This window comes from Diplotaxodon limnothrissa, linkage group LG16 (genome assembly GCF_057381915.1).
Source record: "Diplotaxodon limnothrissa isolate DT_005_m linkage group LG16, D_limnothrissa_male_GT1.1, whole genome shotgun sequence".
Lineage (NCBI taxonomy): Eukaryota > Metazoa > Chordata > Actinopteri > Cichliformes > Cichlidae > Diplotaxodon > Diplotaxodon limnothrissa.
This window is the reverse complement of record NC_140611.1, coordinates 21953316-22025404: the sequence shown is the minus strand read 5'-3', so window position 1 is coordinate 22025404 and position 72089 is coordinate 21953316. Positions and strand designations below refer to the sequence as shown.

General features: G+C 39.8%; 4 protein-coding genes across 4 annotated transcripts in view; 2 read left to right on the top strand and 2 right to left on the bottom strand.

Annotated features, from left to right (window-relative positions):
- Window positions 1–8076: 8076 nt before the first annotated feature.
- LOC146616158 (protocadherin-17-like) lies at window positions 8077–18010 on the bottom strand. Its single transcript, XM_085374291.1, has 4 exons — window positions 15542–18010; window positions 14320–14378; window positions 14000–14169; window positions 8077–8654 (listed from the first exon to the last, which is right to left on the bottom strand). Exons 1-4 carry the CDS (start codon window positions 18008–18010, stop codon window positions 8077–8079), a joined length of 3276 nt encoding a protein of 1091 aa, XP_085230417.1.
- Window positions 18011–21930: 3920 nt separating this feature from the next.
- On the top strand, window positions 21931–24568 carry LOC146616157 (zinc finger MYM-type protein 1-like). The gene is made up of 3 exons (XM_085374290.1): window positions 21931–21957; window positions 22209–22262; window positions 22691–24568. The coding sequence occupies exons 1-3, from the start codon at window positions 21931–21933 to the stop codon at window positions 24566–24568; spliced, it is 1959 nt and encodes a 652-aa protein (XP_085230416.1).
- Window positions 24569–40407: 15839 nt separating this feature from the next.
- Window positions 40408–51643, bottom strand: pcdh8.1 (protocadherin 8, tandem duplication 1). Its single transcript, XM_085374289.1, has 7 exons — window positions 51539–51643; window positions 45028–45138; window positions 42604–44898; window positions 42399–42469; window positions 41988–42121; window positions 41535–41837; window positions 40408–40478 (listed from the first exon to the last, which is right to left on the bottom strand). Exons 1-7 carry the CDS (start codon window positions 51641–51643, stop codon window positions 40408–40410), a joined length of 3090 nt encoding a protein of 1029 aa, XP_085230415.1.
- Window positions 51644–71961: 20318 nt separating this feature from the next.
- pcdh8.2 (protocadherin 8, tandem duplication 2) overlaps window positions 71962–72089 on the top strand; it is a 5363-nt gene continuing 5235 nt past the window's right edge. Inside the window, exon 1 of the mRNA XM_085374288.1 lies at window positions 71962–72089. This exon is cut by the window's right edge and continues 2302 nt beyond it. Within this exon, the coding sequence (XP_085230414.1) occupies window positions 71962–72089 (128 nt within the window).

The window sequence follows — 72089 nt, the reverse complement described above, 5'->3', positions numbered from 1 at the left end:
CTATATACCAAAGTACAGATAATCAGAGTATAAAAAGGTGCTTGAGTATGAAGGACAATTTCCATAGCCGTACTACTCCAAGTGTACCAGTTGCTTCAATGAGTGAACCTCTAAAGTCTATCACTAATATGTCACTTTGCTCATTACCAACCAACAGATGACCCAGAAAACTTCAATTTAGTCACAGCGAGACATGTTTAATGTTTTATTCGCTGTGCTGTATAATGTAATGACAGGCTTTTTTCATCCCTGGCTACTAATACAAGAGTTCTTCCTCAAGCATTAGAGTATACCTAAGGCTGTAGCAAATCAGCAGATTTGAAAAAAAAAATGAAACAGACTAACAACAAACACGTCAAAATGGCCAATTACTTTCAACACTGCAGACTATTAAAGACAGTGAAAGAAAAGGTGAATGAGGAATAATCCAAGTTCAAGTACTTATTAAAACAAGCAACCCCCAAAAGATAATAACAAAACTGTTAATTAAAATCATTTCTTTTTTCAGTTTTGCTATTTTCCCCTTAAAAGTCTCAGCAATTCTGTAATTTTGTTATATTTTACATGAGATATAAAACTACCTGGACTAGGAAGCCAATTTAAGTGAGCTTTGATCACTGATTTGCATTTATATCCAATTTGTTTGCGTGTCCGAAATGGCAAGTTTAGTAAGGCTCTGATGAGTAAGTTATTCCAATCAATCTCTTTTTGTGCAAAACTTGGCTCAGAATTACATGATGTTCCCACTGTCTGTGTACTAATAATCATAAAGGTCTAAACTGACTGACCCCACAGGTGAAATAAAACCAACAGGAGAGTGAGGGAGATGTCAGTTGAGTACTTGCCTGAACACACCCACACAGTCCTCTGGGGAGGTTTAATCAGCTAAAACAAGTAAAAAAAAACACCTATGTGGGTGGACAATGGGTGTATAAGGGCTTTAATACTAGTGAAATTGCTGCAAAATGGTAAACTTTAAAATGTAGCTTTAGCCTATCCTTTTCACACCATCTGTAGCAGCATTTCTTTGGCTTGTGAGTTGATTTTTTCTGACAATACTCATCATAAAAATGCTCTAAAGGGAAGTTATATATACAGATTAACCACAATATTAAAAATCGGCTAAGATTGTATCGGTTCCCCTTGTGTCACCAAAACAGACCAAACTCTTGGCCCCATTAGGACACGGTCACAGGACTTCTGGGGCTATGTGGTGACTGGCACTGGGAAGTTGGCAACTGATTTTTCTGCACCCTGCAGGCTTGTGTGGGTGGGGCGTATGTGAAGCGGTCTTTGTCATGTTCATGTTCAACATTATGCACTCCACACTGTATATAAATGCCACTTGTTTTGCACATATTCAACTCTGTATATTTTATATATTTTATTATTATTATTATTATTATTATTTTATTTTATTTTTTTACTATTTAATTTGTAAAAATGTGTATACACACACACACACACACACACACACACACACACACACACACACACACACGTAGGAAAATATTTAGTATACACATCCAGAAATGCATACACTATTATATATTGTACATATATTTATTAGTTTCAGGTTGGCCATTCTTGTATTTTGCTCGTTTGTGTTGTTGTGTTTGCACATCTCTGTTGCTTGTGGGGCTCGCACACAAGAATTTCACTCGCATGTGCTGTGCCAGTGTGCCTGCACATGTGATGTGACAATAAAAAGTGATTTGATTTGATTTGATTTGAGTCATTCCTGTCGAGTTTGAGTGAAGAGGTAATCAGCTGCTGCAACAGTGATTACGTGGTTGATATGTGTTAAAGTAATATCCATATGATTGCCAAAAGATAGCAGAACTATAATGAGAAAGGATCAATATTATTCGTGTCACCTTTGAGAAATTTCAATGGTGCATGGCTAATACAGTCGAACATATGCAAAAACAAGTAAATATATACGCATTGCAGGACACATATTAAGATATCTGAAAGTTGTTTTGAGTAATAAATTGAAATGCAAAGAAAAATTGTGGTTTTCTATACAAAGAAAGGATCGAAAATTTTATGTAGTTAATGTGCTAATGTATGCATCCTCATGCAAACTTGAAATCTCCCAACTAACTCCAGCTAAAACCTCCTCCAGACAAGTTGGCTGCATCATTAACTTTCGAGTCCACTTCCAGTAAATGCTAATGAGATTTCTCCTTTTTAACCAACTGAGAAGCTTAACATAAAGTGGGTTTTATAAAAACAGCAAAGGTGACACCCGCACCTTTGCTGTTGCTTTACCCGTGTCAAACAGCTGAAAATTGTGAGGCTTGCTGGGTCTGAAAAGTCTCTGGATCATGCACTTATGTCTGCATGACACTTAAATCTTCTTGAACATCTACCACTTTTGTCAGACAGCCAGGTTTTGCTACACCAAACTGTGTATTGATTTAATAAACTGTCTATTGATTCTAAAAGGCTGGGCAAGTTTCTGTACTCTGCCTGGTTCTGTCTAGTGCCTCCTTTCTCTATTTTCCATCTTATTTATGATGGCAGACAAAGCACTTAAAGGGTGAAGCTTTTTAGACAGAGAACCTTTGAGCATATGACAGAACGCATTAGCTTTTCCACTTTATGCAGATATTGGCCCACTTTGTCCCTAAAAAGGCATGTAGAGGACTATTTTTGCCCAATTCAAAGTGAGGAAAGTATGTCATGACCCAGTAGCACATAGCGAAACCTGTGTGAAGTCCTGCCGGATCGCTTCCCTTCGCTATATCCTTTCTTGGCGTTAAACATTAATCATGATTGACAGATTGGCGTGTATTTGAACTCCTCCCATAGGAGAATGTGTTAGTAACACCTTCTTAACAACCACTTAAAATGAAACGGTTGTGTAGTCGGGAATTTTCTGTCAGACGGGGTCAACAAGAGGAGTGTTAATTCCCATGAGTCTGAATGAGGACTCAATGCATTCTGTGGTGGCATACATCTTTTAAGCATGGGAGCAGAACAATGATTAAAGGACAGTATTGTGCAAATGCCTCCTTTGCTGCCCTGTCAAGTCTGTCCACTGTTATAAAGAAAAAATAAACTGTGAAATTGCTGTTGCTTCAACACATGCATATCATTACAGCACCTTGAATCCAAATTAAGGAAATCATTACTGAATAGTGAAAGTTGGCAGGTACATTTATTTCCATGTCACTGTGCCTGGTAGAAATTTAACAACACATTAATCAATTTGGTTAACTGTTTGGCTTTTTCTCAGTCTGTTTTCACAAGTATTTTACAATCATTGTGAGTTTTTTGTTTCTTTTAATCACTAAAAAAGCTCTATATTCTATTAAAAAATACAAGTACATGAAGAGACAGTCTGCATTTTATCATTACAGAGAAACATGCAGTGGACGTTTTAAATTTAGTGACACAGCAATGTATAAGCTGAAGTAGAAAATTGTATTCTCATCCTTGTAACTCAACAACTTTAACAACCTGACTTGACAGATTGTGGTAAAAATGTTTACTTACCTAAAAATGATACCCTGATCCATGCCGCTGCGTTAAACATGAAACTACAGTAAGCAGCAAGTTTAGCTAGCCATAAAAAATGAAGACAAAGAGAACAGCTAACCTGACAGGGGCTGTGTATAAAGGGGTGGCAGAGCCACCACCAATTTCATTCTTTGGAGAGTAGCTATCAATATAGTTGATATGACATCTCCAGTACCACTGCATCTAAGCCCGGACAACAGGAATGAACCACTGTGTTGAGAAGATTCGAAGGACATTTACTCTATTAGTGCAATTCTAATGTACATTTACTTTAAATAAGTATTTCTGTATTATCCTCTTTTCCACTTTCACCTTATTACATTTTGGATGGAACTTTTATGCAGTGTAGTTGCTAAATATTTTGTAGACATTGATTAATATAAAACATTAATACACTGATAAATGATCCGATATTATTACAGATTATACAGAACACCAACAGCTGTCATCTCCAACAATAATATTGTGTAAATACTAATAAAGCTACTTTCAGCTGCTTGCTTGTCACAAGGGTTTGCCACAGTGGGTAGCGCCCCGAATTTGATTTGTCAGATTTTTACTCTGAAAACACAAAGAGACGTGCCTGTTCTCTAAGCAGCTACACTAAGGAGCCACTAATAATAATTACTTGCTATTTATGTATTTAGAAATAAATAAAAAAAATGAATGAATGATGTGTATTTTGATGCTAATCATTTTGTTCTTTTCTTTAAGTTGGATTTTTGAAATGAACTATAGTGTAAGTAAAAACCTCATCTCACCATTTTATTTAGTACAAAATGATTTCAGAATTTCGAAATGTGGCGGTCTTCATCTAATACCATGGGCATGGTCTATCATGGTCATATCATTCTGGGCACTGTACATGAGCCTGACAGCTGTGCCCAGTTTTTTTCAGAGGCAGTTCTTAATGGTGATTTTATATCTGACAGTGTTTTCTGATTTTCTGATGCTGCACAGCTCCGCACCTCGACTTGTTCTTGATTAAAATCGAATTGCCTTTGCAACTGTCCGTATCCTCCAGGAAAACAACAAACTGTCTTTGACACTTTGTTTTTTTGTACAAAATAATGAAACAAGATATAAATTAGATAAGTGTAAATTAGTGAGCTTCAGAGATGAGGGAGTATTTTCCCCACTTGTAACTGATTGCTGGCTGCAGGGTCGCACTGCATTTGCCACAAAGATGTGAGAGGTTTCCATTTCTCATCCTACCTAACTCCAGGCATGAACATGACTTTTAAAGTTTTTCTTTTATTCCAGATTTAAACCTATAAAAATGACAGCAAATTTTATTCAGAAAACCAATTAGAGTCATCTTTGGATCGTGTCCCATTGCAGCACTTTCCTATTTTATTTTTTTTTTTACTGGAAAAGAGAAAAGATTCTTTCAACATGACATAAATTCACTCACTATGTTTTAGGCTATATAACCATGTTATCAAATTAAAATCTCTTTAAGATAAATGCTCTGGCGTCTAGTTTACATTGCCTAATAGTGCCCTGTTTAAGCCGTTTATTTGCACATTTGTTTTCTAGGTTTAAAATGCAAATAAACCTGAAAAGCAGCGTTTTGAAAATTCCCCCTAAAGGCATGCACGCTGTGTTCAACGACATGACTGAGTTAAAATGAAAACTACACTCTCAATATTGTTTACTGTTGTTTCCCCACCAACAGTTTTCAGCCAAGTGGAACCATCTCCCATAGAATTTAGTGGAGGTGGAAGACAAGCTCTTAATCGGCTGTGTTATTGAATTATTGAATTAAAAGCTTAAGTACTCAGGGTGAGCATGTCAATTTTTCACAACTGAATGGTACAGTGCTCATTCTATTTTCATTTGAATAGATCATTTGTGTATGTAAAATGTAGAAGAATGGAGGTATTACACATATCAGTTTCATTGTCTGTAATTCCCTTTCACTGTGACTGTAATCATTCTGAGAGACAAGTCATATTCATCCAACACTGCATGCTGGTCCTTAATCTGCATTCAGCTCCCCTCGACAACATAGCACTTTTTGTCAAACAGCTGTACTGTAGCACAGTGTTAATTAAGAAAAGGCTTGCTTCAAAGCAAATTTTGCATAATTATTGCAGAAGTGGAAGTTTAACCTGCATCCTTAAGTGATATAGCGTTCAAAAGTTGGAGGAGTAAGAGTCGCAGCAAATGGTTCAACCCTTTTCCACTTGACATCCTGCTCACCTGTCTTCATCCCTCGTGTTCTGAAACCCTGGGACTGATACAGATAAAATGATGTGATGTTTCTGTCTGTATTTCAATGGGATGAGTTGCTGTGACCCACGCAATCTCCCTCTCAAAGAGTATTTCAACTTATGCAGATGAGCTCATCAGAGCTGCCTGCTGAGATGAGACATCTAGGTCTGGAATTGTGTCAATACCAGCACCAAAACAAATGCAAATCAAAATCCAAATTAATGTGTTTTCCCCGAGGAGAAACTGAGTCGTACTTATAGTCAGCTCTCAGTAGATGACAGGATTCTGTTATCCAGAACTCATGAAAAACAAGGCATTCTCAAACCGCTCACTGAGCCAGGGTACAAAAGTCAGTGTCTCCAGATGGAGAAACTAAACTAAACTAAACTAAGTAAAAAGAAGCGAGAGGCTTTTGTGTGATGGTTTTACAGATGAGAAAATAGAAAACACTTTTACATTTCCAGGATTCCAGGAAGTTTAGTGATCTAACTTTGTAAACATACATCCATGCTTATGTTTAATCTCTCCATACACAGTGTCAAGTGAGTATTTTGGCAGTTTTCAAAAATAAAAAGAAAAAGGAATAAAAAAAAATGTATATCCCTGTCTCCTGCTGCGATGGATAACCAGCAGCCACATTTGGAAAGCAGGAGAGAAATTAGTAAATGGATGGATTGCTGCAGTTTGTCTGTTTGAATATGTCTGCAGACTATGGCCTTCTGTCACTACACCTACCCCTTCTGCATTTGATTGAATAGTAAATAGAGTACAGTGCATGCAAACAGCAAATTTGCACATTTGGTCTCGTAATGAGGTAGGGAGCAAATATCGAACATTTTGTACAGTCAGTAAAAAGACTATAAAACCCTGGATATTAAACGCTAGGTTCTCCTAACCTTGAAATCGCTACAGTGAAGATGTTTTATTTGTGCTTGATGCATTATTCTTTTTTTCTTTTTTTGCATATAGTTGTGATAACCTCTAATAGCACTATTTGTTCAATCCTTTGCTGCTGCAATGACCTACTTCCCCCCACAGTGATCATTAAACTTTCATTTTATCTAATCAAAGAATTCATTGCAAAAGTCCTTGCTTGTAACTGCTTGTTACTGCTGAATGTCATTTTTTTTCCTTTTTTTTTTTCTTAGAGTCGTGTCTCATCATTTGTCAGGAAACATGCATATTTAACAAACCTATAATCACAAGTAGCCCAGACTGACAGCAGCTCGGATGACTTTGAATTTAAAAATATCCCTGAAAATGTATCCATCTCTTCCGTACGATACATATTTTTAATAAAAGCATTGAGCAGAGGGAGTCAAGCCATCTTCTGGTGGGTGCACTAATACACAGTGCCTGTTTTTATTTGCCTTTATTAAATAGAAATAGCTGTGTAAAATGTTGATTGTGATTTTCTTTAGCAGTGTCTGTGACTAAGATCTTTATTACTGCTAGGTCACATGTGCTGGTATACAGTATATAGCTAAAGTTGGCACATTTGCAGAGTCACTAGTGCTATCTGTCATTAACACACATTAAGCACCTTGTAGACATAAAAGCACTTCTCTCACATAAACAAGACAGCTTCAGAAGTTGTCACCAGTCAAAAATAATTGCCTTCCATGCACGCACAGTGTATACAAATTTAATAAAATACACAACAAGTACAGTGGCCCACATTCACGTGTAAGCTCAGCTTATTTTCACATAAACTGCAGAGAGGACGACAATAAAATTACAAATACATTCTTAAAAAATTGTTTTTCGAGGAACCTCAAATGGTTTCATGAAAAGGGACATTCCCTGTTGCACCACCATTAACAGTTCATAAGACACTTCACTTTTTGAATGTAACGTCACTGATATGTATTTCAGTTGCTGTGATATTCAAAGAGATGTTCCTTATACACTAAATGGAGACAGAAAGCTTCACTGTACAAAAGCAGACAGGACTCAATAGCTTAACAGTAGCAATTTGTTCAACAGCCTCACAAAATTGGAGTTTGAAATGTGTAAAATACAGACACCTAAATCGACGGGTACAGTACACTATGAAAACACTTGTAGTCAGGTAAGCACTGATTGGCCCCCACCTCCCCCCCACCCCCACCCACCCCCAAATCTTCACAGCAGTCAAAGACACATATTTCACTTGAACACAACAAGTCACAAACTCAAAAAGAAAAGACATACAAAGCAGATGGTTTTTGGTTACAATGCGTGTCTGAACACCTCTGTGGGTTAAATTAAATCAGCTCTTGGTCATTTGATCTGTGATATCATCATCATCACCCCTGGCAGGTGAGAGAGAACGGGATCGCGCCCCACCTGTCAGTTACCAGAGTCCCGAGGGTCGAGAGCACAATCTGACCCCCCACACTCCTGGCTGATGACAGAGCTGTGAATGAGACTGCTTGACAGGGACTTAGGCCTGAGCTCGCAGGTCAGGTAGGAGGGCTCCTCCAATTCTGTGTGCAGTGGGGAGCACTGGCCATCTGGAGGGCCATAGGCACTGCTGTCTGAACCCCCGTCCCTCACTTCTTTGGGCTCTTGGTTGGCCAAGTCCGGGGGCACACTACTCTTGGTGGGACTACTAGACGCAGATGGACTCTCCTGGAGCGGTGGGCTTAGTGCACGCTGCGATTTTAAGTAAGGTTTGACATTGGCCACAAGGATTGTACTGTCCCGCTGTTCCTTTCCAAACGTGCTGAGGGTTTTTCTGCTGTTGCAGCTGATGGTGCCATAAATCTCTGTCTCTACCATTGCATCCATTCCCACAGGGATGAAAAGGTTGGTGCGATTATCGGCGCTGTCTGCTTGGCTTCCTACCCGTAACTTTGGCATCCAGCATCTGTCAGAATGTCCCAGTGCACGACATTCATCGGTGCAGTGGACTGATTTGTCTTGCTCTGTAAAAACAGTTAAACATTTTGTTATTGGACCATGCTGGGGTGAGTAAAAAAAAAACAGAAGATGATGTAGATGGCATTTGAAGGATGAGCAGCAATAATAAAACGCCACAAACGGATGCAAATTTTGATGCTATTAAAATCCAGCTCATAGCTAAGTATCTTTGTTGATATAGAGTATGTGTCACCAGACATTTTCAGAATGAATAGCAACAGCAGCTTATTGCGACAGCAACTGTGAGGGTTTGAATTTAGCAATGCATGTTTTCAATTCTAAAAACTGCTTACGATGCAACCTTAAAGCACTGATACGCAAATAAAGTCATATAAAAAAAAAGTTAATTTTACTCTTTTCTTTTTCCGTTATTGTACCAAATGAATGATTCGTCCTATATATGAAATCTTTTCCCTCTGCTATTCTCAACAACCTGTGTAGGTGTTTCCTGGAAAATATCAACTTTCTGGCATTTCCTTACCTGGATGACTGAGCATGCATCAAGACAAAGATGGCTTGTACGCTTATTGTTGAATGGGGGAGACATTAATACAGATTGGGACACAAACAAAACAGGACACAAACACCGGTAATACAATCTTGTTACATATGATGTTAAATCTTCACATCATTCCTCTCTCATAAATAAAAAAATCACTTTCCTGCAACTAAAATTCCAATCAAAACTTGTATTTCATTTATATAAATAACTGCAATATTTAATTCACACGACTTGATGCTACTCTGATTAGCTAGATAAGACTCCTCTATCTTGCTCACATGTCATTCTGTGGAGCAAATGAGTAACCCTGAATGAGGCACTTGATCTCATTTTGAAACCCGGCTTTGATGAGGATGGGACTACACAGCCTGGAATAAGAGGAAGCTCCACATGAACGCGTTCATCCTAGAAGAGGTGGATAGATCCTCCTTTTCAAAGGCAACAGTACCTTCCGCATAAACTGGCCTCGACCAGTTTGCTGGAGGATACTGAACGGCAAAGAGGAAGTTCAAAATTTAAAAAAAAAAGATACCTCCTCTATGCCAAAACCCCCAAAAGCAGTAAAAAGCAGCACCATGTGCCACACAGCCAGTGGAAGCTCATTTGCTAAGTACATGCCACAATTATCACATACCGCTGCTCAAGTATACGAACACCAATACACCCACACATAGCCATAGGATATAATGGAACTGTTATTTATAAGGACTGGGCAGATTTAAATGGGGTTGTTAATTTACATAAGAACTGTTTTACAGATTCCACGTCTGCAAAAATGTTGAAGGGAAAGATTTTTACATTTTCTTCCCAACAAATGTTAAAATGGCATTCAGTGTGCTACAGATTTCTTGAAAGGGCAACAGTCATTTCTTTGTAACGTTGTGTGTGTTTTATGTGCAAAGTAAAGACTTTTGGGAATAATAGGTGTAATTTTAAATCATGTCATCTCCTAATTGTATATGAGATGTGACTTTTGTCTGTTTATACAGGCCAATGTTTTTCACATTGAGGTTTTCTGTAGAAAGATCTCGCATCAAAATGAGTATAAACACAGACCTTGCAGATTTCACTAAATGAAAACCCCACCTTTTACCTTTGTGTGCTGCTAGTTGCTCTGCTGCTATTCCCAGCTAAGTAAACATAACAAACATTGTAGAACTGAAGATCCTTTATGTGTGATGTGAGACGTGCTCTGAGAAGAATTAAACCAGCCGGTGCACAGCTAATGCACACAGACTCACATTTTCTTAGCAGATAGCTCTAATAATTAGTCCAATGATCTGGAAATTTTGATCTTTTTATGATCTTTTTTTATATTTTGCTTTTTAACTTTTTTTCCAATTTATTTGTATATAAGACATAAGCGGAACATGTGCTTTATCAAGTTTTCTCAGGTCAATGATCATCATCGATTGTGCTTTTACAGTTTATATTAAGTTGCATGTGATCCAAGGTAAAGAACAGAAACCTTTGTGATTATTGTTAAAGTTGTATCTAAACAGTAGAAATAAAGTCTTCTCTTGGTCGCTCATATTTGCACTGGGTCAGTACGATGTGTAAATGTATCTTTGAAAACACAAGTAGATGCTGACAAGCCATAGCAACTCTTAGATTTACTAAACAAATTTGTATTTCTGGGTTTCGGGCAGCAATGATTTTTTCCTCTCATGCTGGAGGTTGTAAGAACTTATGTTGCATTCTTAGCATAAACTATTATGGTGCTTTGTCAGGATTCAAAATATGCATTTGCTCAAAAAGCATCTTACAAGAGAGAACTAAATTATGGCTTTGATTTGGCATAACTGCAACACAGATCCTGCATATTGTAAGTGCTACACGCTTTGATGCATCGACACCCCAGATTACAGTTCTGTGCCCCATGCATTTGTGTTTCTCCATCTTCTTTTCTCCGCCACAGAGAAAAAAGTATTTTTTATGCACAGATACACAGGGCCAGAACAATAAGCATAAGCAAGGAGAAGCAGGGAGATGCTGAATTCATTTCCATGCTGCCTATCACTAGTGCGGAGGAGCGAGCAGATGATGCTGATGCAAAAGGATGTATGTGCTTAGAAGGTACACCTGCAACAGAGTAAGGTATTTTTGCCGTTTGCACTATTGTGTGGTGCTAGAAAGCCGAGAGTAATTGAAAGACATGTTTATATTATACAAGATTAAATTGTTACTCAGATAATACTTTACATTATAGACCTTTCTGCTTAGAATTTATTACCAGCATGTAAACATTGTATATATGGCACCTGTGCAGTTTTAAGCATATCTAGGCTCATACACACAAGCTTATAGTGTCTATCAAAAGCTATAACGTATCCTATCCTGCAATTAAGATTATTAAATAGTTTATATTACTACAGTTATAATATATATATATGTTTAGGGATTTTGCAGTCTCCACTTGGGTGCCAAAAAGAGTTGTTATAGCTTAGAACAAGCACATTCATTAACAGTTGAAGTGCATTAAAAGGCATATTTTAACTGTTTATATTGTCTGTTTGATTGGGAAGGTTAAGCTATTACCCCTTTTTTTTTTTTTGCAATTGTGTAAATTGCACCAAAATGATATTTTTCCCACTTTTATTGTCCTACACTACAGGTTTTTCTATAACACACAATATATACATAGGAAATTAACTAGGCACACTAGCTTGTATAGCAGTACTGTTAGATGTTGTGGGATTTTGATAGTTTAAAACAGGCTAAATGAAGTGGGAGTGCCTTCATCTGCCTGCTCTCCATTTTACATTTATCACTGAGTAAAATTTTGTTAAATGCGTGCTCTGAAACAACGGAGCACCTTTATGTATTCTGCTGCTGCATTTACACCGCCACATAACAGAAACATGACAAAGTGACAAATAGCTGTGATCTTATGGGAAACTGTAGAATGCAACAATAATGTGTTCTCAAAAACAAAGAAACTGCCTGCCCATTATAAATAGAATCAGAGAAAGCCTAGCAACATACCCACTGTGCATCTGGTGTCTGTGAGAGTGAATAAATATTCAGAGTGCATGATGGTGGAAGCTGCACAGGTGCATATATTACCTGTATCAAAGCAGCCAGGAGACTAGAGGGATGGTAAAGGTAAAGACATAAAAGCAATACTACTTAACCCACAAGCTTTTGTGTTGGTGCATTTGGAACTAAAATTCTGAGGTGTCTCCATTTTGGATAATAGCACTATCTTGTCTAAATCTGCAAAACAGTGGCTTTGTTGTTCAATAAATGTACCTGCATGTTTGTGTGGTGTGTGTTTGTGTGTGTGAGAGAGAGAGACAGTGAGAGACAGAAGGAGTATGTGGGTTGGAGGGTGTTTTGTGTGTGTGATCACGTCTAAGGCATAATGCATAATGTAGACCTTCCAGCTTGTAGTCTGCGGACAGTGACACCATTTAATGTTCAACTGACCAACCCCAGGAGAGAGAACAGAGTTTAATCCAACCATTAGTTTTGCCTTTTAACTGCATTCCTCACATGCAAGCAGGGAAGCCATTAACAAAACATGTTGATATTAAAAGCAAAGCCCGAATTCATCGCTTTTCTCTTATCTTATAAATGCAGGTCTATGAATTAACTGACATTCCTGTCAAGCGAAGCGTCAGTACTGCACTTGTAAATATTCAGTTTTGCATGTACAAAACATCTCCTTCAATATCTCTTCATGTGATTGGCCTTAGAACTTGGGTTGAATCAGATTCAGAAATGTGCTGCAAAAAAAAGTGATTGAATTTACACCTCCCACAGAGTCAAGTTTGGTCTACCATAATTCCTCATAGCACGCACACACACACACACTCACTCACTCACTCACTCACACATATATAAAAGTGAGATAGATCGAGAGAGAGAGATTCGCACATCCTTCTGGCAGCCGCAAGAGTGTTTCCATCTCTGCCCTCCTGAGCATGCTGCAAACAAACAGTACATAGCAATGTAAATGGTGTGGAAAGTACTGCACAGGGACATGATGACCACAGCCATTCTCTTCCAAGGCGCAGACAAGGAAATGAGAAACATCACCACTTCACTCAAGTCCCCCATTATCTTTTATCTTACCACTGAGAGTTGCTCTCATATTTTCAGTTTATATCCACAATAGCTAAATATATCAGACCCTATCAGGTCAGCCAGGTTGAAACAGATTGACAGTCATCTATGATTATACTCCTGGCAGCGCCAATCGTTTCAGATTTGTGAAATAAAATTTAACATTTCTATTTCCAGTTGGAAAGCAGGCTCCTCTCAAAACAGTGCAACCACAGCAAAACCAATAACAGCTGAGAAAGTCTTTCTAAGCAAAAGGTGGAAGCTCTGTGTCGTGTTGCACCATAAATATCTTTCATTTTGCACCGCAAGTGCCGATCATGTTTCTTGTCTCTGTCATCTTATTCAGGACATGTATGTGACAAACCTGTATTAAAATAATGACATGATCAAAGAAAGGCGCCTACGGAGGTACACTTTGCCATGCATATGAGGTGGTTTGATAGCTAAATCAGACAGAAGATGTTTGCAATTTCTACCTTCAGCCAAGGAACACTTTTATCCTTTTAAACTATCATCTGCCTTCCTCTCTGGTGCCTTCATGTCATCTTTGAAACACAACTCAGGCTGCATGCAAGTTAAAGTGGGACAAAGTAACACTGCAGCTACAGCATCTAATGACAGTTCAGCTTCTTGACAGGAGAAGTGGCTGCATTGGCTGCACCCCCAAAATGGTAGACCCCCACTTAAAGATCAGTGAGGTGCATGCATGTTCCCACTGGATAAACTATAAATAATGTCTAGTGTAAGAGTCAGATAGGCATCTTCAAGATGTCCACTCACCCTGCTCGAAAGGCTGGCCATTAACTGCTGTTGCTTTCATCTTGAGGGCCTCCCTGGCAGACGTGTCGCAGTGTGAGCCTTTATTAGTATCCTGGTCACTATCAGCTTGGTCACTATCACCATGGCCACTGTCTCGGAGGCTTGCTCGTTCTGCATCCTTAAATGTTGAGCTGCAGCAGAACAGGAAGAGGACAAAAAGAAAGAAAAAAAAGAATTTAACTTACCTCTTAACTCCTGTTTGATAGCCATAGTCAGCTGGCTTGATACAAAAGTGAAGAAGCTAAACGCACTGGTCAGACGTTTTTGGCTAGTGCTCTTACCTTTGAACAAATGGCTGCCTGCTGCCAGCATAATTGGGCTCTGAGGGAAAATTTTCAGTCTAAAAATGAAAGGAAAATAATATTTTACATTGTCCATGTTAAAATTTTAATTGACAGCGTAAGTAACATGAGATTAAGACAGGAAAAGAAATTCCCTTATCCAGTTTTTAGATTCGAATTTCTTTACTCTAGCACGTGGAAAATCTGCTCAAGAAAATCTGCTGAGCACCTGGCAGTGACGAAATCACGAGAGGAACAAATCTCCATTGTGACCATATGTACTCTCCCTCGGCGAGGCGAAGAGTTAAGCATTAGCCACTGTCATCAGCATCCTTTCCACCCTATCTTGACAATAATGTGTTTGTGTTGATCACACCCACATACTCTAGTGACTGGTGACAGTGCCAGGCCTTGTCATCTGCGTTATCATCTCCAAATGAGACTGTCCTAGATATTTACATCGTTTACAACACATAATTCTGCTGTGCTAAACTGCACTACAAGCCTATGCTGTCAAATTAGCATGTTAGCTGGCTCGTGTATTCAACCCTGCCGTCTCTACAAGGCATGGCTGGACCCTATTAATGGCCTTATCGTGCCAACTTTGGATACGGGCTGGTGGATCTGGCCCATATTTGCGGGGAGCGAAAAATGCGATTGTAAGGTTATGCTGTGTGCATCTCGCTGTCTGGTGCACATTGGTTCAGTAATGTGATCGGACAAGCTGCTCAAACACCTGTCCAATCCCACATTTCAGGCAAGGTTTTGTTTTCACTCCATAGCAGCAGATCTGGCAGGGTCACAGCAGCCTTCTTCAAGACTCACGCTGTTTGCATGTCTAACTGAGAGTGCTTTCTGATTATGAAGACCAACTGTACCATTTTCCAACAGAAGACTTAAGATTGAGCAATTTCGAAATGATTCTCAAATACTGCTATGGATAAAAAAAAATCAAAAAACCTCTCCTTAGTGAAATGCCATTTGAAGCACATGAATACGATTCAACAGTAAGTTGCCGTATAACGCTTTATATGCAGAGAATGATTCAGAGCATCATAACAGCGGGAGAAAAAGTGAAAATAATGATGTCTGCTCACAGTGACAGAGTTTCTCTTTTTTCAGTCGATTACTTTTCTTTTGTCAGATCAGTATGGCTAAGCAGTGTGTACAGATAAGCAAGAATAAAGGGCTGATAAAGAACACAGTGCAGCATCCTTCTTACCTGTATCACTGACATCCTATTCGCTGGAGTGTCTGTGCTAAGCCCGGCAAAGCTGGAGTGGCAACCTGCCCTGGGGACTGTCAGGCTGTTTGGGGTGGTTTTCAGGTACATGACCTCTGACCTGGGCAGTGTGAGTGGCAGGGGGCTCTGGTAGTCAAAACAAATTGGCGAGGTGATGAGAGACGGGCTGCTCACCACGTTCATTCGACTCGCAGAATCTCTCTCCTCCATCTCACTTTGAACCAGCATGATGTCACTCTTGTTGATCCGTTTCTTTTTCCCCTTCCCCACTGGAGGATTGGAGTACTCAGCCATGCGGCAGTTATAATTCCCAGCCTCCTTATCTTGATGCTTGGACTTGACAGCAATGGCGGTCATGACTGCTAAGAGCATGACAGAGATAATGCAGAGGGTAACTATGAGGGGCAGGGACACATCCCAGTGCTGCTGTTCCCCACTCGCGCTGGATCCCCCTCCTGTTGCTGTGTCTGTGTTCGCCTTAATGATCAGCTTAGCCACGGCAGATAAGGGGGGCTTGCCATGGTCAGTTACCTTCACCACCAGCTCAACCACTGGGGCGACCTCCTCCCAAAGAGCATGGGCAGTTCTGACCTCTCCTCCCACTGGATCCATCTCAAACAGGTGGTCATCGTTTCCCTCTGTGATCTCATAGGTCAAATGTCCACTTTCTCCATGGTCATGGTCCACTGCTTTCACTGTAGCCACAATGTATCCAATACCTACATTTCTAGGCACCGGGATTTCCGCTGTATCATTCTGAAGAAGCGGTAAAATAATAACCGGGAGATTGTCGTTGACATCGAGAACACTGACTCTAACTGTAGAAGTGCTTTCCATGTGAGGTGATCCACCATCTTTAGCCTGAACTTTGAACTCAAATGATTTAGTTTGCTCATAATTGAAAGACCGGGAGGCATATATGGCTCCATTGGTGGGATTAACAGACACATATGTGTAGACTGAAACATCTCCTATATGTGATGGAAGAATGGAGTACGTCACTGTCCCATTTCGACCCACGTCTGGGTCATGGGCCAAAACGGAGCCCAAGTATTCCCCCGGGATGTTGTTCTCAGGCACCTGTAGCACATACACTGCTTTTGTAAAGCGTGGTGCGTTGTCATTTTCATCCAAGATTTTTACAGTAAATGACCTAGTGTAATTCAAAGACGGGATCCCATTATCTCTGGCTACAATTGTTACATTGTATTCATCTTTCATTTCCCTGTCCAGAGGTCTATCAGTGAGCAGCGTATAAAAATTGTCATTGTTTTCTTGCAGTCTGAAAGGTACATTTCCTAGTACCCGGCACTGAAGTTGACCATTACGGCCGGAGTCTTTATCTGTCACTCTGACCAGCGCTATGACAGATTCTGGAGGCGCTGCCTCGCTGATGGCTCCCTGCCGGACAGAAACAAAACTAATTATTGGCGAGTTGTCATTTTTGTCAAGCACTTTGACGGTAATTTTACAGTGGCCTGGTATTGGGTTGGGCCCCAGATCCTTAGCCTGCACATCAAACTCTATGATTGGATTCTCTTCATAGTCAATCTCTCCCTGGACCTTGATGACGCCAGTATTGGGGTCGATGGAGAACAAATCTTGTATTCGCTCAGATGCATATCCAGTGAAGGAATACACCACCTGCCCGTTACTTCCTTCATCTTGATCAGTGGCGTTCAAATCTATAAGTACTTTTCCAGGGGGAGAATTCTCTGGAATCTCTAAAACATAAGAGGATTTTTCAAAAACCGGGCTATTGTCATTCGAATCAGTCACTCTGACGTTGATCTGCATGGAGCCCGATCTTGGATACTCCCCTCCATCTATTGCTGTGAGAAGGAGGGTGTGATGACTCTGATCCTCCCTATCCAGAGGTCTCTGAACCACCAGCTCCGGATATATAGTCCCATCGCCTCTCACTTTTAAATCCAGAGAAAATGTATTGTAATCATCTCTTGTGACCTGGTAGGTCTTTATCCCATTTTCCCCAGAATCTGAATCATGTGCAATAGTGAGAGGAAAGCGTGTCCCAGCAGCTGCGTTTTCTGAAATATCAATATTGACATGATCTGAGGGGAAACTGGGTGAGTTATCATTTATGTCCTGTATATCAATCTTGATCATGCATATTTCCTTGTCATTTGCAAACACTTCCATAGACAGCTGGCACTTTGGGTTACGCCTGCATAATGTCTCCCTGTCAATCCTTTGTTTGGTGAAGATTAGTCCACTCTCCGGGTCAACATCCACCAGATGTGGTGCTGAATTCTCCAGTACTCTGAAGTTTGATTTTTTCCCTCTCTCCATGGTCCCATATCCGGCATCTTTTGCTATATTACCTATAACAGTTCCAGGTCCTTGCTCCTCCGGGACAGAATAATTGAGATTTTTCAATGTCAGGGCTTTAACCCACAGCAGTAAGAAAACTGGTACAGAGAGACGCATCCCTTCAACCTGATCCGCAGTAGTGGCAGAGAGAAAAAAAATCCTCGTTGACTTTCAACCTGTTGATTACGGCAAACCTAGACTACTAAAACCGAACCCGGCATGTGGTTTACGCCGATCTTTGGCTAATTAGGTACTAAATCGATGCGTGAACCGCTACCTCTTTTTAAATTGGTATTTTAACCTCTTTCATATACCGCTCGGCTATGATGAACTCTTTCTGTAAACAAAGATGACCGCCTGGCGATACCTGATGTATGAATTAAATATCAAATTCAACATCGTGTACGAGAAATGCTTTGGGGTTTTTTTTCGTTGTTTTTTTTTTCTCACGGGGGGGACTTAATGAATAATCGATGACTATAAAGTATTAATATTCCCTCCTGCATCCAAGGTTAAAGCGCTTGAATCTCTCTGGTGAAGGTTAGACCGTAGCTTACAAAAGCGCATTGCCCTCATGCGACATCTACACCTAGGCTACAGCAAATTCTGACATGCCCGTTCAAAATGCAGCATTGGCCGATGTTACCATTCGCAATGCATTTACTTTTTTCCCTGTGCGGCACACTGTTGCATATGGGTTCTGCTCGTGTAGCATATACAGCCTACCCATGCCACAAAGTAGAATAAAAGCAGGATATAGAGCTGCTACTCCTGTCCAACCTTTTGTGTTCCCGTCATTCAAGAGCATCTATAGCACGGCTGCGACTTTTGCCCGATGATTGTCCTATAATCAGTCCAGTAATCCCATAATCCAGTCCAATTGGACCCAGTGCTCTCGCATCCTTCATTCGGACAATGCTCATCTGCACTGCCCCCGTAAACGTTGCCAGAAAATGCAAAAAGAAAAAAAGGCTGCTGGAAGATTTCAGATAATCAAAATTAATCGCTTTTCCTGCGCTCAGTTCTCTCCGCGTCAACTGTTGAAACCTGCTCCCTTCACAGTGAGCTGATCTGCCCGGAATCCTCTCGACGCCTTTATAACAGACTCCGGTGTAGGTTGTTTCTTGGTGCATTTAACATAGTTTCTGATCGTCTTCCAGCAAATGAGTGAACAGTGACAGATCTTGCCTTGGGGGTTTCTCCAATAGATCTGGCAAGATCGCATGAAGAAGGGCTGTTCTAGTGCTACGTGATTCATTTACTGATGTGCGCGCACAGAGCAGCAGCATCAGAGGGAAAACGTGCTTGTGGATGTTGCTCCTAATACATGTGGAAGTGAACTAGGGATTATGAAAAGATAGGTGAAATGTGTTTGGCTGGGAGGAAGTAGAAGCGGTGAGGACTTGACAAGTGATCATTTTTAAGGTGAATTGGATCAGATGGCCAACATGTTGTGGAAAATGTGAAATTAAAGTTGATAAAAATGTTTCAAGGTTTCTTCCCCTTGCAGTGCCATGTTCTTGGTGTCATTGAACATCTTTGGATATTCAGAACTAAAGATTCTTATTAATTATTAAAAAAATAGCAGGCGACCACCTGTCTCTTGCATTGCACCTTGTTGTCGATTAGTGCGATTAGTTTTGAGAAAATCTAACCATGACATAAAATAAGAGACAGACTGTGGGTGTTTTCAGGATTATCTCTGCAAAGGACATAAGAGAACTGCTTATTCCTCTGAAAAAAAAAATAACAAGGCTTATTTCCCAGCTCAAATATCACAGCTGTTGGTATAACCTGCCTTCTGCATCTATCACACTTGCTTTCAATAGCCTATCCACATCAATCTCATATCTCATATGGAAAAAGATGGACTGACATTTAGTTCACTCAGAATTTCAACAATATGACATTTGCATTTTTTCCCCCTCACTTGACCAAATCTTAGTGACGCATGGGGCTCCTTGATGATGCAGGTACCATACCAGAGTCATTCTGAGAGGAAGCTGTGTCAACTAGTGTGGCCCGGTTTCTCATTTAATTCCATGTTGCCCAGGATCTAAATCAACCTTGAGTTGTCCCCGAGTTCATTTTCATTGTCTGAAACATGGCTGCTTTCCTCCTCTGGGGAGCATCAACTTTGCCTTGCCAGGGTGCAGCCTGCATAAATTGGCCATTTCTGCAGGTAAGAGATAAGGACAACAAAGGGAAACTAATTATCATTCAGTCTATGTTAAAACCTCAGGAAAGAACTGCTATTGACAAATGTGTGTGCATTGTCACAGTCATACCATTTAATATGATCTGAACTTTGAATGAGAGGGTGGTTCATATCCATAATAAATAGGCCACATCCTAATGTGAGGCTTTGGCTGCCTTGTTCTTATAGAAGCTGATGACTTTGTCATGGATAAGTTTCTCTAATGAGACCACTGTCCCCGCCCTGGAGTATGAACCACGATCTCTGCTGCTTTTCTTGCAGTGAAAACACAGGGATGTTTTATGACGAATTGATTTTTACCTGGAAGCACAATATCTGGCTGGTGTAAAATCATACCTGTTGTATTCCACAGGGGTTGAAACGGCAAAACACTGCTCATTTAAGCATACTTGTAATATCTTGGCATCTCTTTGATGTCATTCACTTACCACTCTGCACAAGCGTGATTAGAGGTGAGATTAAATTGTTTATCATTCTGTTTTTGCTCCCGTTGCTGGTTGCACCACACTTCAAGCTGCTGATGGTGGTGAGTGGGAATGATGATCAAGTCAATGAATCTTGGTGCAGAGTAAACAAAGGGAAAAGCAGGTTCTTCAAACAATTTCCTCCAAGAGACATTTTGCAAGGATGTAAATTGCGCACACAAAATAATTTGTACAGCAATGGTCGGGACAGCATCCCTATTAACTGTAAAGAAAAAAAGTTACAATAGTGACAACAGTTATTATGTATGATGGTCAAAATAACACAGAACAGTGACATCCAGTAATAATTATTACTCTGAACTACTTAAACTACTATATTGCAATAAAAAGAAGTCTGTATTTCTGTAAAGTTTCTTAAAGCCCACTATTATGTGTCTTTTACTGTGAAATAATGATCCATATCCCTGCATAATCGATGTGTCATGATTCTTCAGCAGAGTACCCATCTTAAAGGGACAGTTCATTCAAGCACCAAAAACTCTTCCCCCTATTCTTGTAACCACTCATGCAGAAAATTTTAGTTTTATGTGTCAAGATTTTTGAGAAGCATGCCTCTGAAACTTCTGCTGCCAATATAATACAAAAAAAAAAGTTGTACCGAAACACTGAAACTGAATTTCAATGTACCTGCCGAAGGGATTAAAGGGAAATCTGTTTTGTACATTCCACACAACATGATATCCACATTTTAAGGCAGTGGTTCTTAAACTGGGGTTTATGCCATCTACTAGTGGGGCGAGGATCAGGAGAATGAAACTAAAAGTTGAAGGAAGGACATTGAGTTTTCCCTGTTTATGCAATAGGCATGCCAGAAAAAGAAGGAGGGTGAAGAGTCCATGTGATGGGTGACTGGGGTCTTTGATGATTTTCCCAGCCCTTTTCAGACACCGCTTCCTGTAGATGTCTTTTATGGCAGCAGTGGCGTCGTTAGGCCTATTTTAGGGGTGCTGAAGCCTCCCTAAAATATTCTTAAGCCCCCCTAAATAATTTGGTGGGGTTTTTTTTTTTTTTTTTTAAATTTATTTTTAACTTATTCGATTTTTTTTTTACAGAACTTGCAGACAAATTCAATATAAAGATGCAGGAATATGAGTTTAAAGAAATAATAATATAAACCTGTCGCTATTCACACAAATATGATCATAACTCGGTTGGTCCCTTTCGCTTTACATTGTTAAGGTAGCGTCAGTGCTTCGTTATCCAATCCCTTCCAGTTGTTCACAGGGGACATCCACATGACTGAAAATCCAGTCCTCGTTTTCACTGCTACTTTACACTCCGCTCGTATACACCTGCAGAAACACTAGCGTGCATGTGGCAAACGGCAAGAAATCATGGATATACGCAAGTTTTTCAAGAAAGTAAGTCTTCATCACTGGCTGGTAGTAACAATTAGTTAGCTCCAGCTAACAGCAGAGAGTCCCATGTAAATAATGAACCAGGTGCTCCCCATTTTGTAAATAAAAACCTGGCTAGCGCACTAAGTTAAATTGTTAGCATAATGTTAATTTCTGTCACTCGTTTTAGCTCTGAAAAATCCAGCTGAGCTCATTCAGGTATGGTTATCATCAGTGGAAATAATAATAATCACTCCATCCCCATTAACCTGTAGGAGTCAGGGCAGAGGAGCACAGAGAGGCAGAGGGGAGAGACGTCTGCTGGAGAGGTGAGTCAAAGGATGGAGTCATTTGTGATGGAGACAGTCTGATTAGAATTTTATGGGACTCAATATGGATATGAAATATGAAACATTTCAGTCACGGTACAACATATAAGACCTGTTTAACTTGAGCTTTTATTTAGGAGAGTCAAGGTTAGAAAGTGGAGAGAGCAAAGAGAGAGATATGTATATAAGTCAAATTAGCCTGACTCACATATTTTTGAGGGTTCTATTTTAATATTACTTCAATTCAAGTAATTTAGTAATATTTTTCAGGGCTTTAAATTGCAACCATTTTAGTCACATGCGTGCTCAAAATATAATGTTTGTAACTTCAAAATATTTGGGAGCAACAAATTACTGTGGAGCGGGAGCAGAAGTCATGATATTAGCAATTTACATTACAATTCAGTATGTTTTAATGTATCTTGAAGGGTGAGGCAGAAGGAGTGGCTGAGGGAGAAAAAGGTCAACAGGCAAGTTCAAGTGTTGTTACATGGAAAAGCTACCAGGGAACTAGCAAACAGGGAAACGTTGCACAGATGATAGCAACTGCAAATGTGAGTGAGATAGTCGAAAGAAGAGAGTATCTCAGACGAATTGTTGCAGTCACCTCTATGTTAGGGAGACAGGGACTCCCTTTTCGTGGTCATGATGAAGGTGAAGACAGCCCAAACAGAGGGAATTTTCTTGCGTGCATGGAGCTTTTGAAGGAGTTTGATCCTTTTCTTCAAAAACATAATCCCCCATCAAATGCACAGTATATCTCACCAACATCCCAGAATGACATGATTGACTGTTGTGCCCAGGAAGTTACTAGTGTCATTGTATCTGAAATGACAAAGTCTAAAGTCTATTCCATCATGGTGGATGAGGCAAGGGATAAAAAGGCAGAGCAGTTAGCTGTTTGTGTCAGGTACGTGTCAGAGGGGGCAGTGAAGGAGCGTTTCCTTGCACTTGCAGAGATAAAATCATTTGATGCCCAGTCCATTGCAAATGAGATTCAGCAGCAGATCCAAAACTATGGTCTTGCAGAGCTTAAGTGTGTAGCACAAACATATGATGGTGCAGCCGTTATGAGTGGCTCCACTGGAGGTGTACAAGCACATTTTAGAAGGCTCCATCCTGAGGCTATCTATGTGCATTGTTATGCTCATCAACTCAACCTGGTTTTGTGCAATACTTGCAAGGCTGTCCCAGAGGCTGTGGAGCTTTTCAGCTTGTTGGAGTGTGTGTATTCTTTCTTCAGCACCTCCCTAGTCAATCATCATAAGTTCATGGAGACTCAGGCAAAGCTTGGATTGACAAAAACTGAGCTTGTGCAACTTTCAAACACTCGCTGGGCATGTCAGTTGCGATCAATCAGTGCAGTTCTTGAGACATTGCCTGCCATTTTGGAGTGCCTATCTGCAATTGGATCCCCCATAGCTGTTGGTCTCAGAGCAAAGCTCTACAAGTTCTCAGCAGTCTATGCACTACTGATGTTTCAGTCGATTCTGTCTGTAACCGAAGGACTCCACAAATTCCTGCAGAAAGAGACTTTAGACCTGGCAGAAGCTTTTATCTGCAAACAAGCTGTGTGTGACACACTTAAGGGCAAACACTCAGATGCATTTGCTACAGAGCTGTATGAGAAAACCAAGGCCCTGTGTAACACCCACAGTATCCCTGAACCAGGTGCCAAGACAAGGCACAAACAGAGGAAAATGGAGGATTTTGTCCTGGAGGCAACTGTGGGTTCACGCACTGAATTGAACAACTCAGACACATTGAAAAGAGAGTTACTTTTCCCTTGTGTGGATCGGATGGTTGGCGAGCTTGATCAAAGATTTTGCAGTGTAGATGCAGGGCTGCTAAAAGGCGTCCAGGCATGCAGTCCTAAATCTGAGAACTTCTTGAGTGAACCACACTTGAATGAACTTGCAAAGCACTACAGACTTGACCTGAAAAAAGAGGAGGTTCTGGTGGCCAGAAACTTTCTTACCCGGAAAACAGAGGCTGGATGTCCACCCAAAAATATGTTGTCTGTGTACAACCTCCTTGATTCAGACATGTTTCCCTCTCTGAAGGCAACCATCCAAGTTGCCCTAACAGTGCCTGTCAGCAGCTGCTCGTGCGAACGGTCCTTTAGTGCACTGCGTCGGCTGCACTCCTGGCTGCGTCAAACAATGGGTCAGAAAAGACTTCACAGTCTTGCAGTCATGTCTATTGAAAAAGACACGCTTCAGCATCTGAGTCACAACAGAGTGATTGACCAATTTGCCACTCTTAAAAACAGACGTCATTCTTTGATGCTTCCACCCACCAAGTAACTGGTGATTGCAGCCAGAAAAATGTACTTTTTTATTTTCAGTTTTTTTCTTGTTATTGATGCAGCAAACACATTTCCTCTGTTTTTTTGTTGTACTGTATTATAAAGCAGACTGAAATAAAACAATAGATCTATTGGTGGCCTAGGATGTTTAATCTGTCCAAAAAAGTAGGAAAACAATTTCTCAGTCTTTGTTTTCTGTTTGTGAAATTTTGTGCTCATTCACTACGTTCGTTCATGTCGTGTGCATCTCTTGGGGGCTAAGCCCCCCCTGTCCTTAAAACCTAGTGACACCCCTGTATGGCAGGAAGTGGTGCTCCGGCGATGCGCTGGGCAATTTTCACGACCCTCTGCAACGCCTTCCGGTCCGAGGCAGAGCAGTTCCCGTACCAGACTGTTATACAGTTGGTCAGGATGCTCTCGATGGTGCAATGATAGAAGTTCACCAGGATGTCTGAGGACAGGTGGTTCTTCCTCAGAGTCCTCAAGAAGAAGAGGCGCTGGTGAGCCTTCTTGACCAGCTTAGAGCAATTGGTCGTCCAGGTGAGATCCTCGGAGATGTGGACTCCCAGGAACTTGAAGCTGCTCACACGCTCCACAGCCGTCCCCTTAATGTGGATGGGTGGATGTGGGTCAGCATTCCTCCTGTAGTCCACGATGAGCTCCTTGGTCTTCTCGGTGTTAAGCAGCAGGTTGTTTCTGTCGCACCACTCAGCCAGACGATCCACCTCCTCCCTGTAGGCGGCCTCATCGTTGTCACTGATGAGGTCAATCACCGTGGTGTCATCTGTGTCTTGTTTATATGTAAACAAAGAAAACCATCATTTTAACTGACACACATAAATTTTGCCTTTCTCTAAAACACAGGATTAGTTTATGATCACCACCCATAACGACTTACACCTCAGAAGGTTAATATTTCCTCAGTGACTAACATACTGTTTTTGGAGAAAAAAAAGTTTGTTTTTGGTGACATGCAATTTTCTTTCACCACCCCAAAACAAATTCAGTTTGCTTCAGTTCAGTAAAGGTAGCAGCAGACATCTTGAAACTGCAGCAAATAAAAGAAACATTATCTGCATGTGAGTCCAGTCATGTCCTATTTTCATCTATTCTGTTTTTGCACTCTTCTTAAAGCATAAGTCTGGCCATATTCCCTATTTTTTTCTTCACAACAAATCCTACAAAAAGACCAAATCCAACAATGCCAAAAAAATGATCTGACTGACAAGTGATGCCTGGAATGTAAGAGGTAAGGACGAGCAGAAAGATGGCACAAAGCATAGGACTTTGACTCGGGAGAGGTTTGCATCCTGAGCCCCATCTGTGGTTAGACTAAGGCAAGATTAGGAAAAGACTGTGGTCTCATCTAATGTTGATGACTGCAGTCGCCGTTCTGCATCGAGACACAACTGGAACTTACTCTAACCTTAACCATGTGCTTTCAGTGCATAATCACAACCATAACAAAGCTCAGTGACAGTGTGATTAGTTTTAGGTGTATGAAATGCGCTATTATATACTGTAATACAAACCAAACATGATAATAAATACACTGTCAGCAAACATTTCACTGAAATTTTTATGTAAAACATTTTTGTAACTTGCCAAATACCTTAGTTAACAACATTTCCTTAATATGTTAATAGAATATGTAATTGGGGCAGCTTTACATTTCCTTCAAAATATATTAAAATATTTGCTGCTGCTACTTGTAGAAATACAATCTCATAGGGAGACGGGTTGACACTGTTGCACTGGGTAGCATGTTTCTTCATTAAGATTAACATGGGAGCTGTTGTTTATTTTTAGTCCCATATACACAAGCTGTCATAATTCACTGGCATACCAAATGTGCATTAATCTGCTGCTGAAAATAGTCCCAGAGAAATGCCCTATTTGCCAATGAGTCTCCAAACATAAACAGCCATATAGGTCAGCTGTTCCTACCCAGTGATATGACCCGTAAGTGAATACCTGAAGCAGAAGAAATGCCACAGATAAATTGTCAACAACCTTGGCTGAAAAAAATAAAAAGCCATTTATGATATGACAGTGCTGTGGTGAAGGACTGGTTATTTTTAATTACTTTTTAGATTAGCTTTAATTCAAACTATGATCTTTTCAGGCATGCAGGCACTTATTTTTAAATTAGTCTCTTGTATTTACCTCAACCATGAAAGAGCAAGGTCGGCAGAAGAAAGATACTACTTCTCTGTAGGGTTAGAGGACTTTTTGTCATTGCATAAAAACAATATAGGTTTAATCAGCTTGAAACAGAAAGTAAACAGCAGCCATCCATGTTACTGTCTGGTGTTGTGTTGTGTTGACCCATCCATAAACCCTGACCACCTTTGTATTTAAGGACTGGGATTTGATCTGTTTCCAAGTATCTGTGTTTAACTTTTCATTAACTGGAACATGACCTCATCTAAAATCATCCATCTCTGATGATGTTTAACCTGACCCCAACCTTACAGCGAGTCTTGGAAGCAGATGTAAGAAACCTCACCTGATGTCCTCCTTTGGTCCTTCGATAATAATTCCCATAAGTGGACTTTGTTATTTGTGGCGTTTGGTGTTTTATGAAGTTGTCCAACAATTGAAAGGATTTTTTTTTTCTAGTGCACTGACTTGTCTTATTTGAGCTAATCTAGTTTTCAAGTATCTCCACTAATATGTTACAGTTCAAAGCACACTCAAATACCAGACCATTGTTACGTGTTATTCCCTCCACTTTCTTGTATTATTCCCTAATTTATAGGTGTCTTTCTGTATATATGGAATAAAAACTTTTCTTGTTCATTTCTGGCAATAAATATAGTCAAAGGATAAAAAAATATGTTTTTGTTTTATTTCATTGGTTTTCTTTGCACAGCACATCCACATCTTGGCCTTTTACTAGTGGCCATTACTCTTCCATTTTTGTACTGCAGGTTGACAATTGTTATGTGGTTCTCTCATATCCGCCTTTATAGCAGAGCTGCTTGCCTCTCTGTGGGTGCAACAAAAGGAGACTCACACATCTCACAAGCCTTGTTATCATGATACGTGTCGAATAAATTATTTTTGCTACAAACCAGCTGTGGATTTGCATGTAAATGCAAATCCTCAAGGGTCAGTGTGTCAATTCTCCAACATTTCAATTCTGAATCAGAACTGCGGAGTCAAGCCTCCCTCTCTAGAGTGTATGGGTTAAAGCGTTGATGTTTTTGCATTAGATTTTTAAAGAAGCTCTCCAGGGATCCAGGAGTTACAGCATCTGTCTGCCAAATTCTTAAAACATAAATTCTGAAAATCATTTTTGGAGTCTTCATAGCACCCAGTGCAGTTTTGGTTGTTGGTTCCTAATAAATTCTGAAAACAAATCTCCATTTTTTTTGTTTGTGTGTGTGGGGGGGGAAGGAGTTAAGAATATGACAGTCTTTTTAAGAGTTTATGCAAATATGTACCTTAAAACCTCACAAATTGCCTGCTCATCAATCAGTCTGGTAAAGAAGCATGCAATGCTGTGCTGTGATCCAAACACAAAACACATTAGGATGGCAAAACTCGCAGGTACTTTAGTGGAGCTGAATTCCTATTCAGTCCACATTGAACATTTCAGACTGGAATCGTGAATGCAATTATAAGACACAAGGAAACACACGCCATAGCCTGCAATTGCACATTTCCAGAGTTTCTGCAGTAAATGAAAAACAGAGTTTAAAAAGAGCTCTGTTTGGGGGTCAGTGCTACATAAAGGCATGTCGGATTTGGTGCTAATTGCCTTTGACTAAGCCAAAACATCAGTGAGTCAAATATATTAAATCATTTTAATTTGGCTTCACTTGGTCACAGTTGCTGGTTTTAAGCTTTGTTCACGACACAAAGGCTAACGTTATTTTTAAGCACAAACTACTTAACAGTCAAAGAATGCAGTCAAATAGAGTCATTAATTCATGTCTGCCTCTTGATCAGGTGTACATAAAAAATGGTAATATATATTGAAATAGATACTAACACTCGTGCATTATTAATATTTCAGTAAATCTATACAATTTACCATTCAGCTAGGCTTCATTAAGGGATCTGGAATTTGTATTTCAAATGAGTCCAATAATTGTAAATAGCCTGAGCTGTAAAGCATTGCAAGCATAAGGAAGAATCACACGCTCCTGAAGATACATTGATTATTCATTTCCGTAATGACCTAATGTCCTAACTCGTTAGACCTCAGCACTCTAAAGTCACGTGGCAGATTTTAGCGACTCCAGCAACAACTTACTGTTCAAATTTCAAAACAGGCCTGCAACACAACTGCTGCGTCTTTGATTATGTTGGGAATATCACAGATTTGGACATTTTGATTCAGGCTTTGAACAAGGCTGTCTGCTCAATTGAAGTCATTCTTTCCTATTGTAATGTAAGAATATCTAGTCAAAGTCTTGAAGCTATAAGTATCCTGCCAGCCTGCGCTTACACATTAACATCTTTCCAAGTACACTCCAAGGAGAAGATACCCCTTAAGTTAAAACTGATGTTTTTAACTCAAGGGATGGTGTATGAAAACCCTTGGGACAGCTGTAGGGGAGACTACAGGAAATGGTAAGGAGCCAGAACAAGAGCTGGGAAAAAAAAAGAAAAGAAAAGAATAAGAAGAGCACACCTCTCCAGGTGCACACACACTCAAAATACGAAAACCACTACAAAGTCCAGCATCAAACTGCAATGTAACCAAGGTTTTTTTTTGTTTTGTTTTGTGTTTTTAACCAGAAAGTAATAGATGAGTGGATAAAGCTTAAGAAGGCCATCATCAAGCATCTTACACCAAGATGTAATTTCTTCAATTACACGACAACTGAACCAGTATGAGAACTACGAAGAAAAGTGTATTGTATTTGCTAATAAAGACAGAAGTGAAAAGCACTTTGAAAAGGGCAAAAAGTTATGGAGTGCTCATAGATGGGCATATTACATAAGCGCATCAGTAATCCTACTGGTGCAAACATTTTAAGAGAAAAAAGAAAAGAAAAGATCAGTACCACTCTTATCGTGTCGATACATGTGGAGCAGGAAAGAAAAAAAAACAGTTCGGCTAGATCTGATATAAGCCTATCAAGACTTCTAAAGCTCAGGGAATAACACAATATATCTCATTTGTTTTATCTATACACAAAGAATGAGCTTAAAATTGCACATAAATTTTGTTGCAGGTGGAGTTGTATTGTGCGCAGTGTCCCTACTGGTTGGAGTCTAATCTTGATTGCGATGACAAGACTTCAGATAACCAAGCAAACCTTGCTTGTAATTACCAAAATGATTGATTCTCATTAGCAGATTTCATTTTGTGTAGATATTAAACAAACAAAATCTGATAATTAGTGGGCTTTAAAGAGGTGGCAGGCACACAATTTGCTTTGGTGATATCTAGGGCATCTCTTTCCCCAGTGGTAAAAGCCTTTATGCTAAGCTAATCTAACTTCCACCTGGCTTCAGATCCACTCTTAGAGCACAGACACGAGTGGTGAGTAAGTTTTCCTCTAACTCCTGGAAAGAAGTCAGATTTTTTTTTTCCAGGTTCATTCTATTTTTTCTAACTCCTATTTATTTAGTGAGACGTTAGAGGTGCATAGGCCCAGAATAACTTACAAAGACATATAAATGTTTAAATCTATTTGCATCTTTTTCCACAGACACAGAACTCAGTATCAAAGAGTGAATTTGAATCCTGCCACAGAAGAGCCATATATTATCAAGATAAATATAACATGTGTGCTACTTTATTTTGGGGGTCTCTGTCTAAATTTCACTGAGCTGAATCTAGTGCACAGTCTCGGGAAGGTTGTGCCAGATGTCTCATCTCACTCTTAGCTCAAGTGTCCCACATACAGTGTGAGAGAATTGCTGGTTACACTGCTCTTAGGACTGGCAGAGAAGCAGCAGGTTAGAAAAAAACACCTCCCAGGAGAAATGATTCAAGGTATTGGAGAGCCACAAAGGTGAATAAAGTGAATGCAATTTCAAAGGGGAAATAATGGAGGTCATGGTGTTTGATGTTCCTATGCTGGTCACGAAAATAACTTGGTTGATGATGGAATCAATCACACCTACACGGGAGTGAATGTTAATGAAGATATGTTTAGTAGTTGTTGTTTTTTTAATTCTTCTTCTTTTCTTTTTCTTTTTTTTTTTGCATTTTTAATAAACAACGTTAACATCAAGCCTAGACATTGCTCCGTTGCTCCAGACAGAATGAAGCGCCGTTATCGGCAGCCATGACTGAAGCAATAATATTTGAAATGTGACGGGTGTTTCTTTTTTTCTTTTTTTTAAATGCTGTTCTTCTCCTGTGTTTTTGTTGAGATGAGTGAACACAAGGTCAAAATGGAGTTTATCCTCTGATATCACCTGCCAGTCCAGACAAGAGAAGTGCTCACTCAAGGTGACATTACTTTGGTGTCTGTACTCAGCATGCCACTACATCTTTCATTTCCTGTGAGCTAAAATTTACAACTTATCCTTTGACAGGAGGAGTAAACATCTCTAATATGACCCAGGCTGTGATCTTCCTCAGTAAACAAAAGAAAACCTGCCTCAGCCTCTGTGATCTCTGAGAATCCAAAGCAAAACAATAAACAAACCGCTTTTTTGTTTTTATATATTTTGAATATGAGCCTAAAGCCCTTGAAAAATGAATCGTAAGTATTCAAATTCAGCATGCAACACTGCAGGGCATTTATTGTAAGATTAGTGGTTTTGACAGTGACTACATTCGGTATTCTGTGTGGGATTAAGGTGAGAGCCATGAAACGAACAGCGCTTACATAATTAGATTGATAATAGATAGCTACAATAGGGGAGTGATTTGGAAGAGCTCATAACATATTCTTATTCTTTCTGCTGTGGCACTTCATATTAGGCTTGGAAAGTTATTTAGTATGCAATGGATCAATCACCATCCTCAAAAGTCATTTAAATTAACTTCTTGGGCAGATATCTATCCTGCAAAGTGGCCGACAGAGGCAAGGGACTATCAGAAAATTAAAAAAGCATAACACTTTTCAGTGTGAAATTGAAATGGAACAAAACTGTGCAAAGCATAAACATGCCAAGATGTTCACTGACAGACTGTCTTTCTTTTATATGTGGATCTTTTTTCTTTTCACAAATCTAAACAATGAGGAGCGACGCTTTTTTTTCTTGCATTCACGGCTCATCATCCTCTCTCTCACAACACACTCGGCCTTTTTTATTGACAACTGGACTAGGATTTTGTGTCCTAGCATGCCACTAATATGGTAGCCATCAAAAGCATGACAGCTAAATTCATTTTTCAGTCGAGACACTGTCCAACTTATTAAAACTTAATAAGAACTGAGGGTAAAACCCCTGCACTAAGTCTCTCTCAGTCTCTCCTTTTAAATTAAGAGGAATCCAAAGTGAATGTTTGATTCTCACTAAATAAAAATAAGCCAATCTGTGTGCAGTGCATGTCTAATTGCAGATGAAGCATCAAATTAAAATGTCAGGGACCGGTTGGAGAAGCAGAGGCTGCCGAGCCTTAGTGTTTAAATTTATGTTTGAGATTATGCCATTTTCAAGGAAGGTGTAATTTGTGCAGCAGTATTACCAGCGCAACACCATGTTATTAGTTTCGACAATTCTCAGTCATGTTAATGTCGGGAAGGAAGGAAGACTGCGTGCCACCTAGTGGGATGTGAATAACCCATATATCTCGCCACCAATTAGTATTAGGCTGTACTGTAAAGTGACAGGAAACTAATTCATAAATACTGTAGCAACATGAAAGAGGAGGGAAGCCATCCGCAGAAGAAAAATAAACTGTCAGTTCCATACAGATTGGGGAACATCAACGGAGCCTTTCCAATTACTTCAAGGTTAACTGTGAACCAATAACTTCAGGGAACCGAAGAAACAAAACATTGTTAGCTAATTATAAGCAAGTCATTTAGACTGATTGATGCAACATATTATTCTGTCCTCTCCCTCTTGCACTCTCCCTCTCTCTCTCTCTCCTAATTTTCTCTCCCATGTAGCGGAGAATAGTATAAAAGCCGTGTTTCCTTTGGCAGCTGTCTCCATGACGGCCCACACTGACACAATGAATGAGACACTCTCCCTGCTCAGCAGTATACCACAATCAACTGGTGAACAACTGGCACAGATTTATCATCATCAGCACAGGACCAAAGCTCGATGTGTGAGCAGAATCAGTCTGCAGATACAGAACTGTAGGCAGGTCAACCACACAGTTTCTGAGGTGGCAAAGATGCAGTCAAGCCCTTGTGTGCATTTCCGTATTCAGAAAAAAACCTATTTGACTGTGCCTGTGGTTGGTTAGGTAAAACATTCTGTTTGCATAGATGCTACATAACAAAGATGCTTAAAAGAAGGTCCTTTATGAGAATGCTATGATCATTGTTTTCTTGAAAACGGATAATAACAGCTCATCCAGAATACAAGCTGAATTGGGATTTAAATGCATATTTTATATTGCGATCACTGTGAATATTCTCTGTAATGGTCTTTAGCGTGCTCCACTTTTTTCCCCTTAATCCATGAATAATAATTACAGTTGAAGCAAAAAGAAAGAAAATGGAATATATATTTATTTCTATATTGCGTGTAATTTTGATTTTCCTTTTTTTGGGGGTTCTGTTTGAGATAAAGATAAAAGAGCAGAATATGGATTGCATGGTACTGGATTACTCTTAGATGTGCTCAAGCTTAAAATGAGCACTCAGTGATCTGATTGCAGAAGCCCCTCAAAATGTACTCATCCTTTGTTTGTTCATCAGACTTGAATGCAACACGTTCGTAGCCTCCAGATGATGCCACATTGGACCGACAGATTTAAATCAGTGGAAGCTCTTAACAGAATTATGTAAACAGCACTGAAAAATCTCGAGCTATACAATGGAAAAAGATGAAATAGTAGTGGGAAAGTAAAAGTACTGACACATTAATGCCACGCTGCGTGATGTTACTACTGAACACAGGCTCCGTGTGAGACTAGAACTCCATTAAAAGCGGATGTTTTGTAAAAGCATAGCGAGAGCTCATGGATTACACTGCCCTGCTTTTGAAGAGAAACATTTTCTACTTTGAGTGAACCAGTCACAATACAATACATGAAAATACCTATTTTTTTATTTGATTATTAATATATTTTTTGAGACTTCATTTTAACAAGTTTGCAGTACATAAATCTGCGCCCCATAAGTGTAAATGATGTTTGGGCAAACTGTAATTTCTTGAGGTTCCATAGCATGATGATTCCCCCTAGTGGTATAAGAACCAAAATAGAACAGACAGATACTGGCACTGTTATTTAGTGCTGCCATAAGCTACATAGAGTGCAGTTAATTATTCAGGTTGTAATAGTTTTATAGATAAAAAGCAAGGGTCTGTGTAAGATAACTTCATCTATATGGACTCAATTTCACCCCAGTTTGATTGAAACTGACAGAATTAAAACATATAATAAATCTTAACTAACCTAACTAACCTATGCCTGTTTACATTTATTTTCTTTAAATTTAAAGAAATTAGCTCAAGCATTCCTGTTTGTTCTTTGTGGTTCATGCTGTAAACATTAACCTCCTAAGACCTGGCGTCCACATATGTGGACATCACATTTTGGGTTATTTAGACCAAAATACTCAATTTTGCTCTACAAGGGCCTGATATCCACTTACGAGGACATTATACTGCTACTGTCCTATCAAAAATTTAAATGAATTTCCTCATATGTGGCTCTTATTTTTCTTTAAAACAAAAATAAGGTAAAAAAAAAAATCTGGTAATTCTTTGTTTTTACATTCATTGGGCCCCAATATGCCCAAATATCAAAGAGAAATTAAAAATGCACGCCATCGAAGAGTTCAGGTCTTAGGAGGTTAATACATTTCAGATTCAACTAGAGTAATAATATAAAATCAATAATGACTGATGAAGGAGCCAAGATGAATTGATGACCTCTATATTGTATTATATAGCAACATTCGCCTTTAAAATGTGCTCCTCATGTAAAATTTCTGACACATATCATACATGATGGTACCAACTTCCTAATCTGTGACAAATACAGCAAATATTTCTATTTGTAAACCCACAGAGTATCATTTTGGTCATTTTTAGTAAACTTTGGGGAATATAATGACTTTCAGTGCACAGTTTCTCTGAACTTATGATGCTGTTTGCCAAATTAATCAATACATAAAAAACTGCACCAATTTCTTCTAACAAATTGGGGATTTTAGCAAAAAGGATGAACACATTATATAGTGAATACTATGTGCTTATCCTTTGTCCTGCAAGTATAATTTGTTTTGTTTATGATCTGTAAGTAACTGATGCTAACTTGAGAGAGTTGAAAATAAAGAGAGCGATCCAGGCTACAGCATCTTGCAGTAGCTTGCTGTGTTGGTAATAATTCTAATAAACTTGAACACAAGAGAGAGGAAGACAACCTACAATGAGTTGAAACATTCACTTTTTATTTATTCCTGCTTAAAATAAATTATTATAGATTTCAAATTTTTCTTTGGTTTTCATATGTACCTGTTTTCAGTGATATCAACTTTCATAGCAGGAATTTTAATAGGCAGATAATTCTTTTCTGTTTCTCATTTTTGCCATATTTTCTTTAAATAAACTATATTGGGCAACAGCATAATAAAACTGGAAATTCTGTTTTTTGGTGTGACACCCCAATATTCTCAGTGGCCCTATGAAAAAACCCCAGAGGCGCTACTGGCTGTGTGACGTAAAGAAGAAAAAAATAATAAAAGGTGTACTAATAAGTCGTTGTACCAGCATGTGGGGCTGTAACAGTTTCACTGCACCTTGGCATTGCCTTGACTGACAGCGCTCTATGCAGTCCTGTGAAAAACAAAGTATGTTCTTTCTGTTTCCATAGGAATTAAGAGAGTGAGTGACAACCAGGGTCTGCTAATCAAATGCACTTGGCTGATTAAAGATCAGAAAATGAGTCTAACTGCAAAAGCAGAGCATGGTCCAGAGCAACAAGCGTGCATTAACAAAATACCACAATCTTGCAATCAGAGAAATTGCAAACAATCCAGGAGTTACATCTTAGACTATACAGGCCATTTTAAATATTGAAGTTCATGACAGTATAATTAGAAAAAGACTGAAAAAGCATGGCTTGGGAAGGACTGCCTGAAGAAATCTTCTCTCTGAAACATCATGGGAGCACAACTTAGGTTTGCAACGTTGCAAAGTAGAGGTATCTGGCCGCAATACATAGCGCCACATTTGGTAAAAGCAAAACATATCACATCAATATAAACACCTCATATCTATCAAGCATGGTGGCAGAGATGTGATGATGTAGGTTCGATTTGTAGCCACACCATGACTGTGCACACCTCTGTATAGCAAAGTATTCTAGAGTTATGAGTGAGTCTATCTGTCCTAAAGCTTGGCCCAAACTGTTGCATACAACAGGATAAGGATCTCAAGCAGAAACAGAAAAATCTACAACACAACGGCTGAAAAAGCAAGGAATCAAGGTGTTTCAGTCAAAGTCCAGACCTCAACCTGATCGAAATGCAGTGGCAGAAGTTTAAGAGAGTTGTGCATAAATGAATGCCCACAAACCTCAATGAACTGAAGCAACGTTGTAAAGAAGAGTGGGTCACAATTCCTCCACGGTGATGTGAGAGACTGATAAAGTCACAGAGAAAACAATTACTTCAAGTTATTGCTGCTAAAGGTGATTCACCAAGCTAGTGAATCATGGGTATACTCAGTTTTTCACAGGACTGCATAGAGTCCTGAGAAAATTTTCTTTTTCACATGACTGTATGTGGCCTTAGGCAATATATTCTTTATAAAAAATAAAAGGATACACAAACATGCACTGAATTGGATTTTTATGTTCTTATTTTAGCTGTTTTTAAATTCTTAAAATTGCCTTTTCTTTTCATTACATTGTAAATAGACACAAGGTGAGAACAATTTATGATTTATAACTAACAATTTATAATTAAAGGTTTGAATTAATAGTTAAAGGCTGTTCATTTAAAACAAAAGAACAACAAAAACAACCCAAAAGACCTTTTTTGAGAGGTATCTGGACTTATCGTTTAAAATAGACCCTGGATCTGAGCGATCCAGGGTCCCTGAGCAGTTATGGACTTGTATTATATTATATGTGTTTTTGGTGTTGCTGTCCCTTGTTCTCCCTGCTTGCAGGTATGTGTGTGTGGGTGTGTGTGTCTGGGAGCACCTGTTTACAGGCGCCTTCAGGCCTGGTAGGTGTGGCCCTGCCAGGTGGTTGACCACTCCTGAAGACCATCACACAGCTGATCAAGCCCCGTTGGAGGAGCTATTTAAGAGTATGGTGGAGCTCTCTCCGACACTGGATCATTGCGTGGCTTCACGTTAGTCTCTTGACCAGTTACTAAGTTTAGTCTGCTGCATGGTGGTGTGTCTGACGGCGGCCTCTCTGTTATTTCCCCAGGAGAAGCATGGAGACGAGAGGGCAGTGAGCATGGGGTGCTCAGACACTGAGAAGCGGAGACAGGGATACTAGACTGGGAAGAGGACATGTCACCGGAGTTGGGAACGCACTGGGGATCTATTGTTATGTTTTCCATTTTCACTGTAAATAAACGCACTGTTTGCATTCAGAGCTCCACGCCTGGGTCCTCCTTCCTCACATCCCCACGGTTGGCCAGCGTCAACCGTGGCAATAGTGTTTATAGGAATTGAAAAGTAACAAATATTCTGAGTCCTAAAAATATTCAAAAGCACTATTTCATAAGGTAAAGACACATATATAAAACAATACAGTCTAGAACTGAAAGAACACCTTGTATTAATTAAGGCTGAGTGCAGGAATGGCAGCAGTGCAACTGAAGGCAGCACACTGTGATCCCTTGTTACAGTCTGAGTGTCTGGCATTGGGTACTGAATATTACAGGTTGTGATCCAGGCAAGAGACCTAATCCAGAGCGAGTTTTTTTTTTTTACTTCACTTTTCAAGACTCATTTTTATGCAATGTGTGATCAAACAGAGCAGGAAAGGGGGAGTTGGCTAGCTGAGCATTCTAGGTTAAGGTAATTGTTCCACATTTTTGATAAATATACTGCATTTCATTTTCTTTTTGCAGGTTACATAAAAGGTTAGATATGCCATACTCGTATCTGTCCATTCAATAATAACCGGAAGCCAGTAGCCAATCAGCTTAGCCTCGCTCCAAGATGAGAAATTGGGAAACGGCAATCCTGGCTCTGCCCTATTTTAAGAACATACCTTCGGCAGCAATAACATAAACGAGAATAAAACAATCTGCAGTCATCTATGTGAAGAAGTATTTATTGTCCCGGTATCCCACAAATACAGTTATCAGAGAATTTATCAAGTATCGGCTAATGACTTGCCCCTGGGGGTCTGAGGTGTAACCAGCAGCTACAGGAAATAAGGGATAACCTGATATTCAGGTCACCACTCCCTGTTCCCAATCGCTATTTGCTGTCCAACGATGGATGCTGAATAAAAAAAGCTATTAAGAAGCTAAACTGTCAGAAATTGATGGCTGATGGTTTCTAGATTTCATTTCAGACCATGGATTTCTCTTTCTCTCTGCACAGACAGTTATTCTGTATGCAAACTCAAAAAAATGACTGTTCTGTATTACTCGGACTACAAAATGACGACAGATGGAAACCAGAAAATGTCTGGTATGAAAAATCTTGTCCCTTGCATGCAGAGCCTGCATATTCACATGCAGATATCTGTTTATAGAGATTACAATTACAGTGACCTTTAGCAGTCTGGTTGCCTTGCAACCAAAAAGAAAAGGCTAACTGTTTCTCCCAATTTCAGCTCCTTGTGCTAAGCTAAGAATTGCCAGATGAAGGCCACATGTCAGCATGCATTGGTCAAGCAATAAATCTGTTCTGTTATGTGTTGCCTTGTTAAGCTAAGCTAAGCTAATGAGCTTCTGGATCCCACCGACTGATATAAGTGATATTGATCTTCTTATCTTATCTTCTTCAGCTCTCAGCAAGAAAACAAATCAGTTTTTTTCTTCCCAAAGTGACACACCGTCCTTTAAGATTGTTCATAATCTCAGTGTGGCCTGGATAGTGAGTCATAAAATCAAGGTTTCTGCTAGTCGGTGATTAAATTGAATCCATAATCTCAATAATCATAATAACAGTTTTTCATTCACTGTCACAATTACAGGCATTTACTTTACACAGGAGTAAAAAGCCATAGTTTGACATAGGCTTACATGTAAATGATGCAGATGACATCTTAATAGTAAATGAACATAAACAAAAGTTTTGCTTCTAGAAAAAACTGTCAAGTGGAAAACAAATGGTGTTATTTTTTTTTCACACCAGCTTCACAATTCAAAGCATCCAAAAGTCAATACCCACACTTGGCAGTTCAGACAAAGATGAAGATGAGGTGTGAGACGTACAAAACATTGCATTCTGGGATCGGCCTGAAGCACAAAATGACAGTGATTCAAAAAAGCTCCATCTGTACATGCTGGGTACACTGGGGAATTGTGTCTCAAAGTTGAAATGTTAAGAGACCATAACAGCATAATCACAGTCACATAGTTAGCTATTTGTCAAAAATAAACCACAGGTGCTGAGGCTAGAAGTGACGTGTGCAGATCTGACTCATTTGTCCGTAGACTACTGATGAGCTGAAAACCAGGTCTAAAACGCTCACTTTCTACTACTATGAGGAGATTTCAAATGCACTGCGAGAGTTGCTGCAGGACATTAATGGGAAATCCATTTGAAAATAAATGAACATGGTGCCTGCTAACAATGGCTTTTTCTGACAGACACGCAATTTATAACAAACTGTGTTTATAAATGTACCTTGTGGCATAAATTGTCAGGTCAGTGCACAACTTATTTGACCTACAAGGAGCATACAAAGCAATGACGAAGGGAACCATACTGTATTGATTGATAAATGCATTTTCTTTCTGTGTACAATTGGATATCTGTCAGACCAGTACACATCACTGGGGGCACAAATATGACCTTCTTTTTAATCGTTTGCCTTTTGTTTTGCATGGCCTTGAATAACTTAGCAATATTCGAACTGGAGTGACTTTGCAGAATACAAGCATTCAATAAAAAAAGGTGGCCATGACAGATTAAATATGGAATAAGGTTTGAACATTGTCCTTTATTCATGAGGCACATTGAGGTGATGTGTGAGAACTCTGTTAGTGCTTTAGGTGTTATGTAAAAGGCATCTAATCCACTCCATTCCAGCTTTTATCAAAGCTATCAAAAACTAAAAAAGCAGGTATTTATGCTTATGCAAATGAGCACTGCCCTTAGCCCCCGCTTCCTGCAGATGAACAGAAAACAGGAAAAAAAAAAGTAATGGCTCAGGCTGTCATCAGATTCCACTGAGAGCTCTTTTTTTCTACAGCTTTTTTTCCTCAAGTATTTATTTCCTCTTAAGTAATGTCCCTTAAATGGCTGTTATGTAACTTGCCACAGCTTCAACTCTTGTCTCATTTGCCTCCATAAATCAAATGCTTATTTAAATCGACCTTTAAAATAACGAGGACAGAATATTGTGACAAATTTGGACATGAGCAGATGAAAATCAGCAGGTATTGAATACTGTTTAAAATGCTCATTTCCATGAGTAGTAAGTACAGTAACGCAGCTCAGAAGAAATTTTGGAAAAATGTTTATGAAAAGCAGTATTAAAATTGGCCCGTACTTTTGAAGTTGTTGATGAAAACTCAAGCACTTCCCCATGGACACGGTCTCTTGATTGAGAGATGTATTTAATTGATCTTTTTCCTGCATAATTTAGGTATAGGCTTTCTGGATTCCTGTAGCTGTCCTGGATTTGTACTTGTACTCACCAATGATGGGTCTTTCTGAGGAGACAAACAGTACAAGCATTACAGCTTTGAGATTGAAAATCATGTCAAGGTTGGCTAATTGTAGGCCAGGTTTCTGTATATCTGGCTTTTAAAAATCATCAGTGTTTCATCAATAAACTATTTGGGACCTGAGGCACTTCGCACTGTCACTAAATATTTCTGGTTGAAGTGAGCTGAAAAATAGCAACCAGTGTGGCAAATGTAAGAGTAGCTTGGCAAGAACATGGTTTATCAGTGTCAGAGGACAAGTTGCATGAGAAAACTGTATATTACTTGTATATTTATGTGCTATTTTCTGAATGAATGTACATGAATTTATATTCACGGGCTAAGGATTTGTCCCTCACAGCAATGACAGGCAGGAATTTGTCAAGCACCATAATACCTGTTGTTCTGTGTTGTGTACAGTGATGTGAATTATTTCAAAGCGCAAAAGCAGGTGTGACAGCACCCAGCATGAATTTGTAGGAATAATGGTTCGTACTTTATTTTCCACTTGAGTACCAGTTCTACTCTCTCATTTGCATGCAAGAAACTCCACGGAGCAACCTAGGAGTCTTCAAAGCCAGTCTCTCAGGTAATGCAGCAGCATCAGGTTTTACATCTGATCATATCTGACTGGAGTTTTGATCATGTTGATTCAAACTGCGGGAACAGTTCTATGTGTTTACCAATTCAGGCAGTGGTTTCTGATGGCAAGGGGATACCACTTCATCTTGAAAAACTAAATTTTGTTCAATTAAAATAGATTAATTGGCAATATTTTATTATGTTTGCCGTGTCACCACATTTGGAGAAGAAAATCTTGTAATGAATGAGCCTTTTTGGTATTTCAATCACACCTTTATTGGAAAAAGAATGAGCAGCGTGCAGAGTGCATTAAACTGAATTTCAAAGATGTAAAATAAAATTTTGCAGTTGTGAAAAAATGTCTTCTATCATAAATATGTCCATGTTTTAATGACCCACATGGACAACAAAAAATATTTACACTTTCTATGTACACTTGGAATAACCTTTTTTTTTAAAAGACAGTTGCAACTTCCGAACCTGTAGCCACAGTCACAATATTTGGGCTCTGCCTGACTGCACCACGAGCCTCGTGTTGTTGCTGAGGGTAGTAGGAAGGAAGGGTTCTGGTCCTGGAGAAGGTCTGCATGCTGCTCCGGGACTTGGGCTGACTTGTGCCATAACAAGAGTCCTTCCAAGACTCAGGGCAGCCATGAGGACTGTTGAAGACAGGCGCTGGGGAAAAGCCTATTGTGTATGCAGTGTTTCTAGGGGCTCGGAAGCTCTGTGGCTGTATTGCACAGTAGGTGCCTTGGCAATCCTCTGATAAGCCGTTAGCTGCACCTGAAATAGAAGCAATATGAATTTAATAAAATAATAATGGTGAGCATTTATAGATTAAGATTTTACATATATTTTAAAATAATTGATCATTTATATATTTCTGGTGAAGGTTTGCTTTATCTGAACTTAAACACATACAGGAAAACTCACTCTTTAGCCTCGGCTGGAAGGTTCTGAAGTTCTTTCTGACTCCATCGCCACTGATATCAGAGTCACTGTCGTTGAAGTCACTGTCCCCTTTACCACTGTCCTTCACGCTCAGCTGATCAGTGTTGCTCATCCCACTGCAAATGCAATCAACAAATACAGTATGAGGCACAACTGCATCACATTAGCTTGATTATTGATGACTTTTTTTTCTCTGCATACACAGCACGGGACTTTGTTGCCCATCTAACCTCATTTTGCATAGATGCCACAAGCAACTTGTATGTTTTGTGTCTGTGACTGTGTGCGCGCGTGTGTGTGAAGTACTGTTTTTTTTAAGAAACTCTTTTTAGTTTGATTTCACTGTTTGTAAAGCATCAGATCTGAGAAAAGACATTCATTTAGTTGTCTTACCTCACTTGCAAGCAGTATTTGTCACCTTGCCACACAGATGTTGGTTGGAAATGCTTGGAGGGCAGGAACATCTAAGAGAACAAAGTGACAAGAGAGAGATTAGTTTCCATTTCTGGCACACAGATCAAAGCAGTACTAGGAAACATCCTATAAAAATATGAGGGAAAATAAAACAGAAAAACAAGACTAAATGTAGTTTACTCACCTTCGTCTCAGAGTCCCTGCTCCTCTCCTCATACAGGCAGGAATCATCGAGAGACAAAGAGGTCCTCTCGTGGAAGAAGCCTCCTTGACCTGTGTAAATGTTTGGTTCTGTTGAACTAAGCATGGGCAGGGGCCTGCCATCAAACAGGCCCTGACACACTTCTCTCTTGGCGCCACGGCTTCTCCCCCCACGTCTGAGTTTACATGTCACAGCTACAACCACTATTGCAATCAGCAACAATGCACAACCCCCACCGAGCATAATGATGATAATTAGTGAGCCATCAACGCCGGCGCTTTCTTCATCACTTGACCGCAGCACAATGACAACTTGGTCTTCGGAGGGCTCTGTGTCTGAGACGACAAACCTAATAGTGGCACTGCTAGAGAGCGGGGACCTGGCATTGTCACTCACTGCGATTTTCATTTCCAGCACGTCCCCAATTTCAGCTGTCAGCCATTGTTTTAAACCAATCTCTCCAGTGTCTTTGTTCATTGTAAAAAGCTTCAGATCACCTTGCACAATTTGGTATGAGAGTTCTCCATTCACTCCATCATCCTCGTCTTCAGCTGTTACACGAAGGGCAAGATAGCTAGGAGGTGCATTAAAGGGCAAAGGAATCTCAGCAGAGTCATTCACAAGGACAGGGAAGGTGAAATATGGATAGTTGTCATTTTGATCCACAACTCTGACCCTGATTGTTGATGTGCTTGACAGAGCAGGGGAACCTTTGTCTTCTGCTTGGATGACCAGCTCAATCTCCTGAAGCGTCTCATAATCAAAGGACCTTAAAGTATACAAAGACCCTGAGAGGGAATCCACAGAAACATAAGTGGACACTAAAGAGCCGCCTGGTACCTCTGAATCGAGGAGTTTGTATGAGACTTTGGCATTTTTTCCCATATCAGGATCTCGAGCAACAACAGTGGTCACATATGAGCCTGGGATGTTATTTTCCAGGACTGAAACTTCATAAAGTGGCTTACTGAACAGAGGGAAATTGTCATTCTCATCTGTTACACGGATAGTGTACTGTCTGATAGTTTTGAAAGGTGGGCTTCCCAGGTCTTCTGCAACCACAGTCAGGTTATACTCTGGTATCTTCTCTCTGTCTAAAGTGGTGGTGGTAACGATCATGAACGTGTCTCCATATGCCTGCTGGAGGGTGAAATGCACATGCTCGAGCAGACTAACGCGCACGTACCCATTGGAGCCAGAGTCTCTATCCGAGGTGCTGATCAGAGCCACGAAGCTCTCTGCCGCTGCAGCTTCCGTGATGTAGGCGACTCCATCACTGCTGGAGGTCATGGGTTTGATGCTGATTTCTGGTGCGTTGTCGTTCACGTCCACGATATCTATCAAAACCTTGCAGGTGGAGGGGACAGAGTTCGCGCCTAAATCAGACGCTTTGATGCTCAGCTCATATGATCTCCTCTTCTCAAAATCGACAAGCGCCTTCAGGGTCACGTCACCGGAGTGGGGGTCGAGGTGGAAAAGGCGCGCAGCTTCTAACGACAGCCCGTCGGAGAACGCGTACATCACTTCGCCATTTATGCCGTCATCGGGATCAAACGCGTGCACTCTGAGAACACGGTGGCCTACCGGAGAGTCTTCATTCAGCTCAACTTTCAGAGAGCTGTGCTCAAAAGTCGGGCTGTTGTCGTTAAAGTCCAACACTTTGATATTCACAGTCATTGACCCGGACTTTGCAGGCATTCCCCCATCATATGCGGTGACTTCAATAGTGTAGGAGTCCTCCACCTCCCTGTCGAGCTGCCTCACCAGCACCAGTTCAGCAAACTTCACCCCATCCTCCCGATCGCGTACTTCAACAGAGAAATGACTGGAGGAGGAAGTGTTGTAGCTTTGGATGTAGTTGTCTCCCACGTCCTGGTCGAGCGCGATTTGCAGAGGGAATCTAGAGTCCAGTGGCACATTTTCTACAATCTCCAGAGTTGTCTCGTTGAGAGGAAAATTGGGAGAGTGGTCGTTGATGTCTTTCACCTCGATCTCCACGTGAATGAGTTGAAACTTCTCCCTGGAGAAGGCCACGATGTCGAAGGTGATGAAGCAACGGGGAGTCCTGGGGCAGAGCTGCTCTCGATCAATTATTTCTGCGACACTCAGAAGTCCGTCGTTCTCTCTCATGTGAATCACAGAAAAGTTATTCTCTTGCATAAAGCGGAATGAAGTGTCAGGGTCATCAGCTGGATCAATCTTTAAATCTTGAGACAAATTACCTATTTCTGTCCCGGGTGCGTCTTCTTCATAGGTGAAATACCTTGTAGTTGTACACTGAGCAGTATTTAAAAATAAAACAAGCGCCACGCACAGCCCAGCTGCTGCAATCTTGCAAATTGTCATATTGAAGGGCTACTGAATGCTGCACAAAAAAAGTCATAAATCATGCAAGCAATCCGCCACTTGTGCTATGTCAGGTCGAATCACAACGGTGTTCAACTCTGACTTTGCTGCGGGACTATAAGCTCCGGTATATGCAAATAGGCTGCCCAGTCGACCAATGGCCTTCCAGTCCTGCACCAAACGGAACACGTTTGCCACTTCTGTTCACTGTTTGGGGTGCAAATGGTTCACTGAATAAACCAATTGTGGGGCTTTGTGCAGGCTGATAAAGTTGTTTTCTAAATAAATCTACATAGGGCCATTAATTAACTAACTAAATTACTTGGAGGACTGCATATAATAGGACTTCATGCCACAAGAGGAAGTTTAAAATTAACAACTTAGAATAAATGACTGGGCGAGTTTGTTGCCTCTCTAAAGGACATTATGCAGAAGCTAGGATGTAAAGACATTAAAGCGCAATGGACATATGCCAGTGAAATTATACATTGGTGGTAATTACTGAGAAACAGAAAAAAGTTAACAGGGGCGCATGACATAAGAAAATATTATGAGCATGATTGGCAGTCTGAGTGCAGTTTTTGCTTTGCGGGGAGTGATGCTTTTAAAATGTGAGGAATAAAGGTAGTGATGGAAGAAATGTAAGATGTTTGAAGTAGAAAAGCCACAATGCAAAAAAAAAAACAAAAAAAAAAACCTCATTACACAAGGAGGAGCAAATGCATAAAGTAAAAAATAAAAATGTTGCAGAATGATTGCCTGCATGTGTTTTCTTATAAACATTTTATTACAGCAATATTACTGTGGATGTTTTAACAGTGAGGAGCATCTTAATGTTGTGGAGGTGGTACTATTTTGAACACGTTTATACCTACTGGCTCTTTAATAATGCATTAGTACATACATATGCCCAAGATTATCATATGAGTATAGCTGTCAATTAAATGTGATGCAGGAAAAAAGTTCTACATTTCCCTCTGAACTAAGTAGAAATATAATATAGCGTGAAAATGTAATATATATACAAGCAGCAGAACACAATAGTGAGTTAATGTATTTAGTTATTTCCAGCCTGTCTTTAAAGGCAGGAGAAAATGCAAAATAGGAACTAGGAAAGATCTAATAATGGAGGGTCCCATCTCTAATGACATTCATTTATATTCATTTTCACACATATTAAAATCACATAGTGCTCATATTTTGACATTTAAACTTAATAAAACTCCATACATATTTATTTTTGCAGTTTTTTTCTCCTTCCACATTTATCCGTGTAAATGTTGCAAATAAACACGATGCATAAGGAAAAGCATGTGGTTTTTTTTATATTCTTTTTATTTTGGGGTGGAGCATCTGCAAATGCTGTCTCATCTGTTCAAATAGTGGAGGAGGAATTTCAGCGTAATGCGGTTGAGAAAACCCACAAAGCCAGACAAGTGTCATTTGATTAGTGCTGTGTTTTGGACACCCACAATGTTAATTACACATAGAATATCACTGCCAGTATAATCAAGACCATCTGTATTGTAATAAACACCCAGTCGTACTTAATTTACCCTTTTCAACAATGGTTCTATAACAGGAACTGTGGAAGTCTGAAAAATAAAGAAGTCATAAAGGACTGCATTGATTCCCAATCATACCACACACACAGAGTGAGAGACTTCCACAGACTCGCGCACACACGCACACACAACAGCAACAGCCCTCACAGTGATAACAAAAGAGCATGAGTCAACCAGGCCTTTGTCAACCATATGGGTGATTAGCTTCTGCTGATTAAAAGGCGTCTATTACCCTTCAAAGGGCTCTTGACGCCTCACAAAAGTTTGGGTTAAATCTGTCTGAGCCCCCCCAAGAGGGCACACACTGAAAGGTGCAAAAAAGCACGCAATAAAGACCCACAGAGACCGGAGATACTTGTCAGTGAGAGGTGATAAGGAGCTCTGGGCTGCCATAGTTAGAGTGTTATACAAGCCCAATTTTGCTTGCTAAATGTGAAAATTGATTTTTTTTTCTTTCAAATAACGGTGCCTGCTGTTCTTGGCAAGAACACCAGGCACCATTAACAAAAAACAATAACAAAATGTTCCAACACTTTGTAGCAGAGAAGGCTAATTTATAATGTATGGCACTGAAAGCTGCAGTATATCCATATTGAACTTGGAACGTGCCTCAGTCTGATCACATTACAACAGAAATGGATGTTCAGAACTTGCCCTCCAATCCATAAGGCATCGAGTCAACAAGTGGGTTTTCCTATATGCTGAGGTCTGTTTACTGCCACAAATGATTACATCAAGTGGTATTTTGGGCTAAACGCCAAGGCAAGCCAATGCAAATCTAACCTAAATGGTTAATCTTGCAAGTGTAACAGCATTGCGTCACCATTTGTGCTACTCAGCACTAAGTGAGAGATGTTATGACGTGGAGTTAAGCGTAAAAATTAAATGTAGCCTCTATATCTAGTCATTTTTGGCTATTTGTTAGTCCGCATCTCTATTTTCAACCTTTATTAAAAACAAGATCATGCTGAATATATGAACACTGAGCCAGCAGGGGCTCAAACATAAGATACTTTTCTGCCATTACCAGACACACAAAGCCTTCAGCACAATGGCCCCATGCTGGCTGGGTGTTAAAATCCAGGATTTTATGGCTATGAGGAGTCAGAAGGTAATACAGAATTATCAGGCAAATTAGTTGTTTGCCTCTAAGAGGATTATGCTTTAATCTTATCAAATGTCTCACACACTTACCACTCTGTGCTGCAATGGATTCAAGGTAACAACTGAGCAGCTGTTGATAAAATATTTTAGTCGGTACAGACATAGCGATTAAAAGAGCAGCTCCACAGGTTGTGATGATCTGTTCATTTGCGATTTTCTTCGTGCATCCTACAGTGTAAATGAGCTAACTGGCTCGATGAGAAACCTCAGCCACTCGTGTCCCGAGTGTTTTTTTCTGATCGATACATCATTATAAGGTCACCAGAGGTCTGGCCACAAACAAAGCCAGGCTAACACAGGAGTGATACTTGTTTGCCATTTAAGTCAGGTGATTAATGCAGATCACGGCTTGATTAAGATGTGTGTGGTGACAGCAAGAACATTACAGCAGATTAATGGGTTTTGCCATCTGTTCTCTCACTGAGGTGATTTTAATTAATGGTAAGAATATTGTTAATCTTCCCATAGCAGTGAGCATCACATTAATCACAATGATGGTCAGAAATCAATCTGATTGCCAGACAGTCTTCAACATCACATGAAAGCCATTTGAAGATTGCATCTTGCCCACTTCACACACCTCCAGGTATGGAGGCAGGAAAGGCATTTGGTGACACTGGAAGCAGTAATCCTGGCATATGCCACTGGGACCAAATGTCTCAAAAGCCCACCTTTTGGAAAACAGCCACAGCGTCACCCAGAGTTAGAAAATTCAGCCAATATTTTGCTGTTTTCAATAAAAAGCTGAGAGGGTATGTAAACTACTTTAAAAAAAGTTTCTGTGTAGGGATTTTTTTTCTTAACAATGTTTTTGGTTTGACTGCAAAAGACGCCTGCACAAATACTGAAGACAAACAAAGAGGCACGGAAATACAGGCATGTGTATGGACAAACTACAAAATTGACACTTGGTAGGAAACACAAATGAGCTATTATGCGTAAAACTAAAGCATGACACAGAATAAAAAACACTAATCAGCTTGGTTTCCTTTGTTGATCTGGCTCGAATTCATGACAACACTTTGTGTTGTATTTTACATAATTGAATAAAATGACAGTCGTGTCATGCAAATTTTGCAACCACCAGGCGTTGCATATTGTCACAGACACTGCATGTACTCTAGCTTAGATAATTTACATTAATTAAAAGTTTTTACACCGACTTTGAAATTCTTATATGGAATCTCAAAACAATCATAACACGTCTTCCTTCTCCTAAAACTGATTCACATCTAAAAGAACCAGCTGTGTGAATCCAGAGTATGGACAAACGCTGTTCTCTGGTATGTTTAACCACCTGTAAATGTCCTGGCATCAGGTTGTTTAAACATTTACCCTGCTGCTAAGCGCCTCAGTGGAGTCTTCATTGATTTGTATTCATGACACAGCTTTTTTAAAATTTAGATAGGTGCAGACTTTTTTTTTTTGCTACGGCTAGAAACTCATCCAGGCATTTTCAGGCCAGTCCCTTATCAGTTTCCTCATCTCACTTTAACCTTAGGTGCTCTAATAAACTGGGGGTATACATGTCAGTACCCTGGTCGTGAGGGTCATGTAGCAGGTTTAATCTCAGCCATTTGGGCTGTCTGAAAGGCAGATAAAATAAGATTATCCTGTGCTTGCTTGTGGCCCTTGGTGAGACGAGAGGGTGGAAGTATGTGAGCAGCAGCTGCAGAGGTGCCAAATACTCAGACTGGTTTGTGGTCTCTGTGGCTTTTGGCACCTCCTGTAGCGTTACAGGCACAGATAACCACCACCACCCCACCCCTCCCAACCAAAGCCCATCCTCGCAGCTCTCCAACCGATTACAACAGGCCAAATGTTTAACATACTGTCCCTAATCACACTTAACATTCTGTCACGATATGCTCCTAAACAGCTTTTAGGGCCATATAAATCACATAGGTACTTGTGGCCATGATTAGGTCTTTGGTAATTGTTTTCTTTTCCTGTTGGTTTCATTTTTTTTCCTGTTGAAGCAGAGTGACTAATGCATTCAGATCATTTCAGGGGGGATGAAATCTCTTTAGTACAGCTGCTGAATTTAGAACATGTGAGAGGCAACTTAAAAGATATATTTGTAAAACAAAGATCAATTATGGAAATAAATGCATAACATAAGAAAATCAGAAAATGCCTTACTATTTTATGATAAATTAATTAGTCTGTTAGGGCAAAGCATGAATAATAAAGGCTTCCCCATAATTAGATCTCGGTGGACTCTACATGTTTTAAACAAATCCAGAAAATTAATATCAGTGCCGTGTAAACATGTTTCCAGGATTTCTTCATGTTGGCCACAAAGGCTGAGTCTATTAAGAAATTTGGAAAGACAGATTTTGTTGTTTAAATCTCCTAAAAGCCGAGGCAGATCAAAAGAGGCATTAGTATTCAAAGACAAATCATGTTTGGCTGAGGTTCCTCTACCCCCACTCAACTCTAGCCATTCCCCACTGTGTAACTAATGCTCGCTGCCTGAAAACGATTGGAACAACAGTTGCTAGCTGCACTTTATTATGCATAAGCATTTCAGAATAAGCTTTGACCATATGCATGAAACAGGTATGCACAAAGATGTTTGGCATTTCGAATTTAACCACAGAGAGGACAAAAAACTGAATACAGTATATCACAGCATTTAAGAAAATACCTGCAAGAGAATCACATGAGCAAACAAAGGAAAACAGGTTTAGGAATTGAGGCCAGTCGTTTCAAAATAGGGAGTCACCCTAAAGGTTTAGATTAAAACAGTGGCTGAGAGTGCCATCTACAGGTTGAAATGCTGCCATGTTAAGAGAGACGACTTGCAAGCAGCAACAAATATTGAAAACACTTCAAATTTCCACACTTGTTCACAGAAAATGATAACAAGTAAATAAAAATAAAACATTATCACACAGAAACAGATTGTTTGCTCTCACTAATGAATAATAAATCTGCACCGTTTGCCTTTCGTTTGAGGGAACACACAGGCACAGCAGAGGATCTAAGATGCAAATATAGAGCAAAGATCAGGAACCTCAAAATAGAGAAGCAAACAACTGGATTCTGCACAAAAAAATCTGCTTTTCCTCTTTTAGTGTGAAGTGTGGCCCTGTGCGGGCTTTATATCACAGTAAAGACTCTACTATGAGTTTCAATCCAATTATGATGACTACTTCACATTTCATGCCTCATAGTGAATTTTACCACCCTAAGCGACATAGATGAACCCCCCCAAAAAAGATCAGTGGGCCTACATGTTAACCTCCAGTCATATTCTGTGCCTGCTGATTGCAGGCACATATTTGATGTGACAATATCCCTATCAAACTTTCACTCTGATTTTCATTTTCCACGTCACCATTTAAACCGGTCATTGTAGATACTAAAATATTCCCCGTTTCAGGGTGTCTGCAGCCACGGTGTAAACACTTGCCATTCATATTTCCATGGCTTGTTGGCTTTTATTATCAGGTGAGGTAAATAAGAATTTGCTCGGTAGTCCCGGCTGTGATTTTTTTTCTCTCCCTCTCTCCCTCTTGCATGGTTATATTATTCAAAGCAGGGAAGATAAAGTACAGCCGCTTTGCTTGTGTGTTTCTACATGGGAGTATTTATATGGGTCTGCATGTGTGCGTATGTGTGTCAATGCTAATTTGTGCCTTTTTCAAGGGCCAGGTCCCTCTCCTCCTTCTTGAATACATTTCACATCTCCATATTGCCATCCTAGAATGTCAGCTCCTTGAAGCAATTTCCTCTCAGCCATTATCTGATGGGTGAGAACTGTTTCCCATTGGCAGGTGTGGATGACACTTGGGCTGTGCAGGAGCTGGCTGTTAAACGTAGCACTGGCTCCTTACCAAGCTCCAGTCTGCCTGGTCCTGACAGCCCCCACAGGGCTGGCCACTGGGGGCAGACTGTTGGGCCAACTGGCCACTGAGGGGTGTAATCACTCCCTCTGACATATTTGGCACAAGCCATCCATTTGCTCCACAACAGAAAGCTTTGAATGACTGCCTTGCTTAATCCTGTTAGGCCAGGAGATGGCAACATTGAGGTGGGAGATAAACATTTGAAAAACTCTGTATACTCCAACCCTGTAATGGTTCATATCATATAAGATAAGAGGGAAAGGAAGTAGGGATGGAAAAGTCATGGTCAATTTAGGCAAGGAGCATTATGAAATCCAATTTGAGAAAATATTAATATGAATTACACCCTGTGAGTTTAATAAGGCTTATTTTATCATTTCTATTTGTCGTCATTGTAGTAAAGGGCATTTTGCTGTCAAGATGATTTCTCAATTTTCCACCAGATAACAAATTAACAATATATGAAATATAATCACAATTCAGCAAAACTGCAAAAGACACTAATCGCCATGCAAGAGGGTATAGTGCATACCCTCTTGCATGGCGATCATAATCTTAAAGGTGCATATTCATAGACCAACAAGTCCTCCGACCAGTTAAAGGTTCCATATGGAGACAATAGCCCCTTATTTTTCAGCCTCTGCTCATAAGAGTCCGCAATTAGGAATGCAAAATTGTAACAAAGGCACTAAAGAGAATGCCTACGGTGCATAGCTTGTGCATGTGCGGAAGTGCATGAGTGGAGCAGAGAGATAGATTAATGTTGAGGGGCATCAGCTTAGAGGATGTTTTGTTTCCCCACTGAGTGCCGAGTGCAGAGGGGAGTTAAGAGAATCCAATCTGGTCGCCGAGTCCTGCGGTGCGAAGAATGTTTGGAGTATGCTCGGTGATAGCGGACTCCATTACAGCACGAGTCTCCGGGTAGCCTGCCATTGTGCTGGCAAGCAAGGAGGTTAATCAGATCCCTGCTCCATTATGAATGCTTGCTATTTCTAAAGGGCTCTATGAATAGAAAACTGTAAGCTCTCATAAAAATGAATCAAGGCTCTGTGCTTTTACAGAAAAAAAGGCCTGATAAAGAATAATGTTGGTGTATATTTGAAGTGATTCCACATCCTCCAGAGCAAAACCAAATGAGTGCTTTATAGAGCCCTAGTTAATAATTATCTGAGATTAAGAAATTCTCTTATAGCTCCGCCACTATGTTCCCCCATGTCTGCGTTGTTTGCTGTAAAGGGCAGATTAGCTTAATTGATTTTTGAGTATTAAATTAATTTTACATTGTGAGTCAATGACATCTGCTTTCACAAATTAGCTGGTACGTTATCGCCCTCCTGTCATTAAAGCAGGACACATTGCTAAACAAACTTTTCAGGCACTCTTTTGTTTTAGCTAATGAATCAATTTTCAGCTTGCCTTGTAGTAACTTATTAAATGGCTGTGTTGGTCTGTTGACAGACTTGATAGCACCATCTAAGGATGAAACCCTCATCTACAGCACAACCGAGGTTTGGCACTGGAAGTGAACAAGCTCCGGGATGTTTTAAAAGCCAAGTTTGGTTTTCTCGTGAGTTCAACTCAAGAAGATATCTGATAAGGCAGGCACTACTTGATAACACCACCAGCATACCCCAACTCACACATTCAGCTGAAAACCTTACAGATTAGGAGGCTGCTGAATGGTGCTTCTTGTCTGATGAATCTGCAGATTTGTGACAGGGCAGTTGATGTCTCCTGTGCCTCAAATTTCAGGGTAGGATCTACTGCTGATTATAGTAACACAAGGGAATTGTATGTTATACTTGCTAATGTTTTATTACTTTTCCTACTTTATTATTATTATTATTTATTTTTTAGGTCCATTTAACTTCCCCGATCTCGTCTTTTATATTTATCCGCTAAAGCGCTTTAAAATGCAATCTGAAAAAGTGCACTATAAATAAGCGAGTGTTATGGAGTATACAATTACATAATGTGCTTTTACGATTGAAAATATTTAGCATGAATCACAATCAAAGTCACAATGCAGCACGTCTGTGAGGAAAACTGAATGAACAAGACAACAGGACATGGCTTCTGTGAATAATGCAAACAGGATATTCAACAGTCTGCCCTCAAGACAACATACACTAACTGTGATTTAGAGCGCAATCAGCGCATGCCTAATAGGACAGTTCACATTTCGCACAATTTGTAGAAAATCTATTTCTTTGTGAAGGCTCAGGAGCTGAAATTCAACTAAGCTTTACAGAACAACAGAGAACTATTATGGGAGGAAATGTGTTAACAGGCTAGACAGCCCTATTCTGAGCAAAGAGGTATTTAAGTACTGAAGATAAAGTGAGATGGAAAATCTCATTTCCATAACAGAACAGGAAAAACAGTCTGGCAGAAGGTGGGTTTTTTTCCCCCTTTTTTTGCTGTTGAATTGTCAGAGCAATCACGGCCGAGCCACAGCCAGGGCAGCAGACTAAAAGGAGTGGGGGTTGGTCGGGTGGGGGTGGAGCCCTCTTTCCCAAAACACATACAAATGAACTTGAACAATCTCGTGCCTGCACACACACACGCGTGCTCTCTCTCCCTCCCTCCCTCTCTCTCTCTCTAGCACACAACCATAGATACACATAGATGCAGGCATGCACAAACATGGCTAGTCTCAAAGGAGCAGACAGCGAACACATTATGCAAACAGAGGCTTTTGTGTGTATGCTGTTGAACGTGCCTGTGTGTTGGAGAGAGAAATTAGACTGATTAAAAATCAGGAAAAATCACAAACTGTTAGATGAATCTCCTAGGGGCTAATTAGTATGTTGAATCCTGAGCCAAAAACACACTGTTTGACAAATCCGGAAATGTAGGTATATTCATGATTTGTTTTTCTGAAATCTGATTTAAACGTCGGACATGTTTACATTTCAAATACCGCACGAGAGCAATATCTGCATCGCATCGTTTTCCTCCAAGCAATCAATGTGCCTGCCATACAGAAGCTGAATGTGGAGGCTTTGAGGCTGTGAGTTATAGATGTTACTACCATACAGGGTAAAGTACGGGCCATGGACAAACAGCAGAGCCGGTTTACAATTTTCATGTGTAAACCCAGAAACAGTGCAGTAGATAAACATTGGAGTACATTTTTGGTGCTTCAGGAGCAGCAAATGAACTATTGTTAGCTTTTCCATTGTGAGTTATGCAACGGAAAATAAACTAGAGGAGCTTGCGAGAGCAAAACTGAAACGAGCATCTTTGCAAAGCACAATAAATATTTAATTCAACCCTAAGATTAGGTTAACACTGAATGTTTTGTCCTTGGCCATAAACTGAGCCCTGAAGATATTTGTTCAAAAGAAAGAACCATAAGCTGTGCGTGAGCTAATTCTGTTCACCTTATCAAGGAGAACTCTGAACCGTGCCCCTCTCTTCAATCATAAACTTTAGATTTTTATGCACCTGCTATCAGCACAGTCAGCCAGCCCACATGAATATATTCAACATCGCACAGAGACAGTGAACAGAGGGAGATCTGTTTTATGTTTTGAGTACAGGCAGAAATGTACTTTAATATTTAAACCACCTTCCACAGTCGGTAGCTCTCAGTATACTACTCACCCTGCCTTGTCGACTCCTCCTTGGTTTCAATGACACCCAGTAAGTTGAATGGTCATGACATGACAATCAATTGGACAGACACATGAGAAAGGCTATTGACTTCCATACATAATGCATATAAATCCTGCTTTGATTATCCAGTGTTTTATACTTGAAACAGAATGCATGCATTGTAGAATTTATAATCCTCATTTATTCTGGTTTTGCTGCACATACCGTGTAAATCTTAATCCAATAACCCCAGCTAGAGATACAGAGATAGGTTAACAGCAACATGCATGAACGAACAAAAGAATTACTTAGATTTTAGAGTACTATTAAATCAGTTGTGCAGTGGAGAACAGCATGGTTCATATTTCTGGAGAAAATCTGACATTTGGAGGCTGCCTCAATCTTTGCTGGGAGATGGTGGTCTTGGGTTAAAGCTGTATGGCCAGCAGGGCACAGACTGTGCTAAGGAAAGAGCCACCAGCAATCCAGCAGGTCAGCAAAGCACACCTGTGCCTAATTATGTTTTGTGCATGTGTGTCTGTTTGTGTAGAAACACACACAGAGACCTATATATCACCACTAACACAAAATATTAAACCCTAAGATCTGCAAGAGTAATTTTTTAAGTAATTCAGTAATTTAAGATACAATGGTATAATTAGTACTAGTTAGGAACCATTAGTGGCCAGAGAACCATTAGCCTTTTTGCAATTAAAAATACCAATTGGAGGGTTGCTACAAGCAAATTTACTGATTAGTTGAAAGTAAAAAATGTACTTCGAGAAAACTGGTTTAAAAAGAGTGACTCTGACAGGGAGTGTACCTACCACTACAAATCAAAACACTCATCTGTATGTGACCCACATTTACTACCAAACACTTCTCAGTAAATGCATATGCAAGACATAAAATGGAAGCTGTCTCTAGAGCAACCACAATCTGCCACCAGGAAACCTAACAGAAGAACTGGCCTTAAAATATTAAAAACCACAGTGCCAAAAAACAATCTAGCAGATAATGATCTGCGCCTGACTGGAAATAAAAGACACTGACAGTTAGACAGAAGTACAGCATGAAAGTAAATTATTTCGCATGCCCTCTGGCTTGTACATACTGTCCGTTTCACAGATATTCACCCAGCAGAGGCAGCCACAGGTCTGCATGTCCTCAAGGCACAGCTCCGGTCTTCACAAATCACTATAGAAGAAGCAAAATAGTAAACCAACCAACACTTCATATTTGCAACATACTTCCGCGTATAGGCTAGATTGATTTTAGATTTTTATTACGGGTTAACACAGCCTGTTAAACAGCTATTATTATCTTTAAGAAGCTGCTGCAGGGATAATTAGCTTTTAATTCAGTTCAGTTTTAATTTTGTTTATGGCATCAATTCACAGCAACAATTGTCTTGAGGCACTATATTGTAAAGTAAAGCTCCTACAGTAATAGAGCGAAAACAAATACAAGTACAGAAAATTCCCTAAGAGAAACAGTGGGGAGGAAGAACTCTAGTTTAACAGGAAGAAACTAGACCACAAAAAACAAACAAGAAAACACAAACTATGTGAAAAAGTAAAAAGTCCATGACATGCAGTAATGGCATTTACAGTAAGTGAAAATACAGAAGTAGAAGAAGCAGCCCGAGCCTATGACAGGAGGGGAGTTTGATAAGCTCACGGCTCTGCCCTCCAGTCTGCTTTCGGAAAGTGCTGGAAAGCCTCTTTCTGAGAGCAAAGTGCTCTACTAGGATAACAGGTTGCTATGAGATCTTTAAGGTTTTATGAGGCCTCATCACTCTGAATTCTTTATGTTAGAAGAAATATTTGAAACCAAATTCTGCAAAGTCAATGCAGAGTACTTAATATGGAATAAATAGGATGTCTCTTTCTTGAGGCACCATCAATAATTACTTGGGACTCACTATGTGAAATCGGCAGCTTTCCTGTTGGGAATATGATACAAAGGATTTCTACTCATGCAGCATCATTTTTCTTGACTTGCAAGAAAACAGGTCTTCTTGACCTAAGCTTTGCTTTTACAGCTGTACTGAATCACTACCTCACTTCATCTTGTAGGTCTTGGATTGGTATTGATGTTTTTTTAATCTTTGGATAGTTATGGGTTGGCCTGAATAACGTGCAAAGGGCACCAAAAATGCTCTAAAGGTGCTGTTGATATGAAATTCTCACCAGATGGTTGGTAACAACACTTCAATCCACACAAAGAAATCAAAACTGTAGATGTACATAAATTAGTTACTGATTACTGATCTTAGTTATGTGTAATAATGAGACAGGGTGAACGTATTGAACACTCTTGTTGAAATTGATCTAAAACTTCGTACAAAGGCCTTTGTTGGTGAGGACAACTTCAAGACACTTCCTCCATGGAAAAAATAGTCACATGTGTTGCTCAGGTGTGATTTTGGTCCATTCTTCCACACAAACAGTCTTCAAATCCTGAAGATTTTCTGGGTCCCTTCGACGAACTCTGACTTTTAGTTCTTTCCCTGAACTTTCAATTGGATTCAGGTCAGGTGATTGGCTGGGCCATTTCCAGCAACTTTATTTTTCCTTCTCTGAAACCAAATGAGCATTTCCTGTGGGTTTGGGATCATTGCTGAAACTTCCACCTTTGTTTCATCATCATCATCCTGGTAAATGGCAGCCATTTTTCCATCAATCCTTCCTCCAATTATACAAAGCATACCAGTGCAATATGCTGAAAAAAGAGCCTCACACCATGATGTTCCCACCTCCACACTTCAGTGTTGGTCTGGTGTTTTTGGGGTGATATGCAGCACCTTTTGACCTCAAAACACAGTGTGCATTATGGCATCCAAAAATTTCAACTTTGCCCTCATCTGTCCCGACTATGTTCTCCCAGTATTTCATGGGCTTGTCTAAATGTTGGTGTTACGACCCGGCTCAAAAGCCGCAACATAAAAAAAAGGAGATGAATAACAGAGTGTGGGTGAGAAGAGGTTTCATCCTAAAATGGAAAACCAGGTTGGCTAAAATGGCTGGTGCCACCAAGGCAAAGACTAGTGCACTGCCGGAAAGCTTGCCTCAGGTATGCTTTTATCCACACCTGACTAGGTGTGGCCAATTAGCACCAGCTGAAAACACTGAGACGATTAAAAGCTGCAGAGGGACGTAACAGTTGGTCAGCAAATATAAAATGTTCTTCAGAAATGGAGTCTTGAACGTGCATCCAGGTCACTGCAGTTAAATGCATTACTCATTGTTTTCTTTGACACAATTGTACCTGCTGAATCCAAGTCTTTCTGTAGCTCTCCACAAGTAGTCCTTGGCTTTTGGACAAGTCTTCAGATAATTCTTTTCAGCTCTGTCTGAAGACTTGTGGGGAGCACCTGGTCGAGGCCTCTTTATAGTGAAATGATATTCTTTCCACTTCTGGATTATGGTCCTTAAACTGTTCACTGGCACCTTCGATTGTTTATAAATTCTTGGGCAACCAATGGCATCAGTATGTTTTACAACAACAATAAGGTTGGACAGGTCTTGAGAGAGCTCATTGGTTTTACCCATCATGAGATTGTTGTGTTGTTGTGTGACACCTTGGTAATAACATCTTTTAATGGGCTATGAGTTCAGTCTGAACCAGCTGATATTATTTTGCACTAAGTGCCAAGATTGCTTTCTAATTAATTAAACAAATGAATGGCATGGCTGACAACTCCAAACAGTGTTTGGTTTTGCTCTTTCCACATGGTTGACTGACAAAAAAAAAAAAAAAACAGCAACATAATCAGCCTCAAAGTAAGAAAATGTATTTATGAGGCGAACTAACCCTTTAAAGCACCACATAGTCTGCTCATGTTTATATTTGGCAAGGAGAGCGCTTTGTACAAATAGTCAAAGCAAATTTCTCCACAATTGTTTCCTGTACACTGTGAGCACTGTCACAGCCTGTCACCAAAAAATCAAGCAGAAAACGCTCTTGTCAACCTAAATCACTTTCTCCGATGCTCCCTCATGTTCAGCATCTCTCTCGGTTGCATGTTTCCATACAAACTGCTGTGCGCAGCTAGACACGATAAAATCTGTGTAGTTTGCTTAGGCTATGTGGACAAACTGTCAACAGTGATGCGCTGCATCAAAGTGACAGTTCAGACATTAAAAAAATACCCCAAGATTATATGGATGAAGGGCTGATCATCTTCGGTTCTAGTTGGCATAAACGTTGATAAAGAGCTCAATTCAGGCTGGAGGACTAGTTGTATAAACTCATATCTATGTGCTTCTCTCCAGTGTTTCAGATTTTTGAAGAGCATGCAAATCTTCTCAACACCACAAGACATTTCAAATAAATTCTTCATTGGCCTGTCAAAATCCCTTTTCCTCTCCCTTCAACACCAGCAAGAGACTACCGCGAACTACTATGAAATGGCCTCATTGTGCAGGGCATCAAGGATTCTAAGGCTCCATCTCCGGGTGTGCTCTGAACTGTGAATTTCAGATTCAGACATCTCAAGGCCCAAGGCCATGAGCCGCCAGCGCTGGTGAAGCACTCTGTTGCTTCACACATTGGAAATTGGCTGACATGTTTAAATTTGCCATACCTTTGCTCAAAGTTAGTGTGATTGCTCTGTGGAAAAGCCAAGTGACTCAAGACCTACATGTGTCAGAGCAATGAAGTTCTCCCTTCTCTTATTTTAGTCTGCATTTCCTGAACTGCCATACATGCACATTTTGATGAGATTTATGGTATATGCAGAGGGACTGTTAGTTACATCCGCATGTGACACGGTAATCTGAGAGAGGATATTTGACAGAATGTTTTCCATTCGGTCACAGGATCCCACAGTGCTGTAATCCTTTAATATCTCACCAATAACTATTAAGGATTTAATGTCACTTGCTCTCTGCCGGAGTGTTACTTGATTCACTCTCAGTTTTCCTGAACTCGGGACGCAGCTGAGATTGACTGAGCCCATGAAATCTTTAAAGTCTCCTCTCACGGGTCACAGACTCACTCTCTGCAGGAACAGGATGTTCAGAGCCCGAGTGAAAGGAAGTCAAGGTGACCATTTCGGCTCGAGTCGGTAGTGCATCCATGTCAAGTTAACCTTTTTCGACATGCTTTAATGGAACACGCGTCAATATTACAAAGCAAATAAAAAAAAAATGTCACAAAGCACATCAAAAGGATGACCTTAATATCTTGTGTGGAATAAGTGTCTTTTTTAACTCACTTTGCTGCAGATGCGCTGATTAAAGCAATGTCAGCCAAATTGTTTGTATTCATGCTCAGACTAGAGCCAGTCACAGTGGGGGAAAAAACTGTAGATCACAGCAGCCAAGATAGATGAAAAAATACTCCATATTTTAAGTCTTCTCAAAAATCTTCCACTTAATTTTTCATGGCCGTACCTTTTAAGAGACATGTCAGTTTGATTTAATGTTCGGCTGACAGTTATTGGTTTTTGGTGTTTACCTCTTATCACTTCAGCAAACTGGAGAGGCCAATTTATACTCTGGATGCACATAAAGCAGCATCAAAAATTAAGATCTTGACGCCCAGGAAACATTATAAAAGCTTTCTATAATGCTGCTCTGTGTGTAATTGGCTCTTTTTGTGAGAGTGCATTAAGAGGATAGCAGGCTTTTTTTTAAAATTTATCACTATTTTCTCTATTCTGTGTTTAGACTGACATACTGTTACATACTGTAGAGCCATTTCTAAAACCACTCTTTTCCTTTTCTTCCAACAGCCTCATCTGCAGCTTCACTGTCTTCACTCTCTTGACTCTGGACAGCGTGCATCTGAATGATGGAAATGGAGCTTGGAAGTTGTTTCACTCTATTTACTGATTTTCCTCTGTCGAGTTGGAATTTTTTCACCGATAAAGAAAGCGGCCTGCGATAAGTGATCATTGACACATATGCTGCCCCATTTGATGAAGAAAATCTTTCAAAGGAGGGGCTTACATTTAAGAAATTGTCTCAAAAGATTCAAGGAATTTGAAGCGGAAGAAGAGAGGATTGATGTTTACGCTGCAAGCTCCTGAGTAGAACTGGCCCAGGGTCTAATCAGAGACCAACAACATACCCCTCCCCGGGCCCCCGCCTTCCACAGTGCCATAGGATTTTCTCTCACTATTCAGGGGCTGATAGATGAGCCTCTCTCTGTATTTCAGCCATGCACTTTCTTAAATCTGAAAAGCCAATTCATCTTGGGCAAACACATAAGAAGGAGGGAGAAAAAGAAAAACTTCAAAACTCTTTTTTTTTTCACTCCTTGCCAGCACTCGATTGTCATTCACAAGCTTTCAGAGCACTCCTTCATTAATTGTCTCAGGGCTTCACATATGTCACGTGCCTTGACGACAACCAAAGCTGAGGCGCAATGGTACCTTGGTTGTGCCCCACTGCACCATTCTCCGTGTTGATAAGTTCACAAAGATAAGTAATAGGTGGGTGAGATATCGCACAAAAAGGGGAGAAAATGTGTTTTGTTTCCTTATAGACTGGATTAATCTTTTCCTTTCAGGTACACTGCTTTTCAGACATTCAAGCAAAGTAGTTTATCTACACATGCTGTCAAATAGAATTCAGGCATTTAGTGGGCCAGACAAATAACCAGTGTAATAAATCATCCATTTTTGTGTAGCAGGGCATCAGAGAGACTGCCTCACGGACAGGCTTTTTGAAGTTTAGGTACTTTCATTACACACATGTCAACAGCATGTACAAAGTTTAATGGTCCTGCCGTGAACTGGAGGGCAATTTTTTTTACACTTCAAGTAGCAAAATGAAAGCCTATTTTAGGGAGAAGATCATTTTTCAGACAGCAATACAATATACACCCCGGTATTTTTTTAATCCCACCGCGTCTCTCCGTGCCCATGTGTTGAAAGAGAAATGGTGTCAAGTTTAATTAGCAAATTCTCACAGCGAATGTGGACACCTTGTTGACACATCCATTCCACATGAGCTATTGCTGATTCCTTTGAATGCAATTTACATAATTATACCTCATCCAGGCCTGTGAAGCACATGCCTTAAACACTATGTTGCTCGCAGAAAAATTGCACGAGGAAATAAAGACATATTAACGCTTTTGGCAAGAAAACACTGAACGCCGAAGCGCCTTCCTTCATCTGCATTGTATGAGACATGATGGTTTTGTTACATTAAAGATGTGACCCCCCACCATCAGCGCTCTCCTCCCCATATGCGCACACACATGTGTAACCCCATCCTCTTAAAACATACACACACAAAGAGAGAGAAAAAAATTCACAATGCCCGGGAAAGATGACCTACATTTCTACAAAGCTTTGCAGTTAGTGTACATATTTAAGTTGATCCGTCTTCAATATGCAAAACCCAAAGAGCACCACCTCATTCCAAAACATAAATTCTCATTTAGATGCACAATATTGCAAAAAGAGACACGCCACCGGTGAGTCCATAAGCTCTCTGGTAATATTCAAAGTCAAACAACACCCATCTTCCCCAAAGAACAATGAAGCATGACAGTCTGAATTGCCAAAAGGTACTGTCAGAGGGCTCCTCCAAAGCTCCCAGCATTGAATCTCCCCAGAATCATGTCTTGCTCATCTAATAACTTTGTTTATGTCTGCTATGGGACATGTCTAGAGACACCTTGAACACTGGGATACAGCTCTCAGTCTAAACATAAAGATAGAAATGAAATATTCACTTGCCTTATTGTCTCCAAACTCTAGGAGAGGAATCAATAAAACATAAAACCGTCTCCACTCTGAGTTTAAGACTTCCAGTGGGGTTTGAAACCCCCATGTGACTTTGGAGGCTTTATTCTCGCATATGAAAACAATGGAGTTTTATTTTGATGTTTGAATTAATCAGCAGAGAGCATCTTCAGAACAAAAAGATCTGATGTTGCCTGTGGGATCTGCGGCCATCAGAGATTTCAAAGCCTGTATTTAAAAGCGTGTTTTGAAGAAACGCATTGAAGAAACAGCCCATAATAAACCTAAGATGATCCATTGTGCCTCTCGCATGTGGTGTGCCAAACTCAGCCTGTCTTTTTTTCCCCCCGATTTTACATGCCACATGTTTTAAATGTACTGATCTATTCCCTTGGTGGACAGAACTGACTGACCTCAGAGACTTAAAAAATTAGTGTTGACTGAAATAGCCTCACTGCATAGCATGTTAAAACATCACTTTCATGTGAAGGTTAAACTGTGAAGTGTGTCACTTCTTGTAATAGAATGAGGCCGATCAGGTCAACATATGTAGCTACTACTAGAAGACAAAGGGAAGAGCTCAATGGGAGGGGAGCGTGACCCCATTGCCAGTGTTATCTCAAGGCTATATAAAAAATATATATATAAGTTCGAGGAACAAAAAGGGTAAAGGAAAGAAAGAACTCAGGTTTCAGTCAGCAAAGTGTCAATTAAAATATTGTAAAGTGATAAATTGTCATGTTGGTAGACTTGTTTTTTTTTTAAAGCTGTCTTACAGAGAATTCGTTTGGATGATTGATACCAGTCTCATTCTCAAACTGTGAAGCTACAGAAAAAAATACAGGAAAACTAGCCTTGCTCTAAAAAAAGATTCTTCAGCCAGCACATCTTAAGATCATGAATTTCTAATCTGCAGAAAAAAAAAAACAGTTTCTTGAGAGCTCATCCATCCATACATTCATTCCCAAACCTTTATCCAATTGTGGATGGACTAGGGTGACAGGGTGGGGTACTTCCTGGACAGGTCACCACCTGATCACAGAGCCAACAAACGAATGAGGTCAGACAGTATCTGTTTTTGCTCTTACGTGTGGAGTTGTTCATAACTGGATTTGGTATGGACAGAGCCTGGCTAGCTGTCTCCCCCAGCCTTTTTTTCCTGCCAAGATAAGCTAACCAGCTGCTGGCAATAGTGGTATCATCTTATGAGTTCCTTGGCAGGGAAATGAATTAGTGTATTTCCCAAAATGTCAAATGATTCTTTAAGCAAAAGGAGTTGGAGAAAGAGACATATTCAGAGGCAGAATAGAGTCTGGTTCTCAAAGACTTTGAATATTGAGTTCTTTAAGGCAAGCGATCTCCCACCAGAGCAATATTCAGTTGAAGCTGAGCTCCACCACAGTGTAATTTGCCTCTGATTTCTAATCTTTGTGAAAGAATGCGAAGCTAAACGCCTTCACAAAAATGCACGCTATCATGGCATTTCTTCGGGCACATTATGGACCAGAGTGATTAGAGAACTTAAAATGCACAGGCATCCCTTGAAACTGAATGCATTTACAATCCCATTAAATATGGAATTGTGTCTGTGGGCCAACAGTAATTTTGAAATATCTTTGCCTGCAACAGTTTTTTTTTAATGCATTTTTCAGTTTGCTGCTTGCTTCCTTCACTCTCTTGGTGAATCTGTTTGAGGCTGTGAATAATCCGTCAGTAACTTTAATGGAAATAGCTACGCCCGACATAATTATATAACATCAATCACAAAATTGCTATCACGATTTTCCAATCAGCATCGTGCAGACATTTGTTATTACTGATGATTCTTGACACTTGAATTGCTTTTACTATGGATAAAAACAGAGCCATTTGTACAAAGAAGTAAAGTCAAATATTAATATAAAATGCAACAAGAATTCAGAGCCTTTCAGTGCAATCTTTCTGCAGCACTGACCTTTTACTCATGTATTAGGATATACTGTAAAATCTCATTCTGCTGCCTGGGTTATTAATATCTAACCCTAAGGCAGAAACTCACATATCAAGCTTGAACCAGTGACAGGTCATAATTAGCAGAAAAGCTAGCACTAAAAAGAATTTAACAAACTATATGTTGTCTTTTATGTTCCCTAGGAAATTCAATTAAATATAATATGCAAATGAAACAACAACAAACTGTGGAATATTCAAATCACAATGAATAACAACCATCTGCTAAATAACCTTTCACAGACGTAAACAACCAATTACTTATATAGTCACATAAACTCCTCCGCACGCCACTTCAAATAATGCTGTATTGTCGTGAAATAATCCATCTATCACAACAACAATTTGAACTGGTTTAATGAAATCCAAAGAGAATCGCCCACACTGAATCCACGGTCACCTCTGTTCTCATTAGAGTAAAAATCAGCCTGTCCAACATGTGCCTCTGAATTGAGCTGAGAGATGGAACGACTTTATCAGCAAGTTCAGTGAACAGTTTGTAGTTTTTCACTCTTTCCTTTCTTGTATTAAAAATGCATTACAATGTTATTTTTTGACAGTTAACATTAAAACTGTGGCATTCAAAGTAAGAGACTAAGATTTGATAGATAATGAAATATTGTAAAGGCTCCAGAGAGGATAATGTGAGTCCAGCGCTCTGTCAGTCAGTTTACCGTATTGGTCTAAACTTATAGGTCAGGTAATTATGGATTACAATTCATAACAATTACAATATTTATGCAAGTGTTTGTGGTGGATGCGTGGTGGTAGAGGATTACAAACTTGTAATCTATTGCAAAGAGGCTACGGCACTAAAAACCTCATTGTGTTTGCTTTGGTTGTTTGTAGATTGCTGTGGTCGTCCATAGTTTGCATCGAAGTTTCCAACTTGTCTACACACTTGTTAACTAACCACCAAGCAGTAGTAAAACTTGAAAAAGAAAAAAAAATAGCCTCAGTACTGCATCCCAGCATGTTTAAAAATTTGAAGGTGAACATTCTCCAGTTTGCATTGCACTTTTCTAAGTTTTACTAGCACTCTGTTATTAGTTAGTGAATAATATTTTTGTTCTGAACAATTACTTCTATCACCAACCAACAACCTCGTACAACTACAGGAGTGGAGCAGGTCATTTCTTTGGTGTTGGTGGTTCGATTCCTCATTGCTCCAGTCTGTCTGCCAAAGCATCCTTGGATGAGATACTGACTCCTAAGTTGCTTTCTGATGTGAATGTTAGATATAAAGCACTTAGGTAGGAGAAGGATAGAAAAAAGTGGGTGCATGATTGGATGTGAACGGGTTAATGAGGTATGTGATATAAAGTGCTTTGAGTGTTCAAGTAGAGTATGATCAGTCCATTTACCACTGACCATTTAATTGCCAGTTGGTCGGGGAAAACACATACACGGGGGTTATCAGTGGGTCACTGACTGGTATATTTGTCTGCGTGACTGGGGCTTTAATCAAGTAATCATTAAGGAATAAGTGATTGTGAGCAACCTCCAGCAAGCACTTGCATCTGGTTGGGAAATTTTTCTAAAACAACCAATGGTTGCCAACCACCAATTCATATACATTCAAGTAAATTCAAGCTAATTTAATCCTCTAAGCAAACATACACAGATTAGCCATTTTTCAACCTTCTTATGCAACTTAGTGCATGCAAAAAAAATTGTTTTTGTTTGTTTGTTTTTTTGCTTTTGTTCAATGAATTAAAAACATACATTGCAAAGGTGTGGGCACCTTACCCACTTGTGAAGTCTCAGACACCCTTTCTGCTTTAACAGACTCGACTAAAAAGAGGTGTCATCCTGGACATGTTGTGGCAAAGCGGAGCCTGAATATTGTACTGCCAGCTGTTGGAATGTTTCTATATTACTCACGGAAGGAATTCGTCATTGTTGTTACTGTCTGAAACCAGTGTAAATCAACACAGTGTTTGGTGTCCTCTATTATCACATGAAAAGGTTAACCAAATGACTGTGGCTGTTGTGAAGGGATGTGGAGCCCTACACCATACCATTTACTGGACATGCAGCTGAACCCTTTCTCTGACATGGTCTCTAACATATTTTTTTTTATAATAGTTTTTATAATAAATAGTTTTATAATATATAAATTAATCACTTTTTTCACTTTATTGGTTGCTGTAACACAGTAATTTCTTCTGCTTTAACTGACTTGTTATGACTTATAAAGCAAATCGAGAATTGAGGTTAGGAGCTGTCAATTACTGAAAACATATATTACAAAATTCATACATTTATGGAGTTGACTGAGCGTCTAAAAATATAGCTAACTGATGTCTCCAAAGCAGAGAAAGTCACTAAAAAAGCTTTCAAAGTTCTTCCAGGTAGCAATTTCCACTGTGCAAAATGTCATAAACAAATACCGGTTAAGGGCAAGTGTGGAAGCAAAGAAAGGACCTGGAAAGACCTTTAAAACTGCATGCATGTCTGTTGGGCAAGCAAACCTCCATAAAACCATGAAGGACCTGAGGGAAGGTTTAGCCAGTACAGAAGTAATGGTGCATCATGTAAGATTGGCCAGAAGAAAGCCTTACCTGTGACCTCATCAAAAAACTCAATGTATGAAGTCTGCAAAGCAACATCTGGATCAGCCAGTGTTGTTTAAAAGTAGCAAGGCAACAATGCGCTGTTGAAAAAACAAGGTAAAATTAGTTTTGGACCATATCCACGACACAGGCAGGTTTATAGAAAAGAAGAAGAAGAAACAGCATTTCAAAATGAGGACCTTCCAATTGCTCAGCATTGTAGTTTAAAAAAATCAATTTTGAGTCATTTTAACTGCTAATAATACAAAAAAAACCCATTATGTATCTAGGAGGAAGAATAACTTCTATAAATTCTCACAGATTCTGGATTCAAATTTAATGGAGTGAGTCAATAAAAAGGACAGGACTGTCCTACAAGAGGACAGTTAACAAATGCACACCTCATAGTCATAGCCTTGCATTAATATCACTTCAGCAACCTATTGCATTAACACCATACAAAACTAATATGGCTAACTTGCCACGTCCTGTCAAGAAAATAGTTGTGACCTTTCTTGTTTTCTGTTATCTTGTTTCCCACCATGACAAATATAAGGCCACATGCACTTCCCTTTTAAATCTAATTTTGTCTCTTCCTGAAGGAAGTATCTGCCTTGTTTAGGGGTGGTCGTGGCTCAAGAGTTGGGCGTTCGTCTTGTAATCGGAAGGTTGCCGGTTCGAGCCCCGGCTCCGACAGTCTCGGTCGTTGTGTCCTTGGGCGAGACACTTCACCCGTTGCCTACTGGTGGTGGTCAGAGGGCCCGGTGGCGCCAGTGTCCGGCAGCCTCGCCTCTGTCAGTGCGCCCCAGGGCGACTGTGGCTACATGTAGCTTGCCATCACCAGTGTGTGAATGTGTGTGAATGGGTGGATGATTGTGTATAGTGTAAAGCGCTTTGGGGTCCTTAGGACCAAGTAAAGCGCTATACAAATACAGACCATTTACCATTTGTTGGGGGCGGTCTTAAAGATCGTCTCTAACGTTGGCTGTTCATTGTGTGTGTGTGTGTGTGTGTTGTTTGTTAGTAAAAACTATTACCTGATGTGTGTAGAAATGACATTATGATGTCAGGTTAAAAAGAATACTGGCAGCCTTGGAGTGAATCTGATTAGAGGATGGAGAAGTAAATCAGCATCTGCATTTACTGCGGTCTTAATAGAACATCTACACCAAAGCATGATATAAGCCTGGTTTATTTTCCAGTGCCATCTGCCTTAAGAGCGAAAAACATTCTGTCACACTTGTTCTCCCTGTGTTGCAAAGCGTATAGTATGAAATTGCCCATCTATCATTATTATTTACTATAGCCGCAACTATTTAACTGTGTCTGTGTGGGCTCTTTGCAATGTCTCTGATCATTATTCACACTTTTAGCATTACTGTATAAGATTATATTATAAGGAGTTCAACCATAGCCACTTGTGGACTCCGTAGCTGACTGATGATTTGTTATAAGCATGAAGTGCTATAAATTGTCAGAGACTAATTGTAGTTGGATGTCTATCCAGATGCTGGATAATAGAACAGTTGCACTGTGTTTCCAAGGGATCCTCCAATCAATGTATCCTCTAAAGAAATGCAAGAACATAATTATACTGCAAAAATGCACTCTATCATTCTAATAATTAATAAGGTCCCACGGGCGCTGGGCAGAACACTGAAAAACAGTTAATATGGTTGCACACATACTTAATGGAAACTAAATCAAAGTCATAGTTTACAGACTCAATCATAAAAGCTGACGTTTGGGGTTAAACATTAAAGTGTTGTTGTACTGTGCAAAACATTAGCACTTAAAATACTTACATAGTTCACTTCATGTTTAAAAATATGTGGATACCTAAAGAAAGCATGTGAACATCATATCAACAAGTTACTCACGAACAGTGGGGAGGGGCACATTGATTTTAATATCATGCCTTTATCTCCCTCTGCTCATCTGGAAAGGCTATTCACAAGGCTTATGGATTTGTTCTCATTCAGCCACAAAGTTATCGCTGAGATGCGACACAGATAGTGAGTGATAAGGTCTGTCTCACACTCGGCATTCCACATTCACCCCGAAGATGCTGGAAGGGTTTGAGATAAGGGCTCTGTGCAGTCCACTCAAGTGCTTCCATTTCAGACATAGAGAAACACTTGCTTAATGGTCAGAAATTTGTGCAGTCATCTTGAAAAATGGAAGTCCTTTTCCCAAATTGTGGCCATAATGTTTGTATTGCCTTGTGGTCTAAAATACCAGTGTATGCTATAGCAATAAAATTTCCATTAAGTAGAACTAAGGAGCTGCAGCCTGTGCCATGAAGAGCCACAAACCTAAATTGCACAGAAAGTACTGTCTACAGTTAACTCTGTCTTTGTGTTATTAGAGGGAAAGAAATGAATTTCAAACGATTATAGAAGCAGTAAAAAAAAGAAGAAGAAAATTGAAGCCCTATCTAAATTGTTTTCTCTGCTTTGTTTATGACTTTGTGGTTATGTCCACTAAAATGTTGTGTACCAGCTGAAAATGACAGCCACTCTTCTAAAAGCATCCAACTGGAAGCACATGAGGCTGAAATGCTTTAGTTGCAATTTTAAGGAACATCTGCAGAGGTAATGTGACGCAAGTACCTGAATGTAGCTGCTGGCTGCCTGCAGGGGAGACAAATGGAAAAATAAATATTCCCTCCAAAATTATTTTTTCATAGATGCAGACATCAGAAGTATTAACATTATGCTTTGTTGTTCAGCACTTACTTAAGTTTTAATATTTTATATAATCTCACTAATCACAAAAATAAATGATAATAGCTAGCTAACTAGATGCAGAATAGATGCTCATCTGGGCCGTTGCTGCTTTTAGCATAGTGTAAAGTAAAAATAGGTCTGTATAACTAAACAGTGTTCCCATACCAAACAACTTAACAGTTATGTTTGCCATTATTGCTTCTAATATTGTGTGGGATTACTGTAATGTTCAGTTTCGACAAATCCCTGAAAGCACTGGCAAAAATTCAACTCCGAGCCATGACAGAGCCTCCACTATGTTTTACAGATAGCAGTAGAAACTCATTATTGTATCTCTTTTCTGACCTCCTCTGTACATATTGATGATGTTTCAAACCAAGACTTTCAAACTTGAATCCATCACTCAATAAAACTTGTTAACACTGATTTTCAGCCCAGTTGTTGTATAATTTGGCATATCTAAAGATTTTCTCTCTGGTTCCATTGCTTTAAAATGGCTTGTTGACAGCTGCCTTTCCACTGAGAACATTTCTGATGAGCTTTCAGGGAACAATAGATGGATCAACTAAAGGGGCAGATGCATCTCTCAAGTATTATGTCAGGTTTTTTAAGGACATGACTTTAGATATTGCTCATCTCTGTAGATATTTTTAGATGCGATGCAGATATGCTTTTATTTCCCATTTGTCCAGTTTCCTCTGTTTTTTTTTTATACACAGTGCACACCATGTTGATATATGCCCAAGATATGCCGCGTTTTGACCTAGCAGATCCTTGGGAGTCACCTTGTTGGTGCAAAAATAAAATTTTATCCCTGTCAAACGGTGCTATCTTTGGCATTTTTGTAGATCCAATTAAAGAAATTGGAACAAATGATGTGTTTTTCTGCTAGCAACAAAGTGCCTGTAGATACAATTTAAAATGCTTTTGTTTGGGTTTTTTTGCTAAGATGTCTTTCTGAAGCAACAGAAAGAAGACTAAAGACCCCTAAAATGTATACTGGTATCTTTTTATTGATTGATTTGACAAATTTGAGGGGTGCAGGCGGTTGTATATTCCTCTTTTCTTATTTTCCCTTATACAAGTAAGATATAAGAAAAAGATATTTCAGCTCCTGCCACACCAAGAGATCAATATAGCGCCACCCTTTACTCAGAGGGGAGACGTAGACAATTTAATGCGGATTTGTTTCTAGATAATTAAACTGTTCTCGTGTTAACTGAGCCCCGAAGAAAAACCTTGCTCAGTTCACCAAAAACAATTGAGCTGGTCTTGTGAGTGTATGCAGACATTTGTGTAAGAGCGCGCACACTTGCACATATCTGCTCGCGCACAGGCACGCTCAACAGAAATACACTAGACATCAAAAGAAAAAGAAATAGGCTTTCGCTGAATAAAACCATCACTCGGTAATGGCTGTAATAAGACGATAAACAGGAACTATCTTCAAGGACTACCATATCTCTCTGCCCTTATTTCTGTTTTGCAACTTCCTTCAGTGTGCACTCTGAAGAAGAAAAAAAGAAAAGGCTCAGAGCTTTTTTTTTTTCCTTTTTCATAAGGGGGTATTTTTAATTCTAAAGCGAGGGATTGGTCACACTTCGTCTCATTAGCATCAGCAGCTGTATAAACCCCGCCACTGCAGAATTTTGAGCTGTTGAAGGCGAGGCAACAAGCGTATCTGACTGGCTGCGCGCAAGGAGCAAGCAACTTTCACTTTCAGCACACTTCAGTTCATAAAAGCGGGAGCTGTATGGAGAGCTCGCTCCAGAGGTGAACTGCTCTCTCCTGCACACAATGAGGCTGCTTACCGAGAGGAAGATTACTACGAAGATGATAGGGGGCAAATTTAAAACTTATTGGCACCGGTGGATTTTAATATTCTCAATCCATCAATTTTTATTTGCCTCGTGGGTTCGGTCCGAGGGAAATACTATCAGATATCAGACCAATGAGGAGAA

Bases quoted from the DNA above. Each gene is read 5' to 3' on its own strand.
- LOC146616158 (XM_085374291.1), bottom strand. From the start codon at position 18,010: ATGCGTCTCTCTGTACCAGTTTTCTTACTGCTGTGGGTTAAAGCCCTG. The intron at 14,379-15,541 runs GTAAGAAGGATG...TTTCATTTTTAG, and splicing joins ATAGGATGTCAGTGATACAG to ACTGAAAATTTTCCCTCAGA. The intron at 8,655-13,999 runs GTGAGTGGACAT...CTGTTTTTACAG, and splicing joins TGGCCAGCCTTTCGAGCAGG to AGCAAGACAAATCAGTCCAC.
- LOC146616157 (XM_085374290.1), top strand. From the start codon at position 21,931: ATGGATATACGCAAGTTTTTCAAGAAA. The intron at 21,958-22,208 runs GTAAGTCTTCAT...ATTAACCTGTAG, and splicing joins TACGCAAGTTTTTCAAGAAA to GAGTCAGGGCAGAGGAGCAC. The intron at 22,263-22,690 runs GTGAGTCAAAGG...TGTATCTTGAAG, and splicing joins GAGAGACGTCTGCTGGAGAG to GGTGAGGCAGAAGGAGTGGC.
- pcdh8.1 (XM_085374289.1), bottom strand. From the start codon at position 51,643: ATGTCAGAGGGAGTGATTACACCCCTCAGTGGCCAGTTGGCCCAACAG. The intron at 41,838-41,987 runs GTGAGTTTTCCT...CTTCTATTTCAG, and splicing joins CTTCCAGCCGAGGCTAAAGA to GTGCAGCTAACGGCTTATCA. The intron at 40,479-41,534 runs GTTCGGAAGTTG...TTGTCTCCTCAG, and splicing joins TATTGTGACTGTGGCTACAG to AAAGACCCATCATTGGTGAG.